The sequence below is a fragment of the Hibiscus syriacus genome, unplaced genomic scaffold (assembly GCF_006381635.1).
Source record: "Hibiscus syriacus cultivar Baekdansim isolate YM2019G1 unplaced genomic scaffold, ASM638163v2 tig00003041_pilon, whole genome shotgun sequence".
NCBI lineage: Eukaryota > Viridiplantae > Streptophyta > Magnoliopsida > Malvales > Malvaceae > Hibiscus > Hibiscus syriacus.
This window is the reverse complement of record NW_024061960.1, coordinates 6,771,433-6,843,521: the sequence shown is the minus strand read 5'-3', so window position 1 is coordinate 6,843,521 and position 72,089 is coordinate 6,771,433. Positions and strand designations below refer to the sequence as shown.

Here is a 72,089-nt window from a genome sequence, read left to right as displayed (position 1 = left end):
CCATCTACAATAGCTTCTAACTCAGCTATTGTCTTGCCATCTTTCTCATGCTATTTTTCTAAGTCAGCTACCCGAACTCTCAAGCGCTAGTTTTGATATTGACTATCTGCCAAGCGTCTTTGGGCAGTCTTCATCTGTTCCTTCCAAGCTTTCTCATCAGGCCCCTCAAACTTCCTTTTCAGGCTATGAGCTTCGTCTTTCCAGTACTCAGAGGTTACCTTCAATTTGGCGTTATCCTTGACCTTATCTTGATACCCCTTTCTCAAGTCTTCGAACTCAAAACAGACTCTTTTATGTTCTCTTTCCAGTTTATTTGCCCGATCTTTCTGAGAGTCAGCATCTAGCTTCCACTGATAGCGATCGGCTTCAAGTTCCTTTATCCTTTGCTTCAGCTCACTATTCACGACTTCAAACTCGGTCTTGGCTATCTCGAGTTCAGAAGGGACATACCTGAGATGTTCTTCCATGGTTCGGGTGTCATCACAGTCTGGCACAAGGATGTTGTCATTCTTTCTCAATCTTCGCCACTCCACATAATCCGGAGTGAGCATGCTTCTGGTAGCTACAACATCCATCCGGAATACTTTCCTCCACGAATCGGCTGCTTCTTTGATCATCTTCTTATAGCTGTCGCCGTGATACTCAAACTCTGACCTAGCCAACCCGCATGTTGCCGAGACAAACTGACGTGCTCCATACTGTCTGAGTGCTAATAACGGAGCATACCCGACTGCTCCCCAAAGCCCAAGTAAGGTCACAGTGTCAGAGTCACCACATCGGAAAAGAACGTCACTGAGAAATAGTTAGGGGGCTCTCCAGACAATATCCCGGTCCTGAAGATGCGTAAAGACCTTCATCCATTTTTCCTTCGAGGCGTCTTCATGCCATTTTAAGGTGATAAATTCACCTAGAGGTGAATAGGTGGTGCTGAAACGGCGGTAGGCAACCCCGTCAGTCTTTCAGAAGTGGCTATGAATCCAGACCTGAATGAGCTGAATGCACCTGGTGAATCTTCCTCCGCCAGTTCTTCGACAATGGTTGAGAGATCGAAAGGTCTCGGCCAAGATGGCTGGTGCTGGGTTAACTCGTTTAGAAAGTTGTTCAAATAGTTCCACCACAGCAGCGTCAATACACCCCAAAGCCTTCGGAAAGATGATCAAACCGTACAGACCCAGTGCAAAAAGGTCTATAGTCTTCCACTCATCATGGTGGTTTTTCATTAGTTGCTTTATGTGGATCCATTCAATTCCTTCTCCACCGTCTCTACGCTGAGTCCGATCGATTACCCATTTCTCATCTACTCCTGCAACTTTGGCCAGTGCATTCTTGAAGGGCTGGCTTTTGATGTGTTTAATGTAGGCTCGCTCAAGCTTGATGCTTTCACAATGCAGCAGTGTAGTGTATTCTTCGATGGTGGGCACCATGTCCTCTTGGTTAAAAGTGAAGCAACTATATCCCGGGTTCCAGAATTGAACCATGGCTCTGATTAAGGACTCATCAGTCTTAACATGAAGCAATAGTGCCATGTCACCGTACCGTTGGCTGAACTTCTGTCTCCCGGTTTAGGTTCTAAAAACAGTACCCGAGTTCTCCTTGCTGGCGCCCCCTTGGGCCGACCAGACCCTTAGTCCTAAACCCATCACAGGCTTACGTGGACTAAGTTAAACTCGAGAGGACACATTCCCTTATGCCCATACGGAGAATAAATTCACACGAAGGCATAAGGTATATGAATCTCGAAGGCTACTTGCTAGGCCCATACGGTGAATAAATTCACACGAAGGCGTCGCTTTCACCCCCACTTAAAACGGGTTCGGAGCTCGGGTTTAGAGCCTTAGATGAAAATTGTTTGGAAAGCTGAAATCATTAGAAAACGGTCAGTCCAACTATTTACTCGAAAAAATATAATAAAAAATAAGTAATAAGGATCGAAATATTACCTTAAAATTTAACCTTACCCTTTTCATTAAAAAGACAACTGGAAATTACCTTAGCCTGACTCACTTACCTGTGTCCCCAGTGGAGTCGCCAAGCTGTCAGAACCATCTTTCGGTTGGGCCCGGAATTTGGCTTCGACTTAGGAAAATAGACTGGAGTCGCCACCGATCATTTATTTAAAAATAAATGGGTTGATCGGATACCCTATTTCTTACCTGATCTGCGTCTTACCAGTGATATGTCGGGTTCGGGAGTCGATTACGGTCAAGGAAGGATTAGCACCCTTGAACCGCCCTTTCGGTACTACATAATTTCCAGTTGTCTTAGATTAAGAAAATAGAAAGTTTAAATCAAAAAGGTAAAATAACGATCCTAATTGCTTACCTCTGATTGATTGAAAACGAACCCTTTAAAAGTCAAAGAACGTAAAAAAAAGGTGGTAAAATAAAATGAGGAAAGTAGAAAAAAACAGTTAATATACATATACAAATAAAAATGAAGACATGGAGGATAAAAGTACTAGGAAAGATATGAGGCAACCAGACAGAATAAAGAAAATAACAAGGTACACACAACAGTATGAATAAATATAAAGAAAAAATAAAGAGAGAAAAAAATGGAATAAGAATATGAACAAATAAATAGATAAAAATAGGAAAAATAATACAAACATATATAAAGATTTATGTGAGAAAAATATATGCAATAGAATAAAATATATAAAGAACGAAAAAGAAATATAAATAATATCTATACATAAAATATAATATACTATAGCATAAATAAATAAAAAAACTAAAAAAAATATAGTATACTATAACAATGTATATAAATGTATATATATAAAGGATCATAACAAAATAAAACAAACTTGGGTGGCCGAATTAAAAGAAAATCAGAAATAGAGACTGAATCTTAATGAAAATTGAGTTCAAAATCGAAATCAGGGACCAAATCGAGCTCTTAAACAAAACGAGAGGACCAAACGTGTAGTTTCTCCTTTTGTTAAGAAAAACACGCGGATTTGGGTTTAGTATATAACTTAAAATTGTTTTAAAATATTCATTTGTTTTCTTCTCCTTAGCCGAATCACTCATCTCTCTCTCATTTCCTCTCCACATTCAACCGTGTTCTTCAATTGAAGAACACGACCACCATGAAATCCAGAAAACGGCCGATGGCCACCTTGTGCCGCCTCGCCGCCACCGCTGAACGGCGACGGCCGCCGTTCATCGGCGGCAAAACCCTTTTTTTTCAAAGCTCTTTTCCTCTGGTTTTCCAAAAATCTGGATAGTTTTTTTTAGATCGGGCCTCGGGATTACTAGATCTAACAAGACAGATCTAAAAGAACTTCCCGTTCATCGGCCAAAAATGGTTCTATTTGGTGTCTTTCGGAGCAAAACAACGAAACCAAGCAACGAGAACCACATGCAAGCCGAGTACATAACGAATCGAAGGTAAAAGAAAAAAAGAAAAGAAAAAAAACAAATACCTTTATTTCTTTTGAAATTCGTACAAGAGTGCTTTGAAATAGCTATCTATTTGTTTCGTATGTTTTCTGGTATTTGTGCCTAAAGCTCTCTGATATTTCTCCTATCCAATCCCCCAATCATGTTCAATTTACATGTATTTATAGTCTAAGAATAATAGTCTTAGTCCCGATTTTCTAGCATTCTATTTGGACTAAATCACTGCTTGGTTGGTTGTGGATGTATCCTTGTAACTCACGTCGTTGTGCTTGTTGAACATGCGAGAAATGGCTGTGAAAGGAGGCGTGCGGCCGTGAAACTCGGGAGTTGGGACTGCTGCGCGGCGCTGGGTTTTCAAAGGGGGAGAACGGCGCTGATGGAGTGTGTGAAGCTAGGGTTCCCAAAACCCTAGCTGGACCAGTCTTGTTTGGGTCATTTGGGTCCGGCGTGTTGGACCACATATGTGGGCTCGTTTGGGTTTGAGCACCAATTGGGCCTGAGATAAAAAGAATAAATATGTAAATATTATATATGTATGAATATATTATATAATATATTATATAATATGATAACGTTTAAATAACAGAATTTAGTGTCTTCATTATTTTTTCAATTACTACTAATTAACCCTACTAGAAGTGCCCTTATAGCTGGCAAACAAAGAAAACAACGAAGAAATGAGTGAAAATCAAAAGTACTTTCTTTTTGTTTTAGTGGATTATTTTCTGAATTAATTAATCGGTTTTATTATTTAATCCATTAGCAGTGTATTCAAATGTTTTCAATAAAGTTTGTATGAGATAATAATTATTATCATTTTTTCTCAAAAATATATGATCACTTCATACAATATCTGAAGCTACAAACATAATATGTACATCATTCAATCTAAAACAAATAGGGATCGTTAATTTTTTTTTTAAATTATAATATAGCATATGTTTTTTTTAATAGACTAGAGTGATTATAATTTAGTATTTATTTTTAAAAAAAATAGACTAGGGTGATTATAATATAGTATCTGGTCAGAATATATCTTATTTATTGACAATACACGCACGCCCTGTAGATCTAATTATTTGAATACAAAACCTCTAAAAATAACAACACTTCTTTTAACATTTGAAGTCACTTGATAAATTCAACTATCGTCAATTTTTTAATTTGATTATAAAATTATAAAATCCAAAACTTTGATCCAATATTAAATGTCCAACCTAAAACTAATCAGTACCGTAGTAGATCGAGACATGGAATTCCAAAATTGTAATGATAGGAAGTTGATAATGCCATGAATAATGGGTTGATTAAGTACACAAAATATGGATGAGAAACCTCAGCCAAAAGTTGTAAATTCTTAATATTATCCTAGAATTTGCCAAACTTTGTTTTGATGTAACATGCTTCCAAAAAATTGAAAGGAGAGATCACAACAAGCTTTAGTTGTGCCAACCCCTTCAATTTTAACCTCATATTAAACAATCATTATATAATATTGTCGTTTTTAAACTTTAAGATCTCTCTTTTCTTTTCTGTTATGAGATTAATACATTATGATATCCTTATATGTAATCAGTAATCCGTCTCTCTCTTTAGAACATAGAGCGTGACACATGTCTGTCCCCGGCTCTGTCGTTATTTGTATATATACATGAACCTTGATGTGCAATTGTGCATATAAGCATATTGAATGTGAACATTGAGAGCTCCATTTGAGCGAACCTCATTTGTTTGATTCTGTTTAAACCAAGGGTTCAGCTAGCAATTGTCTTGTAAACAAGAAGAAATAATTGATGACGAAAAGGGTTGACTCTGATTGAACATATATATATTCCTGAGAAACTTGAAAGAGCTGGTTTAGGTTAAATTTAGACAGCAGATGTTTGCATCAGGCAGTGTAAGAAACAAGAAAACGTGATGCTTGGTCGGAATCTAATCTCTTATCGAATCACATAGCTTAAGAGACAATAACACTTGGTAATTAAATATTCATTTCGGTCCTTATTCTTTTTTTTTTGAAGCATTTTAATTAACTTCACATATTTCATTTTGGAACAAAAAGATCCCTCTATGAATAGAAATCGTTAGTCAACAAATGATCACCTCTCTAAAATAGGGACTTTTTTGTCCTAAAAAAGTAGTGCTTAAGACATAACATTTCATCATATTTGAAAAAGTGCTTTACTGGTTTATACAATCTTCAAAATTGTGGTCAACAAAGCCATGATGGTGTGTTTAATCCGGCGATCATCATGATTATCAACTTATTAATGAAATCAAATGGTCAAAATTTTGTATTTGATTAACTGCAAAACAACTTGACGATGATGTTAAAAGCTGTCTCCTCAAAAGCTAGGGTTTGGTACATTGTCTAAAGAACATGGGCTGTCTTAGTCTGTTGCACCTTAAATTCAAATGTATTGATTCAGTTTTGCAGCAGTACTTGTAAGACACTCATCACCTTTATAATTGGTCAGCAATGGCATTCTATCTAACAACAAACAATGATAATGTTGGAGGCATGTGAGAATACATTGTGTACCACTGAAAGACACAACTTGATCTATTTTGGGACCAAACGAATAGCGTAGAATCCGACACAATAATCCCACTTTTCTTGTAAGACGGTTTGGCAAAGTTGGTCTTTGGTCATTATAACAACCGAATGTCCCGTAATCTAGTACTTTCACAAACAAATCAATGATCACTACAGCAAAAGTGTTCTGCAGCGACGTTTTTAGGGAAAACGCCACAAAATTTAAGGATGTAGCAGCGTTTACAATTGAAACGCCGGAAAATGAAACTTTAGCGGCGTTTTTTCAACAAACGCCGCAATAGGGTGGTAATTTAGCGGCGTTTTTATATAAACGCTGCAATAGAGTTGTTTATAGTGGCGTTTTCTAAAAAAACACCGCAATAGAGTAGTAATTTAGCGATGTTTTTATATAAACGCCGCAAATGGGTCGTACATTAGTGGCGTTTTTATATAAACGCCGCAATAGAGTTGTTTATAGTGGCGTTTTACAAGAAACGCCGCAAATGGGTCGTACATTAGTGGCGTTTTTCTGTAAACGCCGCAATTGATTTTAACAAACGTGGCATTTTTTAATTAAAAACGCCGCAATTAGTTACACATCAGCGGCGTTTGTAATGTTAAACGCCGCAAAGCAAGTTTTAAAACTCCTGAAGCCCTAGCCATTCTTCCTTATTGATTTGTCTACGATTTTCCGATTACAATTTACCCAGAAAACACCAGTAGCCATCTCCTTCACTGCGTCGTGCCTTCTTCGTCTCTGGCGTCGTCGCATTTCGCCATACCTAGGTTAGGCTTTCTTTCTCTCAAGTCGTTTGCCCTCTCAGCGGCGTGTTGATTCCTTAATTTTTTTCGCCCTTTTCTCTTAGCCTCAGTTTACCTAGCTAAAATCAAAGCTTTACTCTCAAGGCTTGGCCTTGAACCCTCCAGAAGACACGTAGCTGAAAGAGACGATGAAACAGAAGTGAACACGCTCTTCACTGGTATGTGAAACAGTTACTTAATGGTTCAATGTCGTTGATGCCAATTTTTACATGTGAAGGTTCCTGTTTGATATGTTTATCATTGGAAAGGATTTGAGGCCTTGATTGCATGACCGTTGATTCATCGTTCCCCTATTTTGAATGATGATGTTGTCAATCTGATTGAATGATGTTACCTTAGTCTTCTTCATTGGTGAATCAACATCATGGTGGTCACTGTCTATTGTTAGGTACCTTGAATTCTAGTGCATGTTGTAATTCTTCGCTTCCCTACAACATTCGAATTGAAGAAAAAATATAAATAACAAAATAATAAGTTAATTATAAATTATATGTATGATACTACTGTTTCAAGCATGTTAATATACTTAGTTTTTAATTGATAAAAGGATAGTAGATTATGTTATTTAAGGATTTTATATAGTAATTGATTACCATTGTTATTAGTATGTGTCACCATTACCTTACCAGATTAGGAATTCAATCTAATTTTGAGCCACTAATTCGTGGTCAATTTTGGTGCAGGAAATATTTCATATTTTAATGGTAATTGTTCAACTCCCAATTCAATAGTATTAGACTCGTTCTAGATAGATTATTTGATTTGTTATCTGATCCATTCTAATCAAGCAAAATGGAGTTGACCATTGTTAACTGTGAACTATAGTTACCTATTATTTGTTAATCGTCTATTAATTATTGTTAACTATTAATCATTAATCGTTAGTGATCTCTGATTGCTTTTGATATTTGATCATCATTGACCATTAACTATCAATGATTGTCTAGGTGTTATAGTTCATCCAAAAGTCGAATAGAATTTCTTTTTTATTACATTTTTTTGTTTTTCATATTTCACCTTTTATCGTTGAATCCTTGTTTTACATGTCAGTGTCATTTGTGTGTCTAATCTTTGTGCTAAACTTATTTGTGTACTTTGTACGATGATTGTTGTATGCCACTGCTTGTATTGTTAATATGTAATTATGATAATATAATAACACTATATGTCTGATTGAGTTGTATGAATGATGAGTATATTTGCTTAAATTATATGTATGAATGAAATGCATGTTTAATCCATACCATTTGTAACTGTTTATGGTTGACCACATATCTGTTCCAATTGCACAATTGATAAGATTATTCGTTCAATCTGTATTACCTCACATCCTTATGTATAGCACATAGATAACTTGATTAAATTGGTATAATTTGGAACATGTATGTATGACATTTTGTATTCTGCACTAGGATTGGTTTAAACTGAGGAAGTTATTGTTTTAGTTTGTTTCCTCTGTTTCATACATTGTTCCTCAAAATTTTTTCAAACACTAATATGTATATGGAAGTCCAAATTAAAAAAAAAACAGTTTGTTTGCCTCAACAGTAACATGTGCATCGAAACAGGAAGTCAATAATAATGTTGCTTATGAACCCATGGTGTCGCGTATAGAGAATGAGTTAAAATCAAAGCAATTTTTAGTGGTGAAGAACACAAAGAGGATGCCAAAATGTTAACTTCCTTAAATTGATTCCTTGGTTAAATTGAATTGTCATATGGTTTAAGGGTGAAATAAACTTAATAAACCAGTTAAATTCCTTGTTTAAATTGAATAATCATATGACTTTTGCTGTGCTGCTCCATTAGGAGCTTGAATTCGAAAAGAGGGATTTGTTTATTCTCTCATGTATTTATTGTTTTAATTCTGTTTTTGTGTGTATGCTACTGAAATATTAACTTGATAGGGAATTGGATTATGTTCAAGTTATGTACTCTCATTTTGTCGTTTTGATGGTTAGAAATATTATGGCTTTTGCTTGTAAGATACATTTGTTTAATTTATTTAAGAATCTTATAATATTTGTTTAGTAAACATGTTTATCATGTACGATTACTGCATGTTTATAATTGAAGAGGAGGTGTGAAACAAATGAAGAGTCAGAAGAAATGTCCAGTTAACTCTTAATCAATGATCCATCTTTGGTTCTGTTAACGACATGGTTAGTGACACAAGACGAGGGTCTTCTAAAATTTGCATGAACTATGTTGGAACCATCTTTTCTGTCCTTAACGATCCCTAAATGGTTCTATTTTTTTCCAAATACATGTCTATTGTGTTGTACACAATAAATGGCTCTTAATTCAGTTCACTTCACTTATGAAGACGTGTATTCGTGCTCACCTCTTTGGTTTAGGTTCTTTAAATCATTTAACGTATTAGCCCCCTTTTCCCTTATGATGATATGTAATCGTGGTTTATTTGCTACAGTATACTTGCTTTGCCTGCATGGTTGTCAGAATTTGCAAAAAAAAAGTTACATAAATCACTGTTGCTGTTGGAGTTTGATCGAGTTGCACAGGTATTAGTGACATGCATATATTATTCTGGTTCATCGAAATAACATCATAATAAACATTTTCCAGGTTTGTCCATGATACTCATTAAGTAAAGTATTTTTACGTTGCTTTAAGATTGTCAAGTCAAATGTATTAAATTATTCTTGGTGACGCATAGTTGACTAAGACTTAAGTGGATTGTCCTTGGAATTCTAACTTCTAACAATCATAATTAATCACAGAGATATAATATGCATTTCACTGAGAAATTGTTAACTACGACTTAAGTCGGTTGTCCTTTTGTGTTATTCTTTTTCTTTATTTCTTCAACCCTTCGCTAATGGGTTAATTGGGTCTATATTTCGTTCTAAGTTCTTAATGCCTCTCTCAGTAACAATTAAACAAGAGTCTGTTTAGATGTAAATGCTATATTTCGATGAAACATGTGTAAGTATTTAGTTCTATAGTATGCAGTTGTATATAATTCTCGTTATAATTTTTATAAATTAACTGAGATAAATTTGCTCCCATACAATTTTATCAATTTAAAAGTTGTATAATTTACGAGTGATTAGTTTTATACTATGCAAATATTATTATGCACTAAATATGATAATTTAATGCTTCTGTTTAGGTTCTAATTTTATCTATATTATTAGCAATTAACATTTGAAATTGAAAATCCAGAAATATGAAATGGATAAGAGTTGGACGAATTTCTCAAGGGTAAGCGTCGAATATCGAAATGGAGTCGAAAACTTTCTAAATTTAGCTTTTCTGAATGCAAGCCAAGAAAATATGATTCTTTGCCCTTGTAAGAATTGTGTGAACATTAATTGGCACATTCGTGAAGTTTTGTACGAGCATCTAGTCATTTTTGGATTTGTTCGGGGGTATAGAAAATGGATCTTTCATGGAGAGATTGTATTAGATAGATCTGCTTCCACGAGTTACTCGACTTATTGTGCTCCTTCTCCCCATCCAACTTTTAGAGAAGATGACATGGAAGGGATGTTACGAGATGCATTTAATATGCACAATCATCAGTCGTATGATACAGAAAATTATTGTCAGGATGATGTTAATGATTTCATTGAGATTAGAAGAAGTGGATGTGATGAAGAGCCAAATGGAGAAGCGGCAAAGTTTTACAAGTTGCTGAATGAAATGAATGAACAACTTTATGAGGGATCAAAGTTTTCAAAGCTTTCTTTCTGCATTCGTCTTTTCCACTTAAAATGTCTGGGAGGGTGGACTGGTAACTCCTTTACGCAATTGTTGGAGTTACTAGGAGAAGTGTTTCCTTTTGCAAAAATCCCTCAATCATGCAAAGATATAAAGAAAATGATCAAAGATTTGGATCTTGGATATGACAAAATTCATAGTTGTCCGAATGATTGTATGTTATATTGGGGTGATCGAAAAAATCAGGAGTCTTGTCATGTATGCGGAAAATCTCGATGGATGACTAGAGAGGCAGAAAATGTTACTGAGGATGAAGCTCAAGCACGATCAAGAAAAGAAACCGATCAAGATTCTGCGATATTTTTCCTCTCATACCTAGGCTACAAAGATTGTTTATGTCCTCCAAGATTGCTGAGTCTATGAGGTGGCATCATGATGGCAGAACCGATGATGGATTATTACGGCATCCTGCAGATTCTTTAGCTTGGAAGTCATTTGACAACAAGTATCCAAGTTTTGCGAGAGATCCTCGAAATGTCAGGCTCGGTCTTGCAACTGATGGGTTTAATCCATTCAAACTCATGAGTACTTCGTATAGTACTTGGCCTGTTGTACTTGTTCCATACAATTTGCCTCCCTGGATTTGCATGAAACAATCATCTTTCATCTTATCCATGATAATCCCCGGCGAGAAAGGCCCCGGAAATGATATTCATATTTACATGCAGCCGCTAATTGCAGAGTTGAAACAGTTATGGGAAGGGGTCGAAACGTACGATGTGTTGACGAATGAGAACTTTAATTTATGCGCTACTTTATTATGGACAATTAATGATTTTCCTGCGTATGCAGATTTATCTGGTTGGAGTACCAAAGGTCGTTATGCTTGTCCTTGTTGTGCTGCACAAACATGTTCGAAGTGGTTGGTTAATGGAAAAAAGTTCTCTTATATGGGACATCGTCGGTGGTTACCTGATAATCATAGATTTAGATGTCAAAAGAATATGTTTGATGGTGATGAAGAGTTTCGAAATGCTCCTGACCAAACAACCGGCTCTGAAATATTCAGAATGTTGAAAAATATCAATTTTACTTATGGAAAGATGAATCAACCAACTAGTACACGATCAAAGAAAAAGGCAAAACAGGTCAATGAAGAGCTTGAAGTTGACGAACAAACTGATGATGAGTCTGATGAAGAGGGTGATCCAAATGAGGTAGACTTGTGGAAAAAGAGGAGTATATTCTTCGAGTTGTCTTATTGGAAAAAGCAGATTTTGAGACATAATCTTGATGTAATGCATATTGAGAAGAATGTTTGTGAGAATATTATCGGGACCATTCTGAATGATGGCAGAAAATCTAAAGATAATCTTAAGAGTCGACTTGACTTAGTGGACATGGGAATTCGACATGATCTTCATCCGCAATTACGTCCGAATGGAAGAAATTTCTTGCCGCCTTCTATTTGTTCTCTTTCGAAGAAAGAAAAAGAAGTGTTTTGCACGGTGTTGAAGGATATAAAGGTCCCAGATGGGTATGCATCAAACATTTCTCGATGTGTTAGTGTTAAAGATCGAAGACTTTATGGTTTAAAGTCTCATGATTATCACATATTAATGCAATATTTACTACCAGTAGCTGTTCGCGGTTGCATGTCGAGTAAGGTGACGTCTTGTATCATTGAACTTTCTAATATAATGAAAGCCATATGTGAGAAAGTTCTAATGGTTGAAGAACTTGATAAACTACAAGATCGAGTTGCCTTGACTTTATGCAACTTGGAGAAGATATTTCCGCCTTAATTCTTCACAATTATGGTGCATCTGTTAATTCATCTTCCTCACGAAGCAAGAGTTGGTGGTCTCGTTTTCTATCGATGGATGTACCCTATAGAGAGGTGTTAATTGAATTACACGTTTCTAATTACTACTGATTATACATTTGAATAAAGTGTATTTACGTAGTATGTTGTTTTCTGTATAGGTTCTTGGGCAAGTTGAAGTCTTATTGTCATAATAAGCGTTATCCGGAAGGATCAATTGCTGAAGGATATTTAGCAGAGGAATGTATGACATTTTGCTCTAGATATTTGGAACATGTTGAAACAAGATGGAATAGACCAAATCGAAATGATGAGTTAGGTATTGATGACTTAACTCAACATTATTTCTTTGGAAGTTATGGTCAACCATTAGGGAAAGTTGAAATTGCACATTTAGATGACACGTCTTGGGTATAAGCACACCGATCTGTTCTTTTCCATCACAATTCAATAGATCACTTTCGCACGTAAGTCTTTCGGACCCAATCCTAATGAAATCTCTTTATCTTTTATATATTTATCAATTTTTAACGACATAATATTCTTTATAGTGAGTTTAAAGAAGTATTGAGATCTCGAGCACGCTCCCGAAGATTAAATCAGCGAGAGCTACATAAGTTATTCACAGAAACTTTTCATGAATGGTTAGGCCAGACGGTAAGCAACTAAATCTTACGGAACACTTATAAATAATATATGTCTTGATTTTTATATCGACATCAATGCAAATTAATTCACCATTCATGTGTAATAGGTTTGGAGTGGGAGAGAAGTTAGTGAAGAAGTTAAATGGCTTTCTCAAGGTCCGAATAGAATAGTTAAAAGATATAATGCCTTCCTCATTAATGGGTTCAGGCTTCACACGAAATCTCGTGAAAGATTAAGGAGGACACAAAATTGTGGAGTCGTAGTTACTTCATCAACTACAAGTTATGCTACTGTAAGGGACAATAATTCGCAGGATGGAGAGGTCGATTATTATGGAAATCTTACGGACATTATTGAGTTAGATTATTATGGAAAACGAAAGGTTGTGTTGTTTCGGTGTGACTGGGTTGATGTAAACATATGTATAAAAAGAGATAAATTCGGGTTTTCAATGGTGAATTTCTCTCGATTAATTCACACTGGTCAACGTTTGATGGATGAACCATATATATATTTTCTTCTCAAGTGAAACAAGTATTTTATTGTCACGATCCAATGGATGACGGTTGGTATGTTGTGCTTCGATGAAACTACCACAAAACTTAGATGAAACTATCAATAATACAACACAATTTCAATGGGTTCGGGAGGACGTTGATGAAGATATTTATGACAACTGACATTACATAAGACTGTTGTACGATTTTATATCTTCATTTATTTATTTATAATGTTATAACCCTTAACATGTTATCTTTCAATGTATTCATTAATTAAATCGTTTTTTATTACTCATGTTTGTTTATTACAGATATAATACCGAGGAGAAAAATATCTTATTTGCGGGTTGTTCGAGCTTCTGAAGACCATGAAGAAAGAAATAACGAGGAAACGAATGCACCTGAGTCTTCCGAAGTTCCTGAAACTGTTGAAGAAGTAGAAATTCAAGGTAATCTTCGAAACTTTATTTACTACTTTGTTTATTTTTAAAACTGACATTTAATAATTTCTTATATAGTTGAAAATGCTGGAACGCGCAAGACTCGAGGACGTATAACTTTAAAGGAATTATACCAACTTCCTCCTGGGCATCGTGTCAAAGTTTCAAGAAACGATGCCGGTCAACCTATTGGCCCAAAATCACGTCTTCTAGCAGGTTACTTAGGCATAGTTGGACGTAATGCGAATCTGTTACCGATCAATTATGAGTCATGGCGCAAAATGCCTAATAATAACAAAAATAAAGCGTTGGATTTTGTTAAGGTAATAATGTCATTATAATAGATACTCTATATAAATTAAATACTAATTTATACTTACGGTGCACACTTATTTGCTGTATAGGAGAAATTTGTTTTAGAGGTCTCTGACGATTATGTGAAGCAAGCGTTAGGGAAGAGATGGAGGGACCACAAGAGCTCCTTAAAGAAGAAATACTTCAAGAATGATCTCAGCCTTGAAGAGAAGCTGCAAACAGTCCCACCAGGAATGCTCAGGTACCAATGGGAAGATGCAGTCAGATTTTGGAGTTCTCAAAAAGGACAGGTATGATGTATTTTTCATAAATACTTGTAACAAAATTTAAATCATCATTATAAGTGGTTGTTTGACATTGTAGGACCGAGAGCATGTTGGTGTTGCTAGCAGGCAACACCAAAAGTTTACGCACACGGCTGGATCGAAGAGCTTTGCTTGTATAGCTCATGAGGAGGTATTATAGATTATTGAAATAGTTTTTTTGTATTCCATGTACATACTAACTCATAGTAATTACATTATGGTACATTGTAGGAAAATACATCCGGTTCTAAAGTTGGTCGAATCCAACTCTTCGACATGACACATACGAAGAAGGATGGCACTCCTATGACTGCTGACGCTGCAGAAATTATGGTACGTTTATTGGGTAGATGTTTTAAATTTACCTGACTTTATTTATATTTGTACCATGATATTTTTTATTTTAATTAATTATTCACTTTATTATTAGTAAAAATTGAGGGAGAAAAGGGCAGAGTATCATGCTACTGCTTCGAGTCAAGGTATTGTTAATGATGATGACATTGAAAACCAAGCTATTAATGACGTTTTGGGTCCTGAAAGATATGGTCGGGTGCGCTGTCAAGGATCATTTGTTACTCCCACCAAATATTTTAGATTCAGTTCATCACAGTACATGTCATCACAGTCTCGATCTTCCCAATTAGAAGTTGGTCGTTTAAAAGAAAAGTTGGCTGAGATGGATCAACAAATGGCTAACTTGAAAGCGGAAAATGAAGCAAGGGAAGCAGAGAGAGCAGCAGCGGAAGCAGCTAGAGCAGCAGCGGAAGCAGAGAGAGAAGCAGTGGCAGCACAGAGAGAGGCAGCGGCAGAACAGAGAGAAGTAATATATCAGCAGAGATGTAAAGAATTTGAAAAACGACTCAATGATATGATGCTGATGATACAAAAAACGCAACCTCAAAATCCACCATCGTAACCTCATTTATGTTATGAGCATTATGTTAATGTTACTGAACCGTGTTTAACTTAACTTATATTACGTTAATGAAAACTTTTATTTATTATATTGGATTTGATGTTATTAATGTTTTGTTTGTTGGATAATGGAACAGGTTGAAAAAATAGATTTGGGGTATTAAGCATAATTTTTAGAACTGTTAAATTTTGTGTTATTTAGCGGCGTTTGTAACAAAAAATGCTGCAATATACCATACATTTAGCGGTGTTTGTGATAAAAACGCCGCGAAATCTCAAGACATATTGCGGCGTTTTCGACGAAAATGCTGCTAAATCTCAAGACATATTCTGCGGCGTTTGTAGGAAAACGTCGCTAAATATCAACATCTTCTGCGGCGTTTGTAGGAAAAACGCCGGTAAAAATAAACATCTACTGCGGCGTTTGTGAAGAAAACGCCGCTAAACATCAACGCCTATTACGGCGTTTGTCTGCCAAATACCGTTAAATATCAACACCTATTGCGGCGTTTTTCTACAAAACGCCGCTAAATATCAATACCTTTTGAACAAACGCCGCTATATGTTGTCACCTATTGCGGCATTTTTTTGTTGAAAAACACCGCAAACTTTAGCGGCGGTTTTAGCTGCGTTTGTCTTTACGCCGTAGGTGTTTTTAGCGGCGCTTAAAAACGCCGCTATAAGTAAAAAAAGGCCGCAACAAGCCACTTTTGTTGTAGTGGATGTTCATGGATAAGCAATTTAAATTGTGATTCCAGATGTATTTTAGGTTACAGTTAATTTTATTATAATTAAGAGTATAATGAATTTTATCATAATAGATTGAAGTAAATATCGTAATCTTAGAGTGATAATTATATCCAAGAGAGATTTTTTTACATAATATCTTAATGTCTATTTCATTGTACGGTTATTATGATTATCATTATCATTTATAAATTAGTATCATAACATTCACGTTATTTGTCTTGATCAAAATAGTAATATCTTTGAGGTATGGGATTTTATAATTGTGTGGCATCACCAAATTCACATTTTAGTAGGCAAAGAAGGTATGAAAATTTCTAAAGGCTTTCCTATTGTGATGAAAGGGTGGATAAAAGTTGAGAAGAGTATAGTTCGCCTTATGAATTAATAAAGAAAAAGGTAAGATTACTATTGATGATTGAGATCGTGTTGTGTATGATATTTAAGATTAAATTTCCTCGTACATCTAAATTTAGATCCGACTTGAATTTAATCGTAATTTAAACCGTAATTATATGGGGTCCAAGTGTTTTGCTTCTTGACGCCGCAACTTAAGGTTTGGAAAAGGACCTGAAGAAAGAAAAAGTTATGAATCTAATTGACCGCACACATTCTCTTGTCTGAAAGAGAAAAAAAGGAGAGATTTTGCTTGTCGCCAGGAATTTTGAGAGGCAGCTGCAGCTCAATCCTGTTGCTGTAATTCTGAAGCTAACATAATTATTGTTCTTCAACAAATCTTCATCAGATATAATTACAGGAACTATTAGCAATCACATGCCTGCATGAAAAAGTACAAAACAAAAAGAAAGGGAATCCAAAGCAGTGTTTTTCAATCAAAAACAAGGAATGGACACCCTGATTTTGCTTCTAATAGATTTTCCCAATTTTAATCAAACATGCTTTGATGTTGTTGGTAGACCTCAAACCAAACATTATGGGATTAATTCACGACTGCTTTTAAAGATTAAATTGTCTTAAATGTTTGGATAACCACCCTTTTGCTTCCTTAAAAAGGTCTAAAACATTCACATAATTTTTGAGAAAGTCTACCAAACATTGTACATGATTATGTATGTAAATCAGACTTGGATTTCATTTGTTTTACAGAAAATTAGAACATAGTTATGACAATGGAGATATCATGCTTCTCTCTTCTTTAGAAGGTAAATTTATATTATATGTTGATTTGCATGAACTTTGGAATTTGTACAAAATAATATATATGGTAAATTGTGTAATGGTTTTATATTTAATTTATGTTAGTTTTATGTAATATGATATTATATCCCTTTAGACATCTAATCGTACAATTCTATTTCATATAACGAAATTTTATATTGCACGAGTTAAGCGAATTTAGTGATTAAGAGATTATATTATCTCTTAACGTTATGAGAATTTGAGTATATCGTATATAGAAGTATGGGTGTTCAATGTCATAAGATTAAGAGTTTTTAAATAAATAATATATTGTATTCATCTTGGACTACTAAAAAATAAACTTTAACATTTACTATGTAATTAAATGTCGATTGAGTTTACTTTGTGTGTAATTCGGAGGACATAAATTTGAGTAATTTAAGGGTACAATTTCCTTCTGTTAGAGATGTGAGAATTGGGGCAAGAACCAAACGATTTCAGTGTTAAGGGATTTGTTGTTATTTTTTAAGGTTTAGGGTTCAAACATTGCGTATGCCAAGGGATTGAGTGTTCATTGCCAAATGATTGAAAATCTTTGAACAAATAATACATTGTATTCACCCAAATTTGTCCAAAAATAATGTGAGAATAGTATAATTTAGATATTGTATAAACAAAAATTATTCAAATAACTCCTAACCTTTAATTTTTTTAAAATAAAGTCTTCACATAAATAAATATTTTATTTAGAATATTGTTTACGTAGAATAAAAAATATATAAAATAATACAAAGAAATTAAAAATAAAAATATATTATTTTGTATTATATAAATGGTGTCTAATAAAATTGCATAAAACAAAATATTTAATTTGATGTATCCAAAGAAAGAAAGAAAAAAAGGAAAATCTTTGCATTTGGGGTAAAAGAAGCAAGCAGGTTGACCTAGAATAGAAGGTTCGATTTTGAAATTAATTTTTATTTTTAAATAATTTTAAAATATTTTTTTAATTAATTTCGGTTAAGTCAATATCCAATCTCAAATCCAGGCTTAGTTTCTTTTAAATTAAAGTCCAATTTCAGTTCAAGCCCAATTCAAGTTGGCCCATGTAGAGTTTAAATTAGGTCTTTAGGGTTATTCACCATATATGGACACTATTTATTCATTTACTTATTTTGAAAATGAACTTATTTTTTCCGAATAATTTTAAAATTGATTTATTGATCACCATGCAGTTAAAACTCTATAAATTAATAATATCAGGACCGAAAATTATAAAGGGATCTCACGAAAAATTATTATCTTATTATTTTATCGAGTTTTTCAATTTTTTACATTGGCCCAAGTCGGGACCGGACAAATTTATTATTTTAGAGAGTTTATTAATTTACCGAGTATTAATTTAAAGAGTTTCTATTGTATATAGATTAATATTTGATATATCTTTAATCAAATATTTTACTTTCATAAATAATACTTAAATACTATCACATTGATATTATATTATGATAATATATGATATTAGTTGACATAATGTTAAAATTACTCTTAATGTTTACGTAAATGGTAATTTGCACCCTAGTTTTTTTTAACATTTTACGTTCTAACGTTTTAATATTTTGTCAAAACATACAATGTTAGATGAAAATCGTTAGTTAACTAACGATCATCCCATGTTGCTGATGTGACATTTTCAAATGTGTCCAATTATTGATGGGTTCCATGTTATGTCATCATTTTTGGCGAGGCATTTCACGCCACATAATCATTTTGAGATACATGTCAGTCATAAAGTGAACACATATGAAAATGTCACATCAGAACATGAGTTGGCCGTTAGTCAACTAACGGTTTTTATCTAACATAATATGTTTTGACCAAAAATTAAAAAACTGGAAGAGGATAAAATGCTCCAAAAGAAAATAGGACACAAAATGACTATTTATGCAAATATAGGGGAGTATTTTTGTCATTATGCCATACTAATTTAGGATATATTATTAAAAGTGGCAATTAGGCATGTTCAAGTTGATTTTGGGTTAAGCCGAACCGTTTTAGGTTTAGATTATTTTAGGTTTAGGTTTAGTTTTTTTTTCGAGTTCGGGCTTTTTTTTTAAAATTTGAGATTTTTTAAATTCAAACATTTTCAAGATTATGTTTGTTTAATATTATATTTTTAAGATTTTAGTGTAATAATTATTTCACATAATTATTATATTCAATTAAATTTATTAATTCAATAAATTTTTGCTTTTTATTTATGTGTATATGCACGTTTTGTCCTCATCTATGAAGTTGGATGCAAAGCAATAGTTGTTGGTTATCAAATAGTAATATATATATATATATATATATATATATATATATATATATGTTAGATTATAAGATTATTTATAATACAAAAGATAATTTATTAATTGATAATCTAAATGAATTTGTAATCTATGAAATTATTCTGAATAAATAATTTATATTAGAATTATTATATTTTCTAAAATCCGAAGCAAAGGTATCTATTTAGGCTGGGTTAAAAGTTATCTCGTGCTGCAAAGGTTTCTGGGCTTGAAAATCAACCTTATGGTTTGTTTAATAACCCGTTGAAAAACAATTCAATGAAAATTATTAACTACAATGATTTAATATTTTAAATATGTTTGATTATTTAAAATTAAAACTAAGCTTTAGAAGTTTCTCAGTGAAAATGCGTGGAAAGTAGATAAAAACTTATTGCTTGATGGAGAATTTTAATTTTGATTTTCTTTTAAAAAATCCTATTTAAAATGATTTGTTTAATATTAGTATTGGTCGTGTTTATCCTTCATCGTCGATAATTGAGTTTGTTAATATATATTATTTATCTGAATTGTTCCGTTGAATTTTTAACCATTTCTTTATGGTCATTCTTTGTTTTTAAGTGACTAGTTTATGTACTATCGTGATTTTAGAAAAAAAAAATATACATTTTATGGTAATTCTTTGTTTTTAAGTGACTAGTTTGAGCCCTAACTTACACGTAATTTTTCCATTTTGCCCATTTAGTTATTTTGTTTCTCTTGATTAAGTCTTTGAATATGAGTGTGTTAATTAACTTGACATTAATTTCATGATTAGTTTCTATTAGGTATTAATTAGAGGTAAATTGATTAATTTGACTTTAATTATTAATTAGGTTTAATGTGGTCCTTAATTAATATTTGACTTAATTTTTTAATTTTAGTTCAATTTGATCTATAATTTGAAATGAGTTGATAAACTTGAGTTTCATTTCTTAATTAATTCATTTTAGTCTGTAATTTGAAATTGGTTTAAGTTTCTTGATTATTTCAATTTGATCCATAATTTGTAATTGGTTAAAACACGTGCCTTAAAATTCTTAATTAATTTCAGGTTAGACCATAATTCAAATTTGATAACAAACTTAGCTTAATTTTATTGATTAATGCAATTTGGTCCTAATTTGGTTTCTCTCGTTTACAATTAAAGTATGCCTCATTGAAAAATCAAACAAATGTACTTAGAACCTTTTTTATTTTGTTTTATGATTAAGAGATAAATTTAGATGGAAAAAAGGTGAAATTAAAAATCTTGATAAAGAATCAACAAATCAAACACGTATGCAAACAGCAATTATACCTTATGTTTTCCATTGAAATTATTTATGAATTATAAATTTAAAACAAAGCATCTTTAAGATAAAATAATGTGTGCATAATGTTGTTTATGGCCTCTTTCTTTTACTTCATTGGTAGAGACCCAAAGAGTTAGGCGTCTAGTCCAAATCAATGTTGTAATCAAAGTTCAATTATTAGATAGGCTATGAAACATGAAATAGTAAGCCGAACCCCTATGCAATTATTATTAGGTAACCATTTTTCTTTTAATTCATTTAACTTTTTTTTTTGTTTGATCACGTGTTTTTAATATATTGATTGATTAATTCAAATCGAATTTTTGAATAATTTCATTATGAGATCAAACTTTTTAAATTAATTTTCTTTATTTAATATTACAATTCACACGTATGATATTTTTTAAGAAATTTGATATCTCGTCACAGTAAAACAACAAATTATTGATTAAGTAATTTGATTTAAATATGCTATAAACCAAACCCATCATTTTGATGGCCTTTTCCATGAAATGGAATCTGCTGGTAAAATTATTACATTATTTCCTGTGGTTTGGTTTAGTTGTCTGCAAGTCTCGCTTACGTTCGAAATTGAAGCAGTTGATTTGAAAACAAGTCCTGGTGGGACACAAATGTTGTCACTTGGCGGCGTTTTCTTCTTGCTCCAAAACCTCAAAAGTCTTTTAATATCGATTTCAGTCCAACCCTTGCACTTAAAAAAATTCTTACATATTGACATAAGCATAAGCTCTTACATCTTTGTCATCAAACTTGCTCTCTTTGCCCGTCTTCTTGGTCTTTCTCCTTAGGTTTTGTAGGAACATTGGCATCATCATGGAAAGAAACTTGGAAGAAGAATCTAAGGTTTATTTTCTTTTGGTATTCTTTTTGTGTTTTCTGTGTTTTTTTTTACTTTGGGGTTTTCTTGTGTTGGTTTTAATATATGGTTTTTGATCTGATTGTTATTAGGATATGGCAGAAAGTGAATTTGATCAATCAATATTACTTTCAATGTCCAAGTCACCAGGCCAAAATGGCAGACCAAGCAGTATGATTCTCAAGGCAAGTCCTTATGTATGAGGTTTTCTTTTTAGTATTTGAGTTTGTTTTCGATTTTGACAATGGAGTTTTAACAAACAGAAATCAAAGTCTGTAATCCCAGCTCATTTGGTAGCTGAAGCGATCTCGACACTGCAAGGTCTTGATCTGAGATGGTCCGGTCCGATAACACCTACCGAAATGCAGTATGTCGAGCAATATATTGTTGCAAAATATCCTCAGTATTGCACTGGAGTCGTGGAAGACGGAGAAAAGATGTTGGACGTTGATAATCTATCGAACAGCGAGGAATCCTTTGAGACTGTTGTTGATAATAAGCGGAAATCACCGAGGGTTGTGAGCAGTAGGGAGTGTTTTTCGTCTTCGTCGATTAGTGGTATGGTCGATATCGACAACACTCGATTGGAGCCTTCGAGGCTTTTCGATATCCTCTCGAGGAAGACTTCTTTCCAAGGGAACTTTGTTTCAATACCCGAAATTCAAGCTCAAAACAGGGCGTTGAAGCACTGTGGGCTAAGTGAAGACGAGTATTTAGTTCTTTTCATGCCGAAGTACAAGGATGCTATGGTGCTGATTGGTGAAAGTTACCCTTTCTTTAAAGGGAACTATTATTTGACGATCATCGGCGAAGAGTCGGATTACATAAGGGAATTCGCCGGCCAGAGAGAATCGAAGGTCATTTCGGCACCGGAAACATGGTTGGATTTAAGGATTAAAGGGTCTCAACTTAGCCAAAACTTTAGGAGAAAATGTAAACATACCCCAAAAGGGTTGTTTTCTTATCCGGCTGATGTAAACGGGACAACTCGACACTCGTTGCATTGGATCTCGGAGGCGCATAGAAACTCGTGGCATGTCCTCCTGGATGCGACTAGGCTGGTTCTCAGAGAGGGTCAGCGTCTGCCGCTCGCGCTCCACCGGCCGGACTTTGTGTTATGCACGGGTGATAACACCCATGCTCAGCATTCCAAGATTACCTGCCTCCTTGTTAGGAAAAGATCATTTGATACCACCTCTTGTGCTCCGTAGACTTGCATTTTCATGAGTTTTACTTTGATTCGTAATGTTGTAAAACATTATCTAAATTTTCAAAAGTAAATTTATCGATAGATTTGATCCGGTCTGAATTATTAATTTATAGCCTGAAAACTTTGTAAAATAATGTTAGTAATAACATGTATCTACGTACTATTAACATACGTTAGCTAACGATATATTGACGTTTTTCTTAAGTTCATGAACCTAATTAATAATTTTAAAGTTTGTATTTACATATATTAAACACAAAAATATATTCACGATCCATATAAATGATGTAAATTCGAATAATAAATATTCAAAATATCTATTCATAATTATTTTAAATTTACAACGTATAATAATTTTTTGACAACATATTTAAATTCGTAATTTGAGTCGCCATCATTAATACCGACCTATATCAATTTATATAAAATTTTAGTATTCTAAAATTATTTTAAACCGTTTTGTATTCATTAAATTAAGTAATTGAACTTAATTAATACTTTTAAATTTATATTTTCTAATAAACAAACTTAGGAGGATGTACTTAAAACATACTTATATGTATATTTAATATACTTTTTATTAGAAATTGAAAATTAGATTCATTTAAAACAAGGATTATGATTCAACGGGGTTGGGTCAAGCGGTAAACAACTTAATATCGCTTATGTCTTGAGTTCGAGTTTTTGTGTATGCAGAAAATTCCCGCTTGAAGACTCACCCACCACAACCATATGTACGACTCAGGTTGGTCCGGATTAATAAATGCTAAGCCTTGGGAAATGGGAGGGCAAAAAAAAAAAGATTAGGAACCCATCAAGTAGTATAAGTGGTAAAAGGAAATGTTGTACTTCCTAAAAGTATTGCCTTTGAACAGTTGTGTCTGCAAGGTGTGTGTTGTCAATTAGTTAAGAAAATTCTGAACAGATAATATCTTATAATCACAAAAAAATAAGGATTAGATTTAGATTTTAACATTCAAGGCTCGAATTTAACTCGATCTTTTTTTAAATAATTTCTACATAAGAGAAAGGGGAAAGAAAAAAAGAAAATTTTGCTCCTAATGGATATTAAACCCATAACATTGAAAATAATAGAGGTGTCAACTGAGAGCTTTTAACCACTTGTTCTAGATATAATTGACTAAGTTGATCTATTTTAAAATTTACAAAACATTATATTTTTCATATATTATACTTTTTATGTCGCATAAAAATAAATTTATAATAATATGTAATACAATAATGTAAATATTAAAAAAAGTGAACGGACTAAAAACAAGTTTGGGTTAGCCATTTATAAATTTAGGTAGGCTTGGACACAATATGAAAAAAAAATATATAAAGTTAATTTTATACTTCTATATTTGATTCACCACACACACCTATATTATTAACTTAATTTACTCCATTTATGCTATTGAAATTTAAATCTCATGCATTATTTAAAAAAAACCTAATATTAAAAATAATGTATGCCGAATATGTATAACTTTTGAATTATCCAAATCTATAAATATATTTGAAAAATATGAACTCTTTTTTATTTTCAAATTATTTAAATATTGATTTTAATTAAATATTATTATTTATTATATATCTGAATTTACAAAAAATCTAAATTAAAAATTTTAAATCATATGTCAAATATTAATAAAAATATGTACAAATTTTATTTTGAATTCCACAAAAATCCGACGATCAATGTTTGAGTTCTCTTGAAAATAATAAATATATTCTTCATTTTATAATGTAAAGTTAGTGTTATGTATGGCTCATAAAAAGTCTCGTTGTGGGGTTACGAATTATGTGGGTTGGGGGTGTGGGGGCGCAGCCCCCGCGGTACGGTACAGGGTTGATTTTGTAATTATGTACCAGGGTTTTCTATTATAAATAGAGATATAACCTAGACCTAAAATATCATTGAATAAAAACTTCTAGCGCCGCATAGGCACCGAGGACGTAAGCACATTGCCGAACCTCGTAAAATTCTCGTGTTCTTTCGATTTCTTTACCCGTTTTCGTCAACAATTGGTATCAGAGCCAGGAGCAAAATTCGAAGTCGCGAAATTCGATGGTCAGGGTAACTTCGGATTATGGCAAACGAGGGTGAAGGATCTATTGGCGCAGCAAGGGATCTTGAAGGCTTTGCGACCTACAAAGCCGGCGTCGATGGATGAGGAAGATTGGGAAGAATTGCAGCAGCGAGCGGCAGGAACCATACGATTATGCTTGGCGGACGAGGTCATGTATCACGTCATGCATCTATCGTCTCCAGACGAAATTTGGAGGAAGTTGGAAAGTCAGTTTATGTCCAAATCCTTAACGACAAAACTGTATCTGAAGCAGCGGCTGTATGGGCTGAAGATGCAGGACGATCACGATTTGGCGCAACACGTGAATGTCTTTAATCAAATCGTTTCTGATCTGGCTCGGCTTGATGTGAAAATTGAGGATGAAGACAGAGCGATGATTCTGTTGTGTTCGTTGCCTTCCTCTTACGAACACATGGTGACTACTCTTACATATGGGAAAGAGACTATCAACGTTGAGGAGATTACTGCAGCCTTGTTGGCTCACAACCAGCGGAAGCAGAATGCAAGGGAAAGCTCTCAAGCCGATAGCTTATATGTCAAGGGTAATCGAGATCGTGGACGGAAGCCAGAGAAGGCAGGGTCCGGGAAGCGGAATTCCAGATCCAAATCCAGGGATAAGAAGACGATTCACTGTTACAAGTGCAAGGAGGCGGGACATATGAAGCGAGACTGTCCGAAGTTGAAAAAGCAGACCGATGAGAAGCGTGATGGCTCATCCAAGTCTGTGAACGTGGTCGAGGATGATACTTCTGATTGCAGTGAGGGTGATATGCTTTCTATTTCAACGACACAATTGACGGATGCTTGGATTCTTGATTCTGGATGTTCTTATCACATCACGCCAAATAGGGAATGGTTTTCGACATACAGGCCGGTTAATTCTGGTTCGGTTTATTTGGGTGATGATCGATGTTGCAATATTGTTGGTATTGGTGATGTCAGAATTAAGATGCACGATGGCTCCGTTCGGACGTTGAGTGGTGTTCGACATATCCCAGACTTGAAGAAGAATTTGATTTCCTTGGGCACTTTGCACAAGAATGGTTTATCCCTAAGGCTGACGAGGATAGGGAAACCATTCGGATTGTTAAAGGAGCATTGACTGTGATGAAAGGCAAGATGACTGCAGGGAATATCTACAGATTGTTAGGGAGTACCGTTGCAGGTGGAGTTCACTCTGTTGAGTCCTGTGATGATACGACAAAATTGTGGCATATGCGCCTTGCTCATCTAGTGAACGTGGTATGGCAGAATTACACAAGAGAAACTTGTTGCATGGTGTCAAAAGCTGTAAGCTCGATTTTTGCAAGTATTGTGTTCTTGGTAAACAGACTAAAGTCCGTTTCAAGACTGCGAAGCACACAACTCAAGGGATTCTTGATTATGTGCATTCTGATGTATGGGGGCCTTCCACGACATCGTCTTTGGGTGGATCTAGGTACTATGTTACTTTTATTGATGATTTTTCACGGAAAGTTTGGGTGTATTTTTTGAAACAGAAATCTGAAGTTTTTGAGAAGTTCAAGCTGTGGAAAGCTGAGGTAGAAAACCAAACAGGACGAAAAATCAAGTGTTTGCGGTCTGACAATGGTACGGAGTACACAGATTCACAGTTCCTACAATTCTGTAAGGAGCATGGGATTCAGAGGCATTTTACAGTGCGCAAGACACCACAACAGAATGGTGTTGCGGAACGAATTAACAGGTCGTTGAATGAAAGAGCCAGATGTTTGCGGTTGAATGCGGGGCTTCCCAAACACTTTTGGGCTGAGGCTGTTAACATGGCGTGTTACCTTATCAACAGATCGCCAAGGGCATCGCTGGCTGGGAAAGTTGCAGAAGAGGTATGGACTGGTCATGATGTTAGTTTTGATAACTTACGGATTTTTGGTTGTCCTGCTTATGTGCATGTACCTGCTGATGAGAGATCCAAACTTGATGCAAAATCGAAGGAGTGCATTTTTCTGGGTTACAAGAAAGGTGTCAAAGGATTCAAGTTCTGGGATCCAGTTGCGAAGAAAGTTGTGATTAGTAGAGATGTCATTTTTGATGAACAGTCTATGTTGCAGCAGAAGCAAGACACGACAGTGGTAGATTTCGAGCAGTTTCCAGTTGAGAAACCAGAAACTTCTCAACCGACTTCTGGTGGTTCCACTACGGATGATTTGCAGGATTATAGTCTCGCCAGAGACAGGGTGAGACGGACGAATATAAAGCCTCCGAACAGATTGGGTTTTGAAGACTTGGTATCTTTTGCACTTACTGTTAGCAGTGATGATCCATTTACTTTTCATGATGCCGTTACTAGTCAGGAAAACGACTAGTGGATGGCAGCCATGGTTGAGGAGATGGAGTCTTTGAATCACAATCGCACATGGGAGTTAGTTCCCCTTCCTGAGGGTAAGAAGCCGATTGGTTGCAAATGGGTGTATAAGAAGAAACCAGTAGTAACAGAAAAAGAGGGGGAGAAGTTCAAGGCTCGTTTGGTAGCGAAGGGTTTTTCACAGCAGAAAGGAGTTGATTATGATGAAATCTTTTCTCCTGTGGTCAGGCACACTTCAATCCGAGCAGTACTTGCATTGGTGGCTAGTTGGGATTTGCATTTAGAGCAGATGGATGTTAAAACTGCTTTTTTGCATGGTGATTTAGAGGAGCAGATCTACATGCGGCAACCTGAAGGTTTCACTCAACCTGGAAACGAGCATTTAGTTTGCAGATTGAAGAAATCTTTGTACGGGTTGAAACAGTCTCCGAGACAGTGGTATAAACGGTTTGACTCCTATATGATCAAGATTGGCTACAACCGATGTGAGTATGATTGTTGTGTCTATGTTAAGAGCCTTGATGATGGTTCTTTTATTTTCTATTACTGTATGTTGATGATATGTTGATTGCTGCGAAGAACATGGATGATGTTATCGGTTTGAAAACTTTATTGAGTCAGGAATTTGATATGAAAGATTTAGGTGCTGCAAAGAAAATTCTTGGAATGGAAATTTGCAGGGACAGAGACTCAAGGAAACTGCGGCTATCTCAACGGGTTATGTTGAGAAAATGCTAGAAAGGTTTGCGATGAGCAGCGCGAAACCAGTTAGCACTCCATTGGCGAATCACTTTAAGCTCTCATCAGAACAGTGCCCTAAGACAGATAAGGAAGCTGAAAATATGGCAAAGGTTCCGTATTCTAATGCTGTTGGCTGCTTGATGTATGCGATGGTATGTACTCGTCCTGATTTAGCTCATGCTGTTAGTCAAGTTTGTAAGTACATGTCTAAACCTGGTAAGCAACATTGGGATGCAATCAAGTGGATCTTTCGGTACTTAAAGGGTACTGTGGGACATGGAATTATTTTTGGGAGTCAGCGGGATAATCCTTTGGTTGTAGGATATGTGGATTCAGATTATGCAGGTGACTTGGATAATAGAAGATCTACGACAGGGTATGTGTTTACTCTTGGTGGAGGGCCTATTTGCTGGAAGTCTACTGTTCAATCTGTCGTGGCACTATCTACAACTGAAGCTGAATACATGGCAGCGGCTGAAGCTGCAAAAGAAGCTTTATGGCTTACTGGTTTAGTGAAGGAGTTGGGTGTTCAACAAGGTGGAGTTCAGTTGCTTTGTGATAATCAAAGTGCTATTCACTTGGCTAAGAATCAGGTGTATCGTGCTAGAACTAAACATATTGATGTAAGGTTCCACAAGATCAGAGAGTTGGTTGCATCTGGAGAGGTTTTGTTTCAGAAGGTACATACTGATGAGAATGCCGCTGATATGTTCACCAAGCCAGTTACGACAGACAAGTTCAAGCATTGCTTGGACTTGTTGAATGTTTCGAGTTGTTAAAGAAGCAAGGTAACCCAACCCACATTGAAGTTTCCAAGGGGCAGGATATTCGCCAAGGTGGAGATTTGTTATGTATGGCTCATAAAAAGTCTCGTTGTGGGGTTACGAATTATGTGGGTTGGGGGTGTGGGGGCGCAGCCCCCGCGGTACGGTACAGGGTTGATTTTGTAATTATGTACCAGGGTTTTCTATTATAAATAGAGATGTAACCTAGACCTAAAATATCATTGAATAAAAACTTCTAGCGCCGCATAGGCACCGAGGACGTAAGCACATTGCCGAACCTCGTAAAATTCTCGTGTTCTTTCGTTTTCTTTACCCGTTTTCGTCAACAGTTAGATTTAGATATTCAAAAATATAATTTAATCTATATAAGTGATGCAAATTTAGATAATAGATATTTAAGAGGTGCTTATTTATATCTATTTTAAATAATAATTTTAAAATTTAAATTTATAAATTATAAATTATTCAAATTTATAAAAGAATAAATTAAATATTTACAAATATCTCAATCTACTATTTAAGTTTTCATCTTTACTTAACATTTTTGGGGTGTTTGGCAAAAAAACTTATAGCTGGTAGCTGATTCCAGTAGATTGTTTGACCAACTGATTTGATTAACTATTTATACAAAAGTGTTTGATAAAATTTAGCTGATAACTTATATGGGTAAAATGATAAATAAGAGTATGATACATTTAGTTGTTAAGTACATATATGTTTTATAATACTTTAGTCTTTATTGAGGCTAAATTATTCGGATAAAATTGTTTTGACAAGAAATTGAAAATTCCTTAAGAAAATTATTCAATATTTTTTAAAATTTTGAATATATTTTTTAAATTTAATATTTACAAATATTAATCTTATGAGATTGATACATACTATTAACCTTGTATAAAATATCAACACTACATTTAATTTTTACTTTCATGTTTTGCTATATTTTCTTAACTAAAATATATTTGAAAATCTACAGCCAAAAAGTTTATATTTAAATGTAAATTAATTAATTGAATATCATATATTCTCCAGCTGTTCAGAAGGATCATGCTCAAGGAGGGTTCAATATGGATTGCTTGGATTGATTCTTATGTCCTTGAGGGTAGGTCCTGCTGGCAGGTTTGCAACTCCCAAAGCTGTGGTTGGGTTTGGAGGAATTTGTTGAACCTGAAGCATGTTGCTGCTTCGATTAATGGCTTTTTGGATGGTCCTAAGTGGTCTACTGCTATGGTGTTGAGGGAGATCACGGGGAGAGTGGAGAAGGTATAGTGGGAGAAGTTGGTCTGGCACTCGAGGCATATTCCAAGGAGTTCTGTTATAGCTTGGATGGCTGTTTTGGACAGACTCCCTACTAAAATTAAACTGATTTCTTATGGTTTAAATATTGATGGGATTTGTAACCTTTATTTGTTAGAACCTGAGTCGAGGGATCACCTATTTTTTTAGTGTGGTTTTGGAAGGGTGCTTTAAGGAGCTTTCATTTAACAAGGTAACAAGGCAGGTTCTGGGATGGGATGATGATCTGAGGTGGGTGTGTTGTAGTTTGAAGGGTAAATCTATGTCTGTTGCTATGTTGAAGTTGGTCTGGAATGGTTATGTTGCTTCGGTTTGGAAAGAGAGAAACATAAGGCAGTTCTAAGGGAATTGCTAATACATGCACCAGAGTCCATAATATATGTTTTTTTGGACTAATGTTTATGCTCGAACATATTAGAATTACAAAGTCTCGAAGATTCAAAGTATATCTATTCGGTAAGCATAATGTGAATAAATCATTAAACGATTCTAATGTTGTTCCCTTTAATGTTTCATATTTGAGGTTGAATCTTTTTGAAGAAAGGGAGGATGATACATGCATCACAATGCTCACATCAAAGGAAGAAGTAATAACTCTTCCAAATGATCCACTCGTCCAAGCCTTGGAAAAGAAGATCAGAACAACAGCAGACTTGCTACGACATTTTGAATGGGATTCTAATATTATTTGGTCAACATGTATGCTGGATATACAACCGTCTGTCTCTTATCTTTCCAACGGCTCTTGAACCGCATCAATCCGATATCGGGATCTCAAGATACATTCATTTTAGTGAAGACAACGCATGTAGAAATTCCTATACGAGACTAATACGTGATTTTGTAAATATTACGAATTTTCAATATTTATATTGATTATTTGTAATATAATTTAATATATGATGATGCATTATCTTTTAGGATTAAATTTATTATTTAATTAGAAATTAAGGTTAAGTTAAAAAATTATTTTTAGTTATTATTATTTTATTAGGAATTAGAGTTAAGATATATATAGTTAGTTATTATTTTATTCATTAGTTATTTAAGACATTTAGAACTCATCTCCTATATAAAGGAGACTTCATTCAATTTTATAAAACATATTTCTTTGATTAATAATACAACGAGAGTTCGTTTTTGCAAGTATTGGTTTTCTTGTGCTTTCGAAGCTTCTTGTCCTGAAGTTCTTTCAAGTTATTGTGAGAGAGATTAATCTTCACACTCCAATTTGCCTTTTCATAGTGACTAGGAGGGTTGGTTAGAGCCATATTATCGAGTTTGCCTTTTCATTGTGACTAGGAGGGTTCGATAGGACACTTAGAGCTATATTATCGAGTTTGTCTTTTCATTGCGACTAGGAGGGTTTGATAGGACACTTGTCCATCCATTTTTCATAAATCCATCCTTACAATCATCATCTTTACCGTTCACTTTCGTAAGGAGCCATCTTCTACTATTTATCCCCTTTGTTCTTCATCAAGTCTAGAACTTTCTAGGTTTGATTCTTCAATAAGAGCAACGTTCATTAATCCGTCACCACTCCTCTATCACACTTTGGTGGAAGACTTGATTAAGCAACTGATGAAGGTGGTGCGCATTAAGATTGCAGCCTTGCGTGGCGTGGCCTTGGGTAGTTTTTCTGGTCTAGGTGATGGGGATTCCCTTTCCTTTTTGATGTTTGCTTGTTCTGCTGTCATTTCTCTGTTATGGCTTCGCTATAGGTTTTGTTGCAGAAGTGCTTTCTAATTTGTAATTTCTAGTACTTTTGGATGGGCTATAATTTTCTACACTTCTAGGAAAAATTATATTTAACAATTTTTTATAATGAGTTATTATTATTATTTGAATACATAAAGAGAGAGGAAGCAGTTTCTAAACTAGTCTACCAGTATCGGTTCAGACACTACATACAACATTCACCTGCAGCAACGGTTCCAAAGAGTAAGGCGGGCGAGTGTAGGTCTAAAGTCCAAACGGTAGAAACCAAGATAAATTTGTCATCCTATCTCTCACCTTGTTGCCTTCTCGAGGTCTATAAAAAAATTTTAAGCGTACCCTTCATTTTCGCACCCTGATCAAGTAAGATTAAAGCTTCCTCACTATTTGTTTCTAAGATAACAAAACCCATCTTCATATCCCATACTAGACATAAACCCTCGTAGATTTTTCATAGTTCTACATTCAGAACTGAAAAAATACCATTAACTTTCGTATACCTTACCAGTTGCTAATTACTTCGTCACAAACTTCTAATCTTGTGGTACCCTTTCTTGTTCCATCAGAATTAATTTTACACTAAATGTTGTTATCACGCATTTAAAAAAAAAGCAAATTTACTAATAAAAATAGAGTAAAATACATAAATGATCTCTCGAGTATAAGATATTATTTTATTAGTCAATCGATTATTAAAAGTTACAAATGGCCACCTGACTATTCATTATGATCCAAACTCGTCCTTTTTTCATTAAAAATTTAACGATTGTCTGAGTTGGACGTTAACTTGCTAACTGAGATATGATATAATATGGTCTTGATAACTCTCCAAAAGAGTTATCATTTAGTACTTTATACCTAGGTTTAGCTTGAAGTTAAGCATGTTTAAAAGCATTTTAGGATTAAATTAGTCATAATTGCATATATTTTTACATTATTAGAAATTTGGTTAACTTAGGCTAATTTCTAGTTTTTCTGTTAAAAAAAGGTGCAAAATACTGCAGCATTGGAACGGATGCTACAACAAGTGATGACTCACCAGGGCTGAGCAGAACATTCTGGAATAGGACAACTGACTGGGACAACTGTAATTCTTCTTATCCGAGCCTGCAACGTTGAGAACGATTATTGGAGAGGATTTGACAACCCTTACCTAAAAATAGGGCAATCATTTGCTCATTTTATCATCATATCTTCACCCTCTCCTCTCCACAAAGTCTTCTCGTCCTTTACCATGTCTGCTTAAGCCACTCAGCCTGGGAAGTGCTGCAACATTTGAGGAAAAGCTCTTGCCGAGCAGCATCGGCGGTTAACAAAAGATCCCTTCAGCTACACTTGTCCTCCGCTTGAGATAGGGAAGTACTAGGATAGTTTGAATATTGTTGTTGTGGATGATATTTGCTTTAAACTTAGTTGTTTGATGGATGCTTTTTCTATCATGAATGTTTTAAATTTATGACTTTGTGCCTTGAACTTATGAATGATTAAAGAGATTTTATTGTTCAAGTATATTGTTCATTTAGTTTGGAAATAAACTTGATGATATTCATACTATTTTTGTGGCCTTGGTATTGCGAGAAACTATTGCATATCAAGATGTATGTTACCAAGAATTTGATATAGTTACTAAATTGATCGTTTTATAAAAAGAAGCATTTTAATCCTATTATTATACTTGAAAATTCATTTTAGTCCTTTATTATAAAAGGAATATTTAAGTTCATGTACGTTTGAAAAATGAATATTTTGGTTCAAAAGTTTTAAGTTATAATTAGTTGATTTAAATATCTTGGTTTAAACACCCTCTAAATTCCTATTAATTTTAAAATTCAACAAATTGATCACTCCTAAAAAAAGGATAGAAATTTATTCAATGTAATTTAAAAAAAAAAGAATAAATAAGAATGATCTATGATGATGTTGACATTCTTCGTGAGTACATGACATGCATCCATTTATGATTGAATTTTTTTTGAAATAAAATAAAAACTTGAAATTTAACATTTTAATAAAATTTTAAACATATTTTATACTTTTTTATCATTTTTATTTAATTAAACTCTTACTCTAAAATTATAAGAAAATTTAATATATAATTTTTCAATTAAACATTTTTTATATTTTGGCTTATATTTGTAATATTATTGTAAGTGAAAATAATATAGTTTAGAGTTAGAAATAAATTAATTTTGAGTTTGGATTCCATAAGTGTTTTTAAAAATTATGTAAAAATTCACAACAAAATATTTTAAGAAAAATTAATTTATCTTAGTTTAAAATTGAGATGGGCCTAAAGAGTGTTTAAACCAAAATATTTAAATCAATACATAATGAAAAAGTTAGCTTTCAAAGTTTGTGTAATTAATCACTTTGACACCTATTCTTCTTTTTTTTGACATTTTAACCTCTAACATTTCAATTTTTAGCCAAAATAACTCATTTTGGATGAAAACTATTTGTTGAATAATGGTCAATACATGTTGCAGACATGACATTTTTATATATGTTTAATTGATGGTGACGCGTGTCACATCACCTAAAGTGATGATATGATATGTGCCACATCACTTAATAATCATATGTGAAAATACTACGTCAGCAATATGTGTTGACCATTAGTCAACTAATGATTTCATCCAACAATAACCATTTTAATTAAAAGAATAGGGACAAAATGTTAATTTGTGCATATGTTGAAGACTAATTTTATCATTATGCCTTAAATCAATTTACAATAACTTTAACATTTTGGACTGAAACATTGTCTTTTCAAACATACAAGAACTAAAAAAAAATTATTTTTATAGAATAGAGAGACTAAAATAACTTTTTAGATATAATATAAGAACATCTAATAGATTTTAGCTAAAATAAAAGGCATAATGACAAAATTACTTCTAACATTTATTAATCATTTTGTCTCTTATTCTTTTTTTAGATTATTTTAACTCAAAACATTTCTATTTTTGGTAAAAACAAGTATTGTGAGATCAAAATTATTAGTTAAATAACGATCGATACATATTATTGACGTGACATTTTTATATATATCACCAAACACTAAAGTAATGATGTGATATATACAACATCATTAATTGAATATATATGAAAATATTATGTTACTATCATGTAGTGACCGTCAGTTAATTAATAATTTTCATTTAAAAGAGATTATTTTGATTAAAAAAATTAAAACATTAAAAGTTAAAATATACGAAAATAAAAAAAAAAAGGCAAATTGATTATTTGTATAAATATTGAGGGTAATTTATTATTATACCAAACAAAAATTTCAGTTTCATCTCCTACCTCACATTCCGTTAGTACGTCACCTTCCTTTTATCGAGGGTAGGGCAAATCCCCTCCAATTCCCTCTCCCTCTTCTTTCGAATCTTAACACCGAAAAAGTCGAATCTGCCTCTATCGCCGCCGCACAATGTCACAGGTACTCATCCCTTCCAATACTCTCAATTTCCCTCGTTATAGAACCCTGCATCGAACTTCAATAGATCTAATGATAGAATTATCTTGAATATCAATTCCCCGTGGTCAATCTAGTTTTTTTCTTTTTATTTTTCCGAATCGTTTCTTTTTTGCTCAATTATCCAATTTTTTTATCGGTCAGCGGGATTAAATTTCGTAATTTTTGCTCAGTATTGATCTATGAACATCTTTACGGTGATTAACTTTGGTTCAGGTTGATAATAGAAACTCTTCTGCAGCGAAGCGTGCTAGAACCGATGGTATGCGCATTAATTTTTATATCATTTTGTGTGCTTTTTGATGTTGACAATGTTGAATTTTTGTGGTTAAATTGGTAGGTAGTCGTAGGGAAGATGATTGGACATGTCCTAGTTGTGGGAATGTCAATTTTTCATTTAGAACTACTTGCAATATGCGCGATTGCACTCAACCCAGGCCAGCTGTTCATAATTCAGTAAGTCTTTATTTTTATTACCCAATGTTGGTGTTCAAAATATTCCCGAGTTTTTAATGTTGTTGAATCTTTAATTGCTTTAGTTTTGTCTTATAGGTTTTAATGACTATTGACTAATGTTCGGATTGAAATTGGTTTTACTAATAAGTAATAACTGATGTTCAGATTGAAATTGTTTTTAACAGTATTAGTAATAGAAGAGCAGATTCTTAGAAATGAATGGTTTGACGAGTTACTTTTAATGAATTTAATACTTGGTTCTCAGCTGATTTAAAGGAAAAGAAGACCACCAGACTATATCATGTATTCATGTAATTCCCAATGTTTGCTTCGTTTTAGTCCCTCTAAATTCCTTATTAAGGAAAAAAAATTATTCTGCTGGTAATAAAATCATAGACCGTTTCTATTGTTTATCTCTTTAGAAACTAACTCTTGTAATTTTTTTCCTCCCACTATTATTGTTTTTATAGATTGAGTTGGTGAATTTTCCCTTGCAGAAATCTGCAGGCAAGCCTCTCCAAGTGCCACAGAGTTACTCGTCATCTGCTCCTTACGTAGGTTCTGGACCATCTTCAGTGTATCTGGGTGTACCGCCATATGGTTCTTCCCTGTTCAATGGTTCCCCTGTTCCTCCTTATGAAGCTCCTTTTTCTGGAGGATCGGCTTATCATTACAATTATGGCAGTCATCTTTCTGCTGGCAGTCCCTACCGGCCACTGCATGTGCCTGCTGGACCACCTCCTTATTCTAGTGGGCCAATGATAGGGAATGGTATTGGTAACATCCCCTGTAGTTTATAATTGTGATTGCTTTTCCTGCTTTATCATGTTGACCAAGAACATGCCTCGATCATAGTTACTTATTGTCTGCAAGCCATCCACCCATGCACATATTTGATTGAGCTTAAGCATGACACTTATATCATAGAAAGGTGCTAGTTTTTTTTCCCTTTCATTTTTTATTTTTTTTCCAGGTGGGATGTATGGCATGCCCCCTTTGATGGACCGGTACGGCCTGGGGTTGCCGATGGGCCCTCCTCCAATGGTATGTTGAGATGTTTAATGCTAGTTAGGGATGATTATATGTTACGAATGTGAAACTTTGATTGCAAGCCTAATAATATATTCTATCACTTCTCTGTGATTTAATCGCATGTTTTATAGGTTTGGGATTGTGTTCTTGATTTATTTAATGTCTAGGCAGTTAGCAATGCTGCATTGAGCATGCATCCCAAACTCCTTAGGTGCATTTTCGTTTAGAAGCAGTCAGCTAAAGCAAGGATTTCCATCCATTAGGAATTCTCTGTAATGGTTCTGAAATTTGAATATTCTACCGTCTAATATTTTGAGTTACATGAGTTCCATTTTATGATATAATTACACTTTTAACCTACAGGGACCGAGGCCAGGATTTTTTTCAGATGATAAATTACACAAAACCGGTGCAGGCATGTCACCTCTACTGTTATTGTTCAAAGAAGTGATTATCTGCACCTTACAAGAATTTTTTATTCAGTAATTTAATTCCTCTCTTTGAATCCTTGCCAGATGCTACACGTGATGATGATTGGAAATGGCCAAAATGTGGGAATGTTAACTTCTCTTTCAGAACTGTCTGTAACATGCGGAAATGCAATACACCTAAGCCTGGATCTCAGGTTTTTGTCAATTTACATATTTAATAATGATGCAATGCAGCTGCCCTTTTGTTTTCCTTTGGTACTTTGAAGACTAAAGATACATGAAATTCTGCATAATTTTTCTTTGATTATGAATCCATTTATTATTTGTGACAAATTTATCTTGTGAATGCAGACTCCAAAATCAGATAAATGTTCAAGTAAGTTCTTCTAAATTGAAACCATCATGATGTCATATATCTGAAATTTGATGTATATGTATTTCATGCTTTGCAGAACAAAAGACGCCAGAGGGAAGCTGGAAATGTCAGAAATGTAGCAATATTAACTATCCGTTCAGGACAAAATGCAACAGACAAAATTGTGGGGCTGAGAAACCAGCCGAGTCAAAGAAGTTCCCCTCACCAACCGCAAATGAGAATGATCAGGTTCGTGATCTGATGCATTTTCTTTTTCATCTAATTTCTTATATGAAGTTATTGTTTCTGGTGACCTTATTTGTACACGTTAAGAATTCAATAAGCTTTCAATACTTCAAACTATTCCCAGTTAAAGAATTTTTCAGGTTACCTGAGTGTATTTTGAACTGTTTTTACTATAGTCTCTTGCCTTTCTATAGTAAAGGGATTCTTGAATTTTATTGTTTAACTGAAGATTCTTTTTGTTCTTTCTGTTGATTTGCAATTGTCTACTGTTCCAGTGAGTACTAGGACATGTTTGAGGGTTCAGAACATCCAGAGTTATCGTCCACCATTGCTCAATATGGGTGTCTGAAAGTCAGTCTTGTCGTCCTCATTTTGCAGCAGTTGTAATGTTACTCTTCCTTCTCATGATCAGTGTCCAGTTTTTGTATTAATGCTATGGTACTTGTGGTCTTTATGGATCTTTGGTGCATTATGTGTCAGCCATCTTAATCCGGAAAATGTTTACAGTTTGGTTCTGGTTTCTGTTAGGTTGGTTTTGTATTTTGCAATCTATTCTAGTGAGCATGTTACTGTGAACTTAGATATATTGGTAGTGGGTAAAGACACTGCAAGTTGCACATTTCTTGGTTTCATTCAGTTCTGTGTTGTCTGTGTTGGGTTGTCATCATGCCAACCAAAATCTTCTATGAGGAGCATGGAAGTGCTCAACTTCCATTATTTAATTAGATCTATCGTCTGGTAGTGCTAGAAGTTGGAAATTTTAAGTGGTTTATGCACTCAACTATAGGAATTTTGTATTGTGTGTTTTGTTTGTGAGGGAAATTTATATTATATATCATTGAACTTTTAGACAATAGATCATAAATCTTTAATTCCATCCATTTACATCATTCAACTTTAAGGATTAACAAATGGTGTCATTTTTACTATCACTATTAAATTTTTCAAAGGAAACGTTGAACCAAAACTCCTACTTCACATGTTTTTTAAATAAAAAAATTTAATCTTGCTCACAATAAATTACTAGAAAAAACTAGTCTTTCAAATTGTTTAGGTATGAAACCATAATCAAATGAATCTATTTCTTAAATCTTTCTATTTTATTCTTCACCATTCTCACACTTTATTATTACTAATTTTCAAACGGTACCTTATGAGTAATTGTAACTTTGTTTTGTATTTGGATTAGATTTTTTTTTTTCAATTGTTAGTATTTTTATTTTTCAGTTAAATTAGGTAGAGAAGATAGAAACAAACTTTTCTTTTCACTTTATCAATTCCGTGATTGATCAGAGAGACTGCAATTTGATTTCAGTTTCTGAGAGAGAAACACGATTCAAAGATTTGAAAATGTAATTTTCATTTTGGGTACAAGAATTATCATTATTTCGGTGCACCTTGAAAATCTTCAAGAGATTGAAAGTGTGGTGAAGAATGATCTACAAATGTTGATTTAACTTAATCTGTTAGTATTAATGACTTCACTTGTTAATAATTGAAGTTGAGTGATGTAATTTGTTGAAATTGAAGTTTCATAATCTTGTTGGTTAAGCTTAGTGTCGTGTTGGTACGTTATACTTTCATGGGTGTTAAAGATACTGCGGTGAACTGTGCTCTATGCAATTATGCATTCTTCCTTCTTTTATCATAGGAAGGCAGTTACGTTTGATCTTGAGAAATCTCTGGTTTCTTGTCGATGTTAGATGTTGCATTCAGTCCTTTTGATTTCAGCGTTTGTTGTAGCCTTGAAATTCTGGTCATTCTAGATTGAATTTGTGTCATAGTTACAAGTTGGACTCCTATATATAGAAGTTATATGATTTGAATATGTAGAGCCATACTTTCCGGGAACAGCCTCAAGGGACCATTGTGAGCATAAAGTCATGTGATATGGCTCTGGGAAATGAAAATACCCAGTCGGTTGGTCATGACATTTTTATGATTTGTATGTTGTGTAAGGTTTTGTTTGAGGACCCCTCCCTATAATAGTTCGCATTATTCTATTTTAAACTAATGGTCTTTGAGATGAGATAATTCACAATATGATATCTCATAGATGAGTCATGAGTCTTGTATCAGCTGCATACTTGAATTTGATTTCGGATATGTGTTCACAGAATCAACATATGACATGTTTTTTTGTGATCAAAATTGTGAGACCTGATTTTCTAAAGAAGGTAATCATACCCTTTTAGGTTAGTGCATTCAAACTAGTTAGAATGCAAACTTTAGAAGATTTTGTTCAATCAGTTTGTAGAATGCTAAAGATTCTTTTTGGAGAATGGTTTTGTTAAAATGTTAAGCAGTAACTTGTTAATTAATTTGGTCCATTCATGACTGTAGTTTATTTGAAATTGATGAGTTGTTCAAATTTGACAAAGATGATGATAAGACCAATAGAGCGTTGGTTCTTGCATGTCAGTATTTATATTCGAATACTCATCATTTTAGTTTAAGAATACACTTGATAATCTTTAATTCAATATTCTTTAATAATTGATCGTTGTATTTCTTTGTATTTATGAATTTTATTTTACAATTAGTAAATATCATTATTTTTTTTCAGTAAAATTTTATGTCCAACCAATTGTAAAACAAAATTTCCATTAGCGGAATTTTTGTTTGATTGTATGATTATTCGTAACTACTTGAGAACTGTTCAATAAAATGCATGAAGCCTCAAGACAAATTCTTCATTAAACAAAAAAAATGTTAAATCCAAGTCAAAATCAGCGAGTTTAGAGTAGTTTCTCCTACTAGAGGACCATATTAAGAGCTACTAACGTTATATTAGTTGTCTTTAACGTTATTGTTAAGTTTAAACATTCAACAACCTCAAAAAACAAAATTTAATTATTTAAGAATGAGATTAATTAAGAAGAAATTAGGGCAAAATAAATAAATGGTCTCTGATTATAGGATATTATGTTGAGTTCATTTACTATTAAAAGTTACAAAATGATCCCTTAAATATAGAGTTGTTTTGTTGAATTTCTCGATTTTTAAAAGTTATAAAATGATCATCCAATTATTCATTATGTTCTAAATTTGTCCTTTTTTATTAAAAGATTAACGGCTGTCTGAGTTGGGAGTTAACATGTTGATTGAGATATGATAGACGTTTGAGATTATGAGATAAGATTTTATCATATCTTAGTTAGCAGGTTAACGTTCAATTCAGATCGTCATTAATATTTTAACGAAAAAGTACAAGCTTGAAATATAATGAATAATCGGGTGAACTCAACAAAACAATATCCTATAGTTGAAGGCTTTTATAAAGTAACTCCCTATAGTTAAGGGATCATTTTATAAATTTTAATAGTTAAAAGACTCAATAAAATAATATCCTATAATTAGGGGATCATTTACGTACTCCACCTAAGAAATTATTGTTTGACATAATTTAAGTAGAAACCAGTATTTTAACAAACCTCTCTAAAAACAACCCTTTTAAAGTCCACATTCATTATTTCAATGGCATTGTTAATGTCAACAAACTTTGGTTAATGCTGAATTGTCTTTATTTCAAATCTCCATGATCTTATAAAGTAAAATTGTGATGTCAATGTAAAAGCACTAGGAAATATGAATTCTTTCAACCCTTTTGATTTTATCGGTTTAAATTTGAGTACTTTATAATCAAATATAACCAAATATGAATTGGGAAGGTACCGAGCCTTAAACTGAGTATGTTTGTTTACCGAGCCTTAAACTGAGTAATGGCTCACCAGAGCCAACTGAAGCCTCAAATATCGGGAAGGTACCAGAGTGCTCAACCTTGGACACCTTTTTCTTTTTGCTAACATTATCTGGGATAGCATCAAAAGCCTCCAAAGTGAATTGGGTCGCTTTTACCTCTCTCAAAGATGATGAATTAATGGATGCCGATTTCAAACTTTCAGAAGAAGCAAGGCCCAAATCCGAGCCAGAAGCACCACTACCTCCAGCAGCAGCACCAGAAGAATAGAGAGATCCAGAGTCCATTCCTTCCTCTCCATCGATATCCCACTCTACCGGTATTAGCTTCCTTGGAATTTCAGTCGGTTTCGCATTTAACATCATTAGGTTTTCCCACTCCCATTGCAACGGGGTTTTAGCGTTCCACTCCATCAGAGATATAGAACTCAGAACAATTCGAACAATATCCTTCATATCAAAGCAAAGCATCTCATCACCAAAATCTGAAATATAACCTCGACGCTTGTTCCATTCATAAAGGAATTAAAACGAAAAGAATTTCAAGCATGCTAAATTCAATAACCTTATGTATAAACCAGACTATTCTGGGAAACTATATAGATACATCATACATAGCATTTAAAACAACGGAAAAGCAAATCCCAGGATGCCGAGTTCAAAACCTACCTCTAAATCTCACAGCATCAAAGCCAACCCTCTCTCTCTGTTTCTCAAATCTAGAGTGGTACAAATTAGAAAATTGTTAAATCCACTAAGCAAAACAATCGCAAACAGAGTAGCAGAGAGGTTCAACTAAACAAACAATCATTCCTCAAGACGAGCAAAACTTCTACACAGATATCGATCTCGATTGTTCAGATACGCAGATATCGATCTCGATCGTTCAGAAACAGACTAGACAACTTGAGCAAAGACAAAAAGAAAAAGGTCATATATTAGACATTGGGATACCAATAAGAATAGTAGTACAACTTGTCTTCTCCTACATTATTGCTAACACAAACATGTAGACCCCATAAAGCCGACCGATCTCTCGATTCGATTCTTGTTCGTGTGTGTGGATGGCATCACATCAACACAGAGTAAAAACAGACTACTGGAAGAGTTTACCTTGTCCATCAATAACATCCAAGTAGAGGAAAGAAATATCACGTTTTAACCGAGTGAGCTACTCGAAAACAACTCGAACGCCTTTCAATAATTCACATTCAATTATCTGGGCAATCTTTACAAAGTAGGTCCATGACTGAGACCCACAACAACCTATCAACTACTGGACAAAGCAAAATTCAATGAAACCCTAATCTGCCATAAATTCAACACCTCACAACTACCACAACCACCCTTTTTTATTTGCTTAACCCCACAGTGAAACATTAGAACCAAATACCAAACATGTATTTTTTAGAATGAATTTTTAGAAAGTATTTGGTCTCCTATCACCTATGTATATCATTTATCATATCGAAAAATATACAAGTAAAAAATAGACGAACTTTGTCATAAATATACAAAGAAAAATATGAGGTTAAAACGTGAAGAAGAAAAAATAGACGAACTTTGTCAAAAATAAATAAATAAATGCACATGATGTCATAACGAAAGGATGTAATTACACAAGTCAAACAACAACACACGTGTATTAATTTTATGTTCAATAATTCAATAAATATATATTTAAAATTTTATTTTTAAACACTTAAATATATTATATTTAAACAATGTGTGATTTGAAAACTCTCATAAGCTTCTCAAAACCCACATTGTTTATATTTAAGAGTTCTCAAGTGTTTAAATATTAACTTAAACATGTATTTATTGAGTGAATAAAAATAAAACTAATACCTGCAAGCTTTTATTGTCGCTCGGTCACCACACATTTATATTTTTAGATAAAATTTATATTCTTTTCATAATTTTTGTCACTTCTTTTCTTTTTATTTCATTTTAATTTAATTTTAAAAGTTTGATCAATTTATGTCACATCAATAAAATGTGTTTCTCGTAAAAAACGTCTTTTAAAAAATATTTCTTATAAAAAATATCTTTGTATTAGTGACATAAAATAGTGTTAATCCGAAAATAATAAAAAATGAATATTATGATAGGAAATAATTTTTTAATAGATAGTATTTAGATTAAAAAAAGGCTTTTCTCACTTTATTATTAATTTTTATTTGTAATTTTAAAAATTATCACAATTAATCTCTGTAATATTCCTGTGTCAAAATAATGTGGCATGAACAGAAAATACCACGCGACGTGTTAATAAAATATCACGTGACATTTTATTTAGAAAACTAAAAAAAATAAAAAAGGTCTAAATAAATTAACATCGGATTTTCTTATGCAATTTTATACGTTTGAGTTTTAAACATAAAACGCAAACTTAAAATTCGATATATAAATTATAATTTTAAAAATTATGATTTTTTAAACAAACGAGAATCATATGAAATTTTCATTAATATTTTGGAAATTTTATTAAAAACAAATGTTTTATTACATGATATCATGTCATGTTATTTTTGTCTTAAAGTTTAATTTAAAAATAAATATTTAATATATATATTATATTTTTATGTATGTACTGAAAGTATTTTTATTAAAATAATATTTAAAATATTTATCTTTTTATTTAAATATTTAAAATTATTTTTATTAAAATAGGTACTTAAATTATATTCTTTTTCATTTAAGTATCTACAATATTTTTTAATCAATTTTACATGTCAAGTTATAGATACCCAAGTGAAAATATTTTATAATTTAAATACTTATTTGATAAAATAAATAAATACTTTAAGTATTTAATTTAAATCAAAATACTTCAAATATTTAGATAAATACATGATATACTTTATATATCTATTTTTGAAATAAATCTTATTTTGATTAATATTGTTATTTTAACTCACGGACAATTAGGAGTTAATGAATAATTATTCTGCGTTTGTTTTTAATGCATGACACAGCCTAACAACAAGAAAAATAAAAGGAAGCCCAATTTTTGGATTATAATAATTAATAATAAATATAATAATCACACTTGCATCAAAACATTAACTTAATTCACTTATCCACTTGTTTATATTATTATTAAAATGTTAATCATGATTTTGCCAAACAGAAACAGATGCTAATTAATAATAATGTAGTTTCCTATTATTATTCATGATTAGGAGACGCTAAGCATATTTTTTTTTTAACAATGAGTAAATAGAAAGTTTAGAAATATATTATATGACCGTATTTCTATGTCTTGGATACGAGTGTCGAGACCACTGCTGCATCCTCGACCGAGGAATGTGTAAGGAGGATGGCCTTTAGCTCCGCAGGAGCTACTTGAAAACCCTTATACTTGATTAACTCTTTGATGCGATCCACGATGAAGATATCTCCATCGTCATCTACATACGCAATGTCACCGGTGTGTAGCCATCCGTTCTGGTCAATGGTTCGGTTGGTCTCCTCCTTGTTCTTATAGTAACCTGTAAGGTTAAAAACCAAGCGTAAATTTAAGTGTCAATTGAATTTGTTTTCAAATGATCTTATTGCACCTTGCATTATGCATTGGCTTCTAACACACAGTTCACCCGGGGAATTCTTCGGAAGAGATCGACCGGTATCAGGATCGATGAACTTGAACTCGAGATTAGGAAGGATAAACCCAACTGAGTTTTTCTTTGCAGTGTGATGGCCTTTCATGGGGTTGCCATGGGTGAGTATGTAGTATACTACAAAAGTCAAATCATGAACTTAGGTGACTAAAAGGGGCCATTGGTCTCACCTCTTGGACTTGAACACCGGGAAACTTGTTTTCAAAAGAAGCGAGAAGCTCGGGAGCTAATGGAGCTGCTGCGGTCATTACGGCCCTGAGTTTGAGCTTACTGAGATCAAATTCATCGACTATGGAGTTCTTAACCAGGGCCAGAATTATTGGTGGCACGATGGGGGCGAATGTAACCTCCTGTGTGATCAATGTGTTGAGGAAAGTCCGGAGATTGAACCGATTCATGACCACCACTTTCCCTTTGTTCCCAAGTGTGGCGCAACAAATTCCGACGATACCGTAGACGTGGGAGAACGGAATTAGGCCTAATGTGGTGACTTCACCGATCATTTCGGTTCTGATACTGAAGAGAGACGAGCATAGGTTGGCCACTAAGTTCCTATGGGTTAGCATTACAGTATTACACCCTTTGAAATTCCCGTGGTGCCCGATGAGAATGGAAGGGCACATAGATCACTCTGGAGAACTTCTTCCTTAGTAAACCAAGTGCCTGTACAGGCACTGTCGTAACCGGTTTTCATCCGGGTACGAAATTTTTATTTGGCAGGAAAATTGATGTGAATAAATGGTTTTTGAAAATAATTTGGGAGTCGCCATCTGCCTTTTGGGTCAGGTAGGTCGAATACCTAAAAATTATTTTTTAAAAGAGTTTTAAGAAAACATCAATTAAAAAATGAACTGATATGCGTTTATAACCAAAAATTCGTTCTTTTTAATAATAAAAAGGGATTCGTGGTCGGTTACGTTTAGGGAAGGATTAGCACCCCTACAACGCCCAAAATTGGTACTTTTTAATTATAAATTGTCTCTATTATTAGAAATTTAAAAATTCAAAATATATTTAATTTATAATCCTATTATTTCAAAATTATATAAAAAATATTTAAAAATATCAGAAAAGGACTTCTATGTGCCTTAAGACAGCTCTTTTCTTTGATATTAATAAATATTAATTTGAATAAAATTAAATAATAATTTTTTATAATATTTAATTTTAAAATACCAGAATAGGACATCCAGTTGTATTAAGAATGCCCTTTTCTTCGATATTGAAAAATAAATATTAAAATAATTTATTAAAAAAATAAATTATTATTTATTATATATATATTTATGACTACATAATAATAATAAAAATATTTAAATATATAAACAAGTAAAATTAAAACAATAAAAATACAATTAGAACTATATGAAAATATTTAAAATTGGTGACTAAATTATAGTAAAATTAAAATTAAAAACCTAATTCAATATTAATCAAAATTGTAGGGATTAAACATGCTATTTTCTTATTTATTAATTTAGTGACTAAAATAAAACTTATCTAAAATTCGAATATCAGATTAAAATAAATTAAAAATATAAACTCGGGATTAAAATATTAATTATTAAAATTAAGGGATTAAATCTGTTATTTACCCTATATATATTATTTTAATATAAAGGACTAAAATAAATAAAATTGAAATTAAAGAACCGAATTAAAAGGATTATAAATTGATTTAGTGACTAAAATGTAAAGTTTACAAATTTGAGGGATGGCGGACGGGATTTAACAATTAAAAAATTACACAAATAGCCCTCCCCGAAACGACGTCGTTCGGGAAGGGCTATTTAAAGCCAAATCCGGCTGGCCCGAAGGGCTAGCTTCATTTCTCATTTTTTTCCTCTCTCTCTCTTCTCTGAGAAAGAGAATTTTCTCTCGCTTCTCTCTAAAACAGAGAGAAGCCAGCCGGCCGGCAGCCGTCCACCGGCGTTCTTCCGCCGCCGGCCACCGTCTTCGGTGGCCGGAATAAAATTTTTTTATACTAAAATATAGATCTGACCGTCCTAATGACGGTTCCGATGGTTTTTTTTTAAAACGGCTCCCGATCGGAGCAAATCTAAGAAAAATACCTTCGGTTTCCGAAGGTTTTGGTGACGTTTGAAGAGGTCCGGTGGTCGTAGCTTCCTCAGTAAGCTTCTCTCCTCCCTTTTCTTTTGTTTTTGGTTGCTGGTTGTTGTGAGTTGGTCTCTTTTTTGGTATCTTTGCTTTCAGTTTTTTGTCTCTCTGGCTCCGTTGTCTCTTCTTTTTTTTGTTCGCAGATGGGGTGATGGCTTTATAGCCATCACCGGTGTGGTCATCGAACCGGGTAAAAGAATGGAGTCTGGTGAGTCACCGGACTCCCAGTGGTGACTCACCGTTGGGACGACATGTGTGCGGCTGGAGTGGCGGCGAGGCTGAAGCAGCGCCGCGTGGTCTTCTGGAAGCTACGGCGGCTGCTGGGACGTGTCCCTAGGGTATTGATACCCTAGGGTTTCCTCTGTCAAACTGTGGACCGTTGGATCAAACCAGATCCAACGGCTGAAGCTGAGCGGCGACAGATGGATAGAAAACCCTAATTGGGTTTTAGGGTTTTTGATTTGGGCCAGTTGGGTCCTTTGTAATTGGGCCGGTCCAATCTGGGCCTGTTTGTAATATTAATAAATAATATATAATAATAATAATAATAATATAAATAATATTTAAATTAAAAAAATGAGTATCTTCAGCTGCCCCTCTTTGTTTTTTCTTGTGTTAACAAGAATAGAGCAAAGACGAAAAGATAATAAGTTTTTTCATTTGACTTCACTTGATTAATATGGAAATGTTGAATAAATTCTTCTCTTTCTTCAGATGAGTTCTTCTCATTATGAACTTTCCGCTGGGGATGATGTTGACCTATTTCCTTCTGTGATAGAGTCATTCAAAAGGTTGAATAAGCTCTTCTTATTATGAACTTCTTCTTTCTTCTTCAGATGAATTCTTCTCATTATGAACTTTCTCTGGAAAGGTTGATGCTAATCTATCTGCTTCTGTGATAGAATTATACAAAAGGTTGAACAAGCTCTTTTCATTGTGAACTTCTTCTTCTTCAGATGAGTTCTTCTCATTATGAACTTCTTCTTCTTCAGATGAGTTCTTCTCATTATGAACTTCTTCTTCTTCAGATGAGTTCTTCTCATTATGAACTTTCTCTGGAAAAGCTGATCTATCAAGTGATGGATTTGAACAAAAGGTTGAACAAATTCTTCTCATTATGAATTTCTTCTTTCAGATGAGTTCTTCTCATTATGAACTTCTTCTTCTTCAGATGAGTTCTTCTCATTATGAACTTTCTCTGGAAAAGCTGATCCATCAAGTGATGGTTTTGAACAAAAAGTTGAACAAGTTCTTCTTATTATGAACTTCTTCTTCCTTCTTCAGATGACGAGTTCTTCTCATTATGAACTCTACCTGGCAATGTTTATCCATCAAATGATGAATTCAAACAAAAGGTTGAACAAATTCTTCTCATTATGAACTTCTTCTTCCTTCTTCAGATTTGTTCTTCTCATTATGAACTTTCTCTGGAAAAGCTGATCCATCAAGTGATGGATTTGAGCAAAAGGTTGAACAAATTCTTCTCATTATAAATTTCTTCTTTCTTCTTCAGATGACGAGTTCTTCTCATTATGAACTCTACCTGGCAATGTTGATCCATCAAATGATGAATTCAAACAAAAAGTTGAACAAGTTCTTCTCATTATGAACTTCTTCTTCCTTCTTCAGATGAGTTCTTCTCATTATGAACTTTCTCTGGAAAAACTGATCCATCAAGTGATGGTTTTGAACAAAAAGTTGAACAAATTCTTCTCATTATGAATTTCTTCTTTCAGATGAGTTCTCCTCATTATGAACTCGAACTGGAAATGTTGATCCATTGAATGATGAATTCAAGCAAAAAGTTGAACAAGTTCTTCTCATTATGAACTTCTTCTTCTTTTTTCAGATGAGTTCTTCTCATTATGAACTTGACCTGGTAATGTTGATCCATCAAATGATGAATTCAAACAAAAAGTTGAACAAGTTCTTCTCATTATGAACTTCTTCTTCCTTCTTCAGATGAGTTCTTCTCATTATGAACTTTCTCTGGAAAAGCTGATCCATCAAGTGATGGATTTGAGCAAAAAGTTGAACAAGTTCTTCTCATTATGAACTTTTTCTGGAAAAGCTGATCCATCAAGTGATGGATTTGAATCTTTGCTAAAATCTTTGAAATTCCTGTCAAAATTCAACATGGATAAAATGAATGAAAATGCACCTATTTTTGCAAATATCTAAATATGATGCATGAATGTTGATGCAATCTTCATTTGACTTCAAAATGGTGAACTCGGTTTTCCTCCACTTCATCATTTATTACCAGGGTCACCTCTGGATATCAGTGTAGCAACTTATGCTATCAAGCTTGCATTTCTGAAGAACCATATGATCAATTTGTATCTTTATGTCTTCTTTGCTTCATGAAAGTCTCAGAAGAATTGTTTCATTTGTGGAACTCTTGTCGTAGTCAGAACTATGACCTTGATGCCCCATTTTGTCTTGGATAAAACCAACTTTATTTGCTTGGACTTGTGTATAAATCCCATAAAGCTTTCATCTTTGAAAAGAGAATCTATCATATTTAAAAAGAGAATTTATCATCTTTGAAGAGTGTAGATGTAGATATGCCTGATTCATCAGAGATTAATTAGGAGAGTAGAGTCTGTTCTGATTTGACTCTTGAAACACATCATAAGGAGAATTTATCTCAATTCCTTTCATGTCTCCACATTTAATTCAATCTTGAATATAACAACTTGGTCCATATCATGTCGAGATGCTTAACCACAACCTGTCGTTCAACTAGTTTCTTGTGGTTAAAATTTTAGCTCTCTTTTTGTGGAAAGAAATCTTCATCATATCTCATCTTATAATCTTGAAGTTGAAGAAGACAAACTTCATCTTGGATCAAAAATGGAAACCATATGATCGTAACATTGGTTCAGCATCAGAATAGCAGATTCGTAAAACATTTGACAATACATTCATCTTTTCCTGTGTTATCTGTCGAGATGTAAAACACTTGACAACACATTCATATTTTTCTGTGGCTTCTGCTCAGATGTTCGTAAAACATTTGACAACACATTCATCCTTTCTTGTGGTTTCTTCTTAGACGTTCGTAAAGCGTTTGACAACACATTCATCCTTTTCTGTGGTTTCTGCCAAGATTTCTTAATCATTGAAGCTCTTTGCCTAGTGTTCAAAGCTTTTGAATGATGTCACAAGACCATTTGAGAGCAAAACTCAGTGGAGATTCAAGTGTGATGTTAGTATGACCAAAAAGTTGGTCAAATTCACAATATGCTAGTGTCGAGTTGAATAAAAGATACCAACTGATCTCGATATCATCTCGGGCAAGGGCAAGTGTGATATTGATTACGTTTTCTTCGCTGGGGATGAAACACCCATGATAAAACCAAAATAGATGAAAACTCAATTCACCATGGCTGGCAATGATAACCCCAGTAACATCGGGAAAGAGCAATATACATGCATGAGCTTCTTTCTTCAATGTCATCAAGTAAACAAAACTGATGTGAAAAACAACTTCGTAACCTCAACAGTATGGTTGAAACTAACTGACAAAAATCTCAAAGAAATATTTTTCAATTATCACCAACACACAAAAGGCCAAATTCAGATTTCAAGGTCTCGAGGAAATGATCCTTGGATCGAATGGTCTACAAAGGGACCATCTTTATTCATGCAACCATGATGTAGCTTAACAAAGAACACACTTTCATGTGACACATGGTTTAAGAATATTGGGTATTTGAAACCATACTTGCTGAATAGATATTTGTTCAACAACAGGACCCTAATGCAACTACCTGATGAACGAAGCAATTATGTATGGTTAGCTCGACTGTTACTGTTTCACCATTTTCATTCTTCATATCTTTCTATCTTATTGGAAATATTTTCTCAAATCAATGATCTTTAACACATGATGATATGGGCCTTCAGCATGTCCCAACATTTTACTGATATACATATTTAGGATACATCAACATTCCTGATTCTGATTGAAAAGGGTTTTTAACATGCCCCAACATTTCTTTCTTGTTAATCTGAGCCTTCAAAATGCCCCACATGGATATGTCTGAAGGAACCTTTAAAATGCCCCAACATTTGCTGATACAGATGTTAAAAGTGTGCTCAACATAAAAAAATGCCCAAATATTCATACTGAAGTGAGCCTTCAAAATACCCCAATATTCTATTTCTGTTTGAAATGGGCTTTCAAGATGCCTCAATATTCTGCTTCTGATTCACTCTCAATGTCTGTTTAACTGAAATGTCATGATCCCCACGAGGTCCAATTTTGACAATGAACTATTGTAGGTACTTGTGGCTTTATTCATGCCCCAAATCTGTTTATGTTGAATACTCTCATTCTGGTGTCACTAAACAGTAGTATTGTCAAGTAACTGAAATTCTCTTTATGTTGTCACAAACTTAAGAAGTATTCAATCATTCTGACAAAAACGTCTGAGATATGTGTCTTCTGAATGAGGTGACCATTTTCTGTATCTGGAGGGATTTAGTCAGACAGTGAAGTAAAAATAACTTGGTAATCTGTTCTAGGCTGACACAGTGGCTTATCATCTTTCAGTGAAGGCCATCTCTGAAATATACTTTTCTGTGGGAGAGAAACCAATTTATGCAAACAATAATCTGATGCAATGGCAAGACTACATATACAATGGTACACGCTCATCAAAAATCCGCACCCATGCAACATGTTGATTCTGATAACAACTCATCTGATTATGAAGCGATCTTTCAGGATGATTTCACAGATATTGATAGTTCTTCTGATATTGAGGAAATCCTGAATTCTTATTCTGATGAGGAGAATAAACTGTTATACTTGACAAAAACAGGATATTCAGAGGTTGAGGCTTCAATAGCCATGAAGAAATGTGGTTCAGATTCATCAATTGCAGAATTGATAGATTTTATGTGCTGATCAACTGGTTAAGACTACTGACACACTTCTTCCAGTAGAAGGTAGGAATTTATTATACAATGACCCCAATTACAAGCAAAGGCAAAACTTGGGCTATGATTTTTGAAAAGGGAGAAGCAGAGGAAGCTTGAAAAGAAGCTTCTTAATGAAGACGATCATGCAGTTCATCTTTCAATTTCAATGATTGGCTATGGGATTCCTACCGAACCAGATCAGATAACTCAAAGAACACTTCCAGAAGATGCTATTGGGTCTTCTTATTTCTACTATGAACAAATTCATCTTTTAAATCTAATGATTGGTTTTGGGGTTCATACCAAACCAGATCAGATAACTCAAAGAACACTTCCAGAAGATGCTATTGGGGCTCCTTATTTCTACTACGAGAATGTGGCACTTGCTCCAGTTAATGTTTGGACTTGAATATCACAGTACTTATTCGATGTAGAGCCAGAATTTGTAGATTCGAAGCATTTTCATGCTGCTACACTGAAAAGGGGCTATATTCATAATCTGCCAATTGAGAACATATTTCCTCTTATCTTGTTTTCTCCACGCACTATACATGATATTTTTCCATTGACAAAGAAATGATGGCCTTCCTGGGATCCAAGAACAAAGTTGAACTGTTTATAAACATGTACAGGAAGTGCCAAATTGACAGAAAGGATCTGTAAGGCTCTTGAAGCTTATGACAATGAGCCACCTTCGAGTGTCTAAAAGTATGTTCTTGATGATTGCTGAAAATGGAATTTGGTATGGGTTGGAAGGAATAAAATTGTTCTACTTGAATCTGATGAGGTGGAAATTCTTCTAGGTTTCCCTAAAAACCATACATGAGGATCTGTATAGAGACATGTTCCATGGTGGTATCAATGTCCTGTCTATTTTCTCTGGAATCAGTGATGCAGAGATTGCCTTCTATTATCTTGGCATACCTTTGAAAACAGATGTACAAGAACTGAATGATGATCGGTTGGAGAAATTGATGAGTAGATTTGTCGATTTCGACCTTGTTGTCGATGACATCCAATGTAATAACCTTACTGGAAGAAATAAACATCATCAGGATGAAATAGAAGATTTTTGCTGGTGTATTTTCTTGCAATGACTACCACAGTGACTGTCTCTTCTGCTGCTCCAAAATACACACTGTCATATCCCACTCTTCCCTAACCATGGAAAGGTTTAGTTGATGGTAAAACTTGTTATCTCAACTTTTGGAATCTTGTACGGCATACAAATGTAGAATTTGTTCCAATGTCTTATTCTTTGCCATAAGTCCTCAAATTCAAATTCAGCAATCTTCTGAAGGACATAATGGGTATCATCTTGACAAAGAAAGTGATCGGCATAGAAGAAGTATCAATGATGTATCAAGACATGAGCCAGCATCACGGTATAACCAGAGTGCAGGTAGTGACTTGTTCATGGTTCTATAATGTAATCTTCTAGAGAACATAAATTGATGGTTGGGGAAAATAATCTGTCTGGTGATGCTTATCGCCCTCATCATGAGATAAACGATAATCTTTCTTAAAGAGCTGCTAATAATGTCATAGAAAAGTGTCAAAAGTTCAATTCTCCAGACTTTCTGGCTTTTTGGACCACTTGCCTTCAAAAATGTGAAGTGTTTCATCATTCTGGCATCACTTTTTCTACAATAAAGGTAGATTAGGCAACAACTTGCTTCAAGGACCTTCTCCATTTGAGACTGTCGTGTTTGAAAATGTTTTTTCTCTTTTCTTTATTGAAGAATGAAAGAATTTTGCAAAGTATTACCCCTTTCAGGTTCACAATATAATCAAATTATAAACAATGAGTTTAATGAATATCAAATAAATCAACTACACTTTTAAATCATTCAAAAATCATAGTCCTATGGCAAGTGTCAAAACTATTGACTGATTTAAGGTGTAGGTGGATTCTGGTAAAGTAGGTTCTTTCAAGTTGGTTCAGTATGTCGCTTCGGGCTTCCACTAACTTGAAGAAATGGTTGTTATGCTCATCTTGTAGAGATACTTCTTAATTCCAGAATCTCAGGAACGTCTTTTGGGATGTTCGGTGCTTCATTTAAGATCATCTCTTATGCCGTTTGTTGCACCATTCAATATTCGAGCCGCCTTTTCAGGTTTTCAACACGAATCCTCCTTTGGTTTCAAGATGTTATTTAAAAATTTATATCTTGAACCCCCTTTTATCATTTTTTTATATCATGCATTAAAGATTTTAAAAACCAATTTTTGCAAATAAAAATCAATCTTGAAAGGCGGAATGAATTCTAAAGATATTCTCTTTTACTTAGAAATTCATGTATGATTAAAATGGACTTTTCAGGTACGTAACGTAGGTCATGGCTTATGGTTACGAAAGAAAGGGATAAAAAGGCCCAAATAAGTGTTTAAGGGTAATCAAACCAAGGATTAATTCATTCTGATGCCATCAATCTTGCCTTGCTTAACTTGGATCTGCTTTGTTGGGGATTTTTCCATCATCTGGATCCCTTTAGACTGCCAAATTTTGGATTCATTTCCATTTTCTCATATTTTCAGTATTTCTTGCTCTTCTTGTTTATACTCGATCAACCTTGTAACTTGAGGCTCAATAATTCACCCATCTTGATTCAATTTTTTTCTTTTTCTTTTTTGTTTTGTTTTGTTTTCTTTTTCTTTTTCTTTTTCTTCTTTATTTGCTAGATGAGTATAATACTTCAATTGCTTTGAGCACCTCCTTTTCCTTTTGTATTTTGGAGGTTTTCCATTATTCTTGATTGGATTGATCTTCAAGCACTCTGTATTTGACATTCTTTGTAGTTCAAAACTTTCATGACTTCATGGAAACTTGTCTTCGTAATAAAAATGTATTGACAATCTTTATTCTTGTGAGAAAATATCCTTCACCTTGCCCCCTAATGTGGAGGGTGATCCTTGGTTAGGGTTGAATCAGAAGAAAAATCATTCAGGCTCAAGTGAGGACAACAAATGATATATATATATATATATATATATATATATATTAAAAGGATAAATGAAACGATGCCGTTCATCATCTCATACACAGAAACCTTTGTAAAAAGAGGTATCTCCAGGGGGATGAATATTCAAGATTAATTTTACTTACATGAAAAAAATGTAATTAATGCATGATATATTTATTTCAATCAATCACTTTTTCCTTCTTCTTTGAGTATGTCCCAATCACTCGAAATTATCTTCGATAAGTTGGTCCATGATGCCTCATCTCTTCTTGCAGGAAAATTCACGGATAACTGAAAGTTTGGTTCTTTTGAGGTATTTTCGTTTATGATGGTTTTGTGTTTGGAAGGACAAATGTGTGACTTTTAAAGTCATGTATATGGTAGAAGGGGTAATATCATAAACCAACCAACTCTATCCGAGAAGGTAAACATCTAGAGTTGATGTCTCAAAAAACAAGTAGAGACATTTCTTCAGAATCTCAGATAAATGTAGTGTCAGGATTTGGTTTTGGTAAGGGTCGAGTAATTGGCATTGGATGGGATATTGAAGATATAATTTTACCACTTGCCAATAGATCTATAACTCTTGAAAAATTAAAAGAATATTTAATCTACTTGATACTCAATAATCTCAAGATTAAAATTTGACTCCTTACTCATAACCATAAAAGAAACACATATTTATTTATTGCACAAAAGGCGGAGAAAGGAACAAAAAACATATTCAAACAAGATGCTGAAAATAGAAAGTACTACAGTGGTAGATAACACTTCCACTTGTTTATGCATCATTACTCCTCTATTGTTGGGTGTGTACTTGGTCCATGATTTTTATCCTTATTTGCCCCTCATTTCTTGATCGTTTCTTGTGTCAAGACTCCCTTGTCAACGAGCGTCTCTATTTCCTTTAACAGTGACCAACAATTCCCTGTTGAATGTCCAGATACTCCCAAGTGAAAATTACAGAAGCTATTTTGATCATAGCAATGGACATAAGGCTTTGGTGACACCTTCACCAATCTTGGTGTAATATATTGACCTTTAACCAAATGAGGGTACAAGTCTGAGATAGATTCTTGAAAAACCTTCAGAGTTTTTCTCGCTCGCGAGGCTATCACTTTCTTTGATCGTTCTGAACGAATGAATGCTCTCATGTTATCGAGGGGGTTCTGAATATTCAATTCAGCTATAACTGGGGTAATATTAACCAGATTTCTTAAGTTTTCCTTTGCCTTACTGATTTTCAAAAAATCTGATACATGTATCTGAGGTGTTTTCTGGGTTATATCTGCCTCATTCTTTCTTAGATCTATAGGCCAATCTCGAATTACATCAATGGGAGCCTTTTGATTTCTTTTCCCATTTTCTTGTGCCCGATATTCTTCGTAGGATTTGGTTACATTAGTTTTTGTTGCAACAATGGTTTCTGAACATTGAACCTTAACCCCTTCTTTTATCTTGCATTTTTGAATTGCTTGCTCTAAAGGGTCTTGGAAATTTCTCTTAAGGTTACCAGGAACCTTAGCTGAACAATTTGGAATTCCAGTCTAATTTATCCAAGGAACTTCCTTATAGGTCCAATTCTCATTTGGAGGCCACTGTGATTGATCAAGTTGTGGAGTAATTGATCTGGCTAATAGCATTTTTGGATGCAATTTTTCACTCGAACAGTGGAAGGGAGGAAATTGATGATTTCTCCACTTATGATGATGTTAGAGAAATTATTAGGGACAACCCCTATCATGTGATTAACATAAGGAAATTTTAATATACTGATGAACAAAGTAGTGAACTCTTTTTCAGTCAATGGTGGATGTACTTGAGAAGCAACGTCTTTCCATCGTTGTGAATATTGTCGAAAGCTTTCATTGCACTTCATATTCATGCTTTGCAACATTGTTCGATCAGGGGCCTTATCAGTCATGTGCTTGTATTGACCCAAAAAAGCTTGAGCTAAATCCCTCCAAGAACGTATTTGAGTACGTTTTAGCTGATTATACCATCTGGATGCAGACCCAGATAAACTATCTTGGAAACAGTGGATCAACAATTTTTCATTCTCTACATAGCCAGTCATACGACGACAATACATAGTGATATGATATGAAGGGCATGGGTCCCATTATACTTCTCAAAATCTGGAACCTTGAACTTTGGTGGAATAACCAGGCCAGGGACCAAACTTAGTTCTTTGGCATCAAACCCATAAAATGACTCAACTGTCTCTATAGATTTTATCACCTCTTCTCTATTTTCCAGTAGTTGAGTGAATTTTTCCTTCTCAACTGATTTGTTTAGGTCAAGGACCTCATTACTAATACAAAATTCATCAGGCTTCAACTCAGAAGTAGTAGGACAATAAGTGGGGAACGATGTTCCAGCTTGATATGGTGAGTTCTTAACAGCAAAGTAAATCGGTGATTGAATTTCCTGGGGTACAGAGGTGAATTCAGGAATATGAACAGGTGTAACGCCCAAAGAATTTGTGGGGTTTTCAACAAGACTCTTTCCAGCTGTCTGGTGCTTCTCAATCATTTCTTTCATATTGTTCAGTAGATCGATATGAGAATTTGTGATATTAGCTTCAATTTGTGCCAACTTGCTCCTTAATTCCTCTTGTATTTCTTTATGCTCTATCTCAAATTTGGCTAGCCTATCCTCAGTTTCTTTAGACATTTTTCTTGTGTCGTGCTGAGCGTTCTTGCTTCAAGGAAAAACCAAGATCACTTCGTTTGAAATCCTTATTTTAATGAATGTTTTAATGTATTATAAAAAAATGCAAAGATGCCAAATGCAAATATAAATATATGAATGTAATAATAAGAATACAAATTGTGCAATACAAAAGCAAACATGAAAGTATAAATACAAAATGAAAAATGCAAGGATGCAAAATGCAAATGTATGCATGAAAAGGTGTTACTCAAGAATGATCATCTTAGAACAGATTTCATTGAACACAAAAGTTTCGGTACATCAAACAAAATTTTACATATAGGGATATATTTTATTCCTAATTTCTCCAAAGCCAAATTAGTCTAACAGCTTAAGGGACATATTGCTTGTCTGGACTGCAACTTCTTCCATGACATTCTCCTTTATCTTCTGTGTCACTTCTCGGAGTTGCTCATTTTCCCTTGTAAGAGAACCTTTCTGTCCAAGAAGTTCTTGAACAAGATCTTCATATATGTTGCAGCTCTTTTTCAGCTTGGTGACCCCTGTGATCCACTCTTCTGGGGTGCTTCCTAGGCCAGCATTTTGAAAGGTTTGACTGATCTTCTGAAAATCTTCATGCATGGTTTTCATTTTTGTGCTCAATTTCTTATTTTGGTCGTTCAAGTCCTTCAAATAACATGCTTGAGCTTCATAAAAACCTCCTCCACTCTGAATTCCCTGACTGATGCTCTTACCATAGGCTGCTTTTGGTATCAATCTGGCAGGATCTTCGTGGAGTACTTTTGGTATTAATATAACCGGTTCTCTATGTACAGAACTTCCCTCGATCCTCGTAGTTTCTTCAGGATGTCTTTCCTTGGCCGTATCATATTTTGGTTGATCATAAAACTTTTTGTCCATTTACGATTTCTTTCCAATTTGATGAACAGTATTTCAAGTCAACACCTTTTGGTTATGCCATGATCATGTAATGCAGACAAAAGAATATAAACAAATTAGAGCAATGTAACATGCATGGAAAAATAAGAAAACAAAAAATAGAATAATTAGTACCAACTAATGGGAAAAAAATCTATTTATCAAGGTATAAATCTTAACCTCATGCTTTCTAGTTCCATGCTTTGTTTGGAAAATTTAACCTAACCGCACGATTTCTAGTTCACATGCATTTATTCAGGAAAAAGAAAAGGAAATAAAATAAATTAAAAGCTAGAGCTTATTTCTCCTTTGTGTATACCTACTGACAAAATTTCGGCATGATTTCAGATCGGGAGAGTTTCTAGGGTTTATTATATGCAGGTTTTCAGCTCTAAGAGTATAGGTACTCGAACTGTCCTTGTTGATGCCCCCTTGGGCTATCAAATCCTCAATCCTAGTCTATTACAGACTTAAACGGATCGAGTTCAATTCGAGGGGATACATTTCTCTATGACTAACACGGAGAATAAATTCTCACGAAGACATAGAGCATATGAACCCCGAAAGTTACTTGCTAGGTCTGACACGGAGAATAAATTCTCACGAAGACGTCGCTTTCACTCCCACTTAAAAGGGACAAACTCAATTATAGAGCTTTATGTTATGCAAGTGTTGTGTGTGAGGAGAAATGTTAAAACCTCTAACAAACAAATAAAATAATTAATTCTTGAATATAATAAATAAATAAAAAAAAAAATAATAATATATAAAAATAATAAGTAATAAAAAATTTGAAAGAAAAGAATTAAAAATTAAATATATGAATTTTTAATTTCTAACTGATAAAGACAATTTACAATTGATTTTAAAGTTTGACTGGTTCCCCAGCGGAGTCGCCAAGCTGTCGTAACCGGTTTTCGTCCGGGTACGAAATTTTTATTTGGCGGGAAAATTGATGTAAATAAATGGTTTTTGAAAATAATTTGGGAGTCGCCATCGGCCTTTTGGGTCAGGTAGGTCGAATACCTAAAAATTATTTTTTTAAAAGAGTTTTAAGAAAACATCAATTAAAAAATGAACTGATCTGCGTTTATAACCAAAAATTCGTTCTTTTTAATAATAAAAAGGGATTCGTGGTCGGTTACGTTTAGGGAAGGATTAGCACCCCTACAACGCCCAAAATTGGTACTTTTTAATTATAAATTGTCTCTATTATTAGAAATTTAAAAATTCAAAATATATTTAATTTATAATCCTATTATTTCAAAATTATATAAAAAATATTTAAAAATATCGGAAAAGGACTTCTAGGTGGCTTAAGACAGCTCTTTTCTTTGATATTAATAAATATTAATTTGAATAAAATTAAATAATAATTTTTTATAATATTTAATTTTAAAATACCATAATAGGACATCCAGTTGTATTAAGACTGCCCTTTTCTTCGATATTGAAAAATAAATATTAAAATAATTTATTAAAAAAATAAATTATTATTTATTATATATATATTTATGACTACATAATAATAATAAAAATATTTAAATATATAAACAAGTAAAATTAAAACAATAAAAATACAATTAGAACTATATGAAAATATTTAAAATTGGTGACTAAATTATAGTAAAATTAAAATTAAAAACCTAATTCAATATTAATCAAAATTATAGGGATTAAACATGCTATTTTCTTATTTATTAATTTAGTGACTAAAATAAAACTTATCTAAAATTCGAATATCAGATTAAAATAAATTAAAAATATAAACTCGGGATTAAAATATTAATTATTAAAATTAAGGGATTAAATCTGTTATTTACCCTATATATATTATTTTAATATAAAGGACTAAAATAAATAAAATTGAAATTAAAGAACCGAATTAAAAGGATTATAAATTGATTTAGTGACTAAAATGTAAAGTTTACAAATTTGAGGGATGGCGGACGGGATTTAACAATTAAAAAAATTACACAAATAGCCCTCCCCGAAACGACGTCGTTCGGGAAGGGCTATTTAAAGCCAAATCCGGCTGGCCCGAAGGGTCAGCTTCATTTCTCATTTTTTTCCTCTCTCATTCTTCTCTGAGAGAGAGAATTTTCTCTCGCTTCTCTCTAAAACAGAGAGAAGCCAGCCGTCCGCCGCCGGCCACCGTCTTCGGTGGCCGGAATAAAAAAATTTTATACTAAAATATAGATCGGACCGTCCTAATGACGGTTCCGATGGTTTTTTTTTAAAACGGCTCCCGATCGGAGCAAATCTAAGAAAAATACCTTCGGTTTCCGAAGGTTTTGGTGACGTTTGAAGAGGTCCGGTGGTCGTAGCTTCCTCGGTAAGCTTCTCTCCTCCCTTTTCTTTTGTTTTTGATTGCTGGTTGTTGTGAGTTGGTCTCTTTTTTGGTATCTTTGCTTTCAGTTTTTTTGTCTCTCTGGCTTCGTTGTCTCTTCTTTTTTTTTTTTGTTCGCAGATGGGGTGATGGCTTTATAGCCATCACCGGTGTGGTCATCGGACCGGGTAAAAGAATGGAGCAGTGGTGACTCACCGTTGGGACGACATGTGTGCGGCTGGAGTGGCGGCGAGGCTGAAGCAGCGCCGCGTGGTCTTCTGGAAGCTACGGCGGCTGCTGGGACGTGTCCCTAGGGTATTGATACCCTAGGGTTTCCTCTGTCAAACTGTGGACCGTTGGATCAAACCAGATCCAACGGCTGAAGCTGAGCGGCGGCAGTTGGGTCCTTTGTAATTGGGCCGGTCCAATCTGGGCCTGTTTGTAATATTAATAAATAATATATATTAATAATAATAATAATAATAATAATAATATAAATAATATTTAAATGAAAAAAATGAGTATCTTCCCAGCAGCTCGTACCAATTCGTGGCGCCTTCGATTCGCTCCTCACCTAGCACGACAACAGGTTGCTCTAGATCTTTCACCTGTAATTCCAAATACAATATATAATGTTTGCCATTGTTAGATTTCATAGTTTTTATGGAGCCTGGAGGCATTTGATTTCATCACCTTTTCATAGTTTGGACCATTCGTTACTATCAACTTAGCATTTGCAGCATTGGCTTGTTTCATTATTTCCGACGGATGCAAGACCGGGTTCACACCGGAGAAAACAACTCCACAAGCCATGATTCCGAGAGCAACAATGCCATACTTCTGCAACATTTGGTAGTAACACCAGAACCACATGGCCTTTCCTAAGGCCAAGCGAGCTCAAGGCCTTGGCGAATCTTCTCATGTCCCGAACCACTTCGCCATACGTATACGATTTCCCGGACACCGCTTCTATGAATGCCACCTTGTCGGCATATAACTAGCATCCTGAAGAATAAATTCCGGCAATGTCAAGTTTTCCGGCACCAACACCGGTGGGTATTTGCTGCGGAAAACATGTTCATCGTCGTCTTCGGAAAGGTGCATCGGAGTTTCCATAGTTGATACAAGGAATTGCAGGGAATGAATTGAAAGAAGAGTGGCCCTGGCCTTTGCTTTATAATGGAAATGTGGAATTGTACATGGGAATACAAGAAAGAAACAAGTAAAATGAAAGAAAATGGGTGTTAGATTATTTATTTTTGCTTTCTGGTGAGAGTTTGTTGTTTCATATTCAGAGTCCCATTGGAAACACTAATCAATCTACCATGCACCAAACTTCAACTTTGAAAAATGAAAATGAGCATTTGTCTATTTTAAAATCCGCACCATTTATTTTATGTCAACTACTTGTTACTTCCCTTCTAACAAATGTAGGTGCGAGGAAATGGCATTGGCACCATCTTACGTTTAAGCCTGCAAAAATGATTTCTCAGCCGGTTGTGCATCTGCTGCTGGTCTGGTCTGTTTACTTAAACTACTGGTGGCTACAAGGTCATGTGGGTGGCAGGTGATGGAGAGCGTGAAGTTTATGACTATTAGAATGTATAAAGAAGACTGAAATCTTTGAAGAAAGCTTCTTGATTCTTTATTAACGAGTGCATGGTTTATATATACATACAGCAACCAATTACCTAAGCTGGTAATCTGGTGTAACAGAATACAACAAACTACCTGCACTATAACTGCACTACATTCTACACACACAGCAGATTACTTCAGCAGCATTCTAGATTCATTCTAGAACATTTACTTCAATAATGACTCGGCAAAGAATTCATGGAATCGACCAGGACGAATGCCGTTAACTTTCAGTAACAAGCTGTTTCTATGGATAGCACACTTGTGAGTGACTGCTCGCTTGCAGAGTATAGGGCAAGATAATGCTGCTCGTCGGATTGCTGACAAAACATGCTGCCACTTGTGTCTGCAGAAGATGACGCCTCTTGGGGAAGGAGGTTGACAGAGTGCCAAACGTATGATGCCTAGAATTTTACGGGAAGCATATTCGAATGACTTGCTCGGGCAACAAAGGTTTGCTCATGTTGCACCTGAGAGGCTGAGATGGAGACAAATGAACCGATTGGCTACATACAATGTGATGAGCCGGGAGTGGCTGAATGTTCCTGCATGTGTTGCACCACGAGGGAGAAAGCAACGGCGTTTAAGTGTTGAAATTAGAGATGGATATTTGACTCGAATTTGAAGGGATCTAATTCGACCTTATTAAATTCGATCAATTTTTTTATTGTTAAAAATTTAAGTTTAAATCAGGTCAGATTAAATTTATTTTAAGAATGTGAAGAAATTGAATTTGAGTTTAGGATTAAAAATCTGATTCGACCTAACCCGAGATAATATTATAAACTGATCATAACTAGTTAAAATTTGTCCAACTTTGCTCAGCATATGAATGCCCAACTGTCATAAGATGCTTAAGCTTATTGGTCCATTCAATTCGTAAATGAACGAAATAGGCAAAAAGTGGCATATAAAGAATGAAAAGCCACAGAAGGGGAGGTGTTTATTCAAATTCCGAACACTTCACAACGTAAACATATTTCTAGTAAATGTATCATCAGTTCCCTACAAAACTAACAGAAAAGGAGCACATTACAAGACCAGTTTCTGCAATTTCTTAACATTTGTTTGAGCAGACTTATGCCATGCCTCCACCGGTCGCCGTTCTGATAATCTGGAAGAGGGCCATTCAATTATTAGTAAATTTACGAGTGGAACATCATATATTAAAAAATCACAATCAAATTATTTAAGGGTAAACTACGATAATGGTCACTAATGTTTGAGTTAGTTTTTTTTTACTATTGATATATCAAAAGTCACAAATCAATCGCTAACGTTATCGTTTGTTATAAATTGATCATTCAACATTAACAGATATTCTTGTGGGTAATGAAAAACCAGACATAACATGTTAACTGTTGATGACACCGTTTGACCATTATTTTGACCTATCCTTCTTTTTCCATCTCCGCTCTCTCACCTCCATACTTTTTTTTTACTCAAAACTCTCCATTTTCGTTTGTCTTTCTTCTTCAATCTTTATCTCCACGTTATGTTACCAGAAGGAAAACAAAAAAGCCGCCTATCCCATAGCTCTCTTTGTCTCGGGCAAAGCTCCCCAACTACTCAACTTCTTCCCTTCATTCAAAAACTGCTCTTTATGCAACAATTTTAGTTCATAAAATTAATACTATGCCTGCTTCAACTGGTATTTGCACCACATGGAGAAAGCTTTTGCAAGAGGAAGTGAAGCTATTATTATAGCTTTCGTAGGGCTTTTTGTACCCCAAACTTCTATGTTGAAACGAATGACTCCAGAACGACCCGTATAGCCATGTCCACATCTTCTTCTGTGACATGTTGCCTAAGGTGCATTCTGGCATGAGCTTCAGACATCTTGATCATTGATTCTATATGCCTCACCGCTATAGGGACTCCTTGTCCACGCTACACAGACAATTAAGAAAGCATTGAAGAATCAATTAAAATCACTTTAAAAACTATCTTATAGAAGATTCTTTTCGCAGATGAGCATAAACTTCAGTAAGCTTGGCCATATCCTTTTTCATGGAATCTTGGGAATACATTCAACTTGGCATAGGTTAAATATTTCCTTAGCAATTCTTGAGAAAGAACCTTCGATGCAAAACATAAAAATCCATAAGATTATTTAAAGGGCAAGATCTGAAAAGTAATAGCAGTTAGTCAGAGTAATAGAACAACCACTACGAACCTTTGAATCAGCTAGTCCAGCATAGGCTCTAGTCTCTTCTTGAGATTCACTGGAGGCTCTGTCATCCATATTAGCACTCTTAGGTTGTGACCTGAAGTGACTGTCAACTACAAATTGTGCAAGCATTTCATCTGTTACAGAGTCAACAACATCCTGCATTTTAAATCAAGTGTATTTTTTTTAATCCAATTAAGATATGATAATAAAGCATTACAATGAAAACTAAACATTAAGCAAATAGGGGAGTAACCTTAACAACGCATAGGACATCAAAACGAGAGATAATGGGGTTTGTCAACTCAACATTTTGAGAAAAAGTTTTTGAGGAATCATATCTGCAAGCAAGCATATGTATTAGTTTTTTGAACTGATCCTGAACTAATATATGACAAATCCAGGAATCTAAAACAGAATTCTGTGCTCAGAAGGGGGAGCATAATAAAAAATGATTAAGAAACCAAACAAGACTGACTCAACTGGTTTAACCCAATTTAACCGATTTAAGTTTGGAAGCCAAAAACTTAAGCATCTACCCAATTATAGGGTAATTTACTTTGAACTAAAAAAAAGTAGGGAGGTGAGAGAGTGGAAATGGAAGAGAACGGTAGGTCAAAATAATAGTCAAACAGTGTCAAATCAGCCGTTGTTAATGTCGAGTGACCAATTTGTAACAAACGACAATGTTAGTGATCGCTTTGTGAATTTAATAACATCAGTGGTGAAAACGAAAACTTACTCAAACATTAGTGACCATTTGCGTGGCTTACACATTATTTAAGTAATATATAATAACAATAAAAATAATATTTCACCAAATCTTAAATAATAATCTGATGTATAATAATTTATTCATTAAAAAATTTACATATTTAAAATTTTAAGAATCAAGTTCTGCAATTAATCATTTGTAACAATTAGGGTTTATGCAATATAAAATTGCAAACTTTATTTATTTATTTTTACTTTTTTCCTTCTCTAACCTAAACTCTACAATGATCGATGGATCACAAATTGCATACGATTAATCAATTGTAATAATTAGAGTAAGAGAGATAATAAAGTGTTCAAAAGATAAAATTGCATACAATTAAACTCTACAATGATCGATTGACAAATAAGTAATACTTTTGATCAATTATGAGATTCTACGACCTACTGACAGATGATACTGTAAAGACTAATCAAAAATTTGGAATGATTCAACACTGACAGAGATTCATTAATTAGTTTAACGATCAAAGATGTTCATATTGTACGATCTTATGTGAATTCAAGCCTCGACGTTTTTCTTAAAAAGTATAATATATTTCTACTTAATAAAAAATGAGAACATAATATCAAACCAATTTAGGGTTATCGACTGCCTAACATAAAACTCACAGGAGTCGGGTCCCCTCAACATTACACAAAATCCAAAGCCTAAGATTGAAAACAAAGACGGACTGTGAAGAAGTAAATCATCATTACAAATACGATTTAAGCATTAACTGTATCAACTCACAATCTGCACTGTTATTTACTAATCTCAGCTAACGATACAACTCTACGGCCACGCATGAAAAACCATGAATCCACGACTGTTAAATGGCTAAAGGTGAGAGAACTGAGTAAAAGGAAAAACACTAAAATTGAAATAGTAGGTGTGCCGACCGCCTGCATGTTGATGAGTTGTGATAGAGAAAAAGGGTCTCAAGAATGAAATGGCATCGAACAGCATCTGTAGCTTTTTGCTTTCGAAAACCGAAGAAGTTCCATTTAGTAGAACTAGCACCAAAATGAGCTTTCACGATGAACCGCAGGAAGCCCCCAAAACTGTGTTCAATTGTTTGTTGAATTTCATCAACTTGTATTATCATTGCAAGGTAAAAGCCCCACGTAGTACAACATTCTACGACCAATCCGTGACATCCATTCCACACAGTTATACTGCCAGTCCATATAATCAGTCCATATCAAAGAATAGCTCCATCATATAGTCATCTTCTTAAGTATCTCCAACATTGGCTAAAACTTCTTCTTCAGCAGCTTTAGAACCACTGTCCTCTTTCTTTGATTTATTACAGTTAATCATCCCTTCATCATTAGCCTTTTTGACACCCACAACATTTTCTTCATTAATTGTCTTACCAGTTTCCAGAATCTCTTCATCCTTAACATCCATGATTACCTGAAGTAGTTCCACTGGTGTAGCAGCTGGGTCTAGCTCCCGGCAACCCTTTGGAGCATTGGGAGCTTCTTGACCAGTAAGCAAGTATGAAGGAACTTGATGAGAGAAACAAAACATCTCTTCTCTAGGAATCCTCCTGATTTCTCTGTGATCGAGATGTCGGTGAAAGACTGTCTTGAAACCAGCAACCTTAACAAGGGGAGTAACCGTGACACCTAGTTCTTCGTTGTAGTCATCAAGTACTTCTACCATATCATACTTGTGTATTACATCATTGGTTGTTAATTCATTCCAGTCAGGAGACCAGTTCCTATAGATAGCCCAAACATCACCCTTTCTTGGATATATACAAATGACTCCACGCATCCCCTTAGTCCATCTAACTTTGTGTGAAAAAGAATTAAGTGAGCTGTTAATCTCATGCTTACCTATTCTAAACTCCCCACATGTTTTTGAGAAACCAGAACCTACCCAGTCAAGTGGACTGAATTCACTGTTAGTTTTTGAACTAAGCCAGCTGATCCTAATCTTGAATGGATCTTGAGAAATAACACTATGGATCATAGCATAATATCGAGGCATCCCATCATCGTCATCATATGCAGCCCATACCTGGTTATCTTCAAAAGATCTTTCGGTTCGATCCTTGTCAAAATCATTAAAATCTGGATCCGGGACATTTATGGACATTGCTTCTAAGGTTTCTGCATCTAAACCAACACCAGATCTGCCAGGAAAGGGCTTGAGAAAAAGATCCCCATTGATTTCATCAACAAACCCTTCACCCTTTTTCTGATTCCATGCATCATTGTTTACCAAAGATTTGGTCTGTTTCTCATTAGCATTTTCATTGCCTCTAACATCTTTGGTTGTAGTCTTATCTGCCGGAGATGAATTCCATTCATTCAGTTTCTTTTGAATTTCTCTCTTAGCCTTATATCTCAACATACTTTGAGTTTCTACCTGGGACATATATCTTGTATTCTTGTACTTATTGGTTCCATTAATCCCCGTTTCTAAACTGCCTAGCTTAGAACCTGATATATTAGCTGGACCACCATTTCCTACACGCATTTGATTGCTAATATTAGTTCCATGAGCACCAGCACTACCATCTTCCATGCCTCTCCTTCTCTTTGCAGCATTAGTATATCCACTTGAAGCACTGCCTGCCCTTTTGGTGCCATGATGCCTTTTCCGCATGGCCTCTTCCCTTTTGATTGCTGCCTGTGCTTCCTCCCGCTCTCTCCTCACTTTCTCATATGCCTGCTGAACCACACTTGCAGCTTGAGCTGCAGTTGAAGTACCACCGGTCCTAGAAAAAGGACCCCATTGGAAGTTGCTTTGATCAGATGAATCGTGAGTAGTGAATCCCGCAGCATTATAAGAGGAGGAATGGTTTCTTCCCATATTACTTGAGTTTTTGTTACCCGCTTGACTATTTGAATTCTGCCGCTGCTGTGAGAATGTCCAAGGGGCCGGAGTAGATGTAGTTGGGGGAGCAGTTTCTACAGCCAAAAAAGGCTCATGGCAGTTGGGGCACAAAAGGTTATGATTAAGATACACTCTCAGATACTCATAATGCATCTTGCATCGATGACAGATAGTCCAGAAGGTATTTGGTTTTGCCTTATGGAAAGATGCAGGGTTTGACGATTGACCAGCGGTATTTGACGACCGACCAGAAGGGGTTGAAGACCGACCTCCATGAGGGTTACTACTCTTGGAAGTTTTCACACTTGAAGTGTTTGTTTTGGTGGCATTGTAAAAACCATTTGCCGCTTTTGAAGTCTTTGAATTCCCACAAGGTGCTGGACCTGTTTGAGTTACTTTCCCACCCCTCCTCTTGTCATATGCTACTCTCCTAGCCTTATCAGACAACGAACTCCAAGCCTCTGAAATAAGTTTAAATGCCCCTTCAGCTCCTATAGACTTGTTTTTGTCGGGGTGCAGCATTAGAGCCAGCTTTCTATATTGTTTCCTCATTGCTTCATCATCAGCTAGTGGATTCACACCGAGTATACCATACCAATCAGCTTCCCCATTGATTTTGTTCTCCGCCGAAATATAAACATCTAGAGTGGCTATCATTTGGGGAATACCCTCAAGATCAGGATACAAATTCTGGGCTTTCAAAGCGAATTTCTTTGCCCCCTTAATATCCTTTGCAGTGAATTTCTTCTCAGCAAGCTCTCTGGCTCTAGTGGCCTCATCCTTATTGCACTCCATTCCCCTTTCCCAGTGTCGCTCTCCGATAAAAGAGCCGCCAGCAGAGAAATCTTAAATATCTCAGTCACCCCACACTTGTCAACCTCAACGTCTGATTTTTATCGTCCTTCAAAAAAACGAAAGAGTCCAAAGCTCAACGGAAAACACACTGCAGAAAGACATTAAAAAAGGGGGATTTTTTCAGAAAAAAGGGGAAAGCAAATGAAAGTGCAAACAATACACAGCCAAGTAATTCATCGAACATTTAAAATGCAAAGTAACAACAGGGTCAAATGCAAAAACATAAGAACTTTCTCCTACATGAATTATCCAGCGATTATAGTAGACAATGATACACCGAGTGCGAATAAAGAAACGTTTTAAGAATCAAACTAATCACAATAAACACGAAAGCAATATCCATGGATCTGCGTTCTAATCAAGCTTCTAACTCAGCCTATGCAAACAATATATATATATATATATATATATATATATATATATATATATATATTCAAACCAAACAAATGGGCATCACGATTCATCAATCAAGACCCAAAAAATTTTACTACTTAAAGTGATTAACTTATGAAGAAGATAGTGAAATTTATACCTTACAATAATAACAGTGCCAGTAGATTGAAAGTTCTTTTGTATCAGACAGACACCACGGACATACCTCCATCGCCAATTGTCGTTTCCTTTTATTCCACTATTTTCTCAATTTTATAAAAAAAAATCCCAAAATCCGGACCTGTAGGATAGTCCCTTCCCTAATAACCAAAACCCATAAGAAAACTCTTATTTTTCTTTTTAAGAAATAGAGATTTAGGGGTATGTGTCTTTTCTTTGTGTTTGTTTTTGCAATTTTTTCCTGTTAGCCCTAACTATTTTTTCATTTTAACAATTGGTTTGAAATAATAACCATGGTTAACTTTTAACCCGTCGATTGGGGTTTATTACTTTGCTTGCAATGTTATAATTTATTGAGAATCTTAACCATGGTTAGGTTTTAACTCGCCAACTGTGTTTACAACTTTGCCAAATACCAAAACATTGACAAGTACCCTTTTGGGGGATAATATGGTCATTTTACCTCATTATTATTTAATTTATAATTACATTTATTTATAGTACTAAGTTTAATTGGACTCAATCAAATGATATCAACTTAATCTGAATTTAAAGAAAAGGAAATACTCTAAATAAATCTAGAATTCATGTTCTAAGAGAATAAATATGAATAGTTTAGTTAATTTGTCAAATATACTTACTCAATTTTATCTGAAATTAAAATTATTAAATAATATTTAATTTTATGATACTTAAATAAAAACTATATTCAAATTTTAGAGACGTATAAAATTATTGAAATATATAAATGTTTTAATGATATTTTTTTATCTTTAGTCTTTATCCAAGTATATTGATGTTATGACAATTCGTAATATTATTCCGGTTAAATTTTGTATTAAAAATTCAAAACTCCGGTTAAATATGCTTTTGAGAAAAGGGCCATTTTATTACCATAATGACTTTTTTTTTCTCATATGTATGGGGTAAGGAGGAGGTAAGATAGTAGGTTACCCCCAACATCAGGTTGAGAGCAACTTCCGTAAGAGACCTCCGAATTATGAAATGCCCTTCGTGGGACTCGATCCCACGACCTCAAAATTAAAAACCTTGTGCTCTACCAACTGAACTGGATGATCATTTACAACCCCATAAATACAAGGGGACAGATGGTTGAAATAATTAAAAAGTAGCCCGACCACGGATATAAGAATGAGCCAGATGATGCGCAGTCGAGTTTTTGTACTTTGTACTAAAGGAGTGTAAATTCATATATCTCCTAAAAATTTAAAAATTTAAAATTTTAGATATATAAAATAATGATTATATTCAATTAAAAAAAATTAAATATAGAAATTAAAGGATTGAATCATTAGATTTCTAGATTCGAATATAAAATTTGACAAAAAAATAATTTTATATTTTTGTTACTTAATGTAACTTATTAGATACATTTATTATTATTATTATTATTATTATTATATATATTTAATTACTCACACACAATAAATAATTAGGCACAAACTCCAATGACCTCGTTAATAAAGTAATTGTTATTTTTTCTTGAGGTCCCAGGTTCGAGTACTGACAATGCCATGATGAGCGTTCAATGTCAAACGGTTAAAAGTTCTCTTTGAATAAATATTATCTTGTATTTATTTTTTATTAATAAAAAAAATAATAATAAAATATCCTAAATTTTATTGGGCTAGAGCTTTAATGGGTTAGTGGATTATTTATTTATTGGTCTAAAAGCTATTTAACATCTAAAAGTCTGTTTTTTTTTATTTTTAGATAATCTAAAATTAAAATTTATTCAATCTGTATTTAATCCGATTATATGGTTTTTTTGGATATTCGATCGGGGTTATCGAAAAATAAAAGAATGGATCGAATATCTGATTTTCGGATCGAATTAGCGGATCAACGAATGGGATTGATCGGATCAGATCTTTTTGCACAACCCTAGTTTGTACAAACTAAATAATCTTCGTAGTTAAGTGGTTCATTGTTATTCTATGAAGTCTTGAGTTTGAGCACGGTGTATACAAAAATATGAGCGTTCATTGTAAAATGATTGAAAGTTTGTGAAGAGACACTATCTTGTAT

At 34.1% G+C, this 72,089-nt stretch overlaps 5 protein-coding genes across 6 annotated transcripts; 2 read left to right on the top strand and 3 right to left on the bottom strand.

The window, feature by feature from the left end:
• The first annotated feature begins 21,670 nt into the window (after positions 1-21,670).
• On the top strand, positions 21,671-23,041 carry LOC120170431. The gene is made up of 3 exons (XM_039178362.1): positions 21,671-21,779; positions 21,885-21,977; positions 22,056-23,041. Exons 1-3 carry the CDS (start codon positions 21,750-21,752, stop codon positions 23,001-23,003), a joined length of 1,071 nt encoding a protein of 356 aa, XP_039034293.1. The 5' UTR covers positions 21,671-21,749; the 3' UTR covers positions 23,004-23,041.
• An 8,260-nt stretch (positions 23,042-31,301) lies between these two features.
• LOC120173601 (4-coumarate--CoA ligase-like 1) lies at positions 31,302-45,405 on the bottom strand. Its single transcript, XM_039180704.1, has 4 exons — positions 45,223-45,405; positions 44,933-45,153; positions 31,366-31,421; positions 31,302-31,308 (listed from the first exon to the last, which is right to left on the bottom strand). The coding sequence occupies exons 1-4, from the start codon at positions 45,368-45,370 to the stop codon at positions 31,302-31,304; spliced, it is 432 nt and encodes a 143-aa protein (XP_039036635.1). The 5' UTR covers positions 45,371-45,405.
• On the top strand, positions 35,275-38,592 carry LOC120170414 (ranBP2-type zinc finger protein At1g67325-like). 2 transcript variants are annotated; one of them, XM_039178356.1, is made up of 10 exons: positions 35,275-35,404; positions 35,657-35,702; positions 35,781-35,896; positions 36,394-36,667; positions 36,870-36,940; positions 37,292-37,343; positions 37,444-37,553; positions 37,711-37,735; positions 37,812-37,963; positions 38,236-38,592. In XM_039178356.1, the coding sequence occupies exons 1-10, from the start codon at positions 35,396-35,398 to the stop codon at positions 38,236-38,238; spliced, it is 858 nt and encodes a 285-aa protein (XP_039034287.1). In that variant the 5' UTR covers positions 35,275-35,395; the 3' UTR covers positions 38,239-38,592. The 2 variants fall into 2 exon arrangements, with proteins under 2 accessions (XP_039034287.1, XP_039034279.1); XM_039178348.1 differs by having other exon boundaries at positions 35,276-35,404; positions 36,394-36,673.
• Positions 45,406-45,413: 8 nt separating the features above from the next.
• LOC120173592 (4-coumarate--CoA ligase-like 1) lies at positions 45,414-62,325 on the bottom strand. The gene is made up of 3 exons (XM_039180697.1): positions 61,912-62,325; positions 61,753-61,826; positions 45,414-45,834 (listed from the first exon to the last, which is right to left on the bottom strand). Exons 1-3 carry the CDS (start codon positions 62,089-62,091, stop codon positions 45,414-45,416), a joined length of 675 nt encoding a protein of 224 aa, XP_039036628.1. The 5' UTR covers positions 62,092-62,325.
• A 4,224-nt stretch (positions 62,326-66,549) lies between these two features.
• LOC120170403 lies at positions 66,550-70,145 on the bottom strand. The gene is made up of 2 exons (XM_039178341.1): positions 70,021-70,145; positions 66,550-69,576 (listed from the first exon to the last, which is right to left on the bottom strand). The coding sequence occupies exon 2, from the start codon at positions 69,426-69,428 to the stop codon at positions 67,017-67,019; it is 2,412 nt and encodes an 803-aa protein (XP_039034272.1). The 5' UTR covers positions 69,429-69,576; positions 70,021-70,145; the 3' UTR covers positions 66,550-67,016.
• Between the last annotated feature and the right edge of the window lie 1,944 nt (positions 70,146-72,089).

Bases quoted from the DNA above. Each gene is read 5' to 3' on its own strand.
- LOC120170431 (XM_039178362.1), top strand. From the start codon at position 21,750: ATGGAAAGAAACTTGGAAGAAGAATCTAAG. The intron at 21,780-21,884 runs GTTTATTTTCTT...GATTGTTATTAG, and splicing joins ACTTGGAAGAAGAATCTAAG to GATATGGCAGAAAGTGAATT. The intron at 21,978-22,055 runs GCAAGTCCTTAT...TTTAACAAACAG, and splicing joins CAAGCAGTATGATTCTCAAG to AAATCAAAGTCTGTAATCCC.
- LOC120170414 (XM_039178348.1), top strand. The intron at 35,703-35,780 runs GTATGCGCATTA...TTAAATTGGTAG, and splicing joins GAAGCGTGCTAGAACCGATG to GTAGTCGTAGGGAAGATGAT. The intron at 36,674-36,869 runs GTAACATCCCCT...TTTTTTTTCCAG, and splicing joins AATGATAGGGAATGGTATTG to GTGGGATGTATGGCATGCCC.
- LOC120173601 (XM_039180704.1), bottom strand. From the start codon at position 45,370: ATGAAAGGCCATCACACTGCAAAGAAAAACTCAGTTGGGTTTATCCTT. The intron at 45,154-45,222 runs GTGCAATAAGAT...TTAACCTTACAG, and splicing joins AAGCCAATGCATAATGCAAG to GTTACTATAAGAACAAGGAG. The intron at 31,422-44,932 runs GTATCCAAGACA...AAAGAACTTCAG, and splicing joins CAGCAGTGGTCTCGACACTC to GACAAGAAGCTTCGAAAGCA.
- LOC120173592 (XM_039180697.1), bottom strand. From the start codon at position 62,091: ATGTGGTTCTGGTGTTACTACCAAATGTTGCAGAAGTATGGCATTGTT. The intron at 61,827-61,911 runs GTGATGAAATCA...TTGGAATTACAG, and splicing joins ATGGTCCAAACTATGAAAAG to GTGAAAGATCTAGAGCAACC. The intron at 45,835-61,752 runs GCTGGGAAGATA...GCTAACCCATAG, and splicing joins GCCACGAATTGGTACGAGCT to GAACTTAGTGGCCAACCTAT.
- LOC120170403 (XM_039178341.1), bottom strand. From the start codon at position 69,428: ATGGAGTGCAATAAGGATGAGGCCACTAGAGCCAGAGAGCTTGCTGAG.